Below are 66,697 nucleotides of genomic sequence, written 5' to 3' on the forward strand. Positions count from 1 at the left end.
TTACAACAGCTAGCAATTATTGCATAGGGTTTATTCAAATGGTAAATGTAAAATGCAATGGAGTCTTCATAAAAGATAATTAGCAAAGTTGGAAGATATATAAGGGGATAATATCTGATGTGATAAATGTTTGTTGTGTTAATGTGTAGCTAAATGTTGGGTTTTGTTATGTAGGTGAAACAGTGTACGATTTCAAATAAAATCTGGCAACAAAGTAAAATCAAATCATTAAACCCTTTAGATTATCAGTTAAAATATATTATCACTGCTGGCTGGCTCGCTCTGTGCATGGCTTGCATTGGGCTGATTTTAAAAGATAAGAAAAACCACTGGCAGAATTTTCAAGTACATGTGATTTACTCTATATTTAGGCAAGTTTTGATATGACAAAACTTCCTCTTTGTGTAAAAAATAATTTGAATAGATTAGCATTTATGTTATATTCACTATATATTCACCTAAATGTTCAGTGGTAGGTATATATATATTTTAACATGTATTCAGGGTTACCAAACTGTTGGAACGAAGTGACATGCTGATAAGTCAAAAAATAAGTTTAATTCAATGGGAAGTTTAGGTGTCCAACAATTGTCTTCACAGTTTCTGAGACATTTCCACTCAGAATATTTTGGCACAAAAACATTTTTTGAAAGATTCCAGCACAAACATCAGCTATCAGGCATCACTCTAAAATATCAGTGCTGGTAGTAACTTGCACAAAGTTAAAACCATTTGCATCTAATTTAATGCCTCCGCTGACTACAGCAGGAGCCATGACTAACACCCAGAACAGGTCTTTCCACCTGATATGGATGTGAACAAACATACTTTGTCCCATAGAGGTGAATTTACATATACAATATCAATGACATATCAAGACATTTAATGTAGTAACTTTTAAACAATGGATCCACCCTGATGAGAATAAAACGAGAACTACACCCAGATTTGCATGTTCATACATGGGCTTTCCAGGTTTGTTTAGCAAACGTTTGCGGAGCATGCAAAGGCCTGTATCATGCATCGACAGGCTGGCAACAAGCTGGTTCCTTAAGTTGACAGAATCAGTTGGTGCAGCTCCACCAATTGTAAAGTCCTGTTCCCATATTCGAGCAATGAAACTGACGCCAAAAGTGGTTAAACAGCATTGGTGGGAATTCAGGAAACTAGAAAAGGAGTAAGGATACGGGCAGTTACACAAGGCAGAGGTTGAAGGGCAAAAACTCTTCGCTTGGTCAAAGTATGAAAACACTGTTGTTCTCTGGACATGGATTCTCGGTGCAAAGTTAGCCTCAAAAGGTCTCTTCATAAACATACAGATGATGTTTGAATATGCTACGTCCACATTTTCTAAAGCACATGATTTCTGAATGGCCCTTCAACTGATCTTTCATTCAGACTGTGTGGGCATAGCTGTGACATCCTCTTGCTGACCAGGCTTGTGATGCTAGTTATGTGCTTGACAGCTTTTAATACTGAAATTTGGGTCTGTAGCAAAGGAGTGTTCAGGATTAATGTCACTCAGGCACTGTCACTCAGGTGTTATAATAATGGATACATAATGATAATAAATAAAGCCTAAATATTTTTTTGGATAGCAATGTCAGTTGGTCCACAGGGAAATGTCTCAAATCTGTGTAAGAAATTTGTGATATTAATGGCGCAATGAGCCAATACATGTTACCTAAAATGCCAAAATAATATCTGTGGTATTAGAACTTAATAGTACTTCGATAACTAAAAAAGTGTTTAGTGCTAATTAGCAAATGTTAGCATGTTCACATGTTAAACTAAGATGGTGAACCTGCTAAACATCGGCATGTTAGCATTGTCATTGTGAGCATGGTGGCATGTTGACATAAGCATTTAGCTCAAAGCACCACTGTGTCAAAGTAAAGCCTCACAGAGCAGCTCCATGGCTGCAGACTGTTAATCGTGCTCCTAAATTTAAAAGGCACAGATTCTGATTTAGATTTTAATGTTTTGCTGTATAATTTACTTAATTATATTTTATTTGTGAATTATGAATCATTTTGTATGCATAAGTGGACAAGGATTTCTTCTTGACAGGTTGTTTTGGCATGTATTCATACTTGTTCTGTACTCTTCTTTACTGAAGGGTAAATTGTGTTTTGTTCCTTTGGCTGTGCTGGGAAAAATAATAAACCTCCTTTCCTTTTACCTCCTGAAGGTAAAATGGCCTGGTAACTGGGACTGGTTAAGTCCAGCCTGACAGGCAGCCAGTCTTTGTTTCTGACCTCTTCTGAGCCTCAAAGTAATACCCCTCATCACAATCTGAGGCCTTTGAAAAGACACCCTATTTTGTCAGTATCCAAACAATAAGCCCGTACTCTTGCTTTTTCCCTCCTTTTCTCTCTTTTCCTTTTCTACCTCTTGTTAGTTTGAAGGCTTTTCCCTTCATAGCTTCCTTCCCCACCTGCTAACTTTCCATCAGACACACACACACACGCACAGGCACTCACACTCCTAACACCCATTTTGGGAGCACACACTACTTTTAACATAATTCGTTTCATTGTCTGAGGCAAGCCGATCCCCAACCCATGAAACAAAGAGGTCGAAGGCGGCAGCCGTCGCCAGTGGGCCAGGTGTTCCGTTAGGCTCAATTCTGGATCCCATGTTTTTTTTTCACTCACTCTTTCTCCTCATGTATCTGTATTTGTGTTTGTGTGTGTGTGTGTAATGGCCCTGAGCATGGTGTGTGTGTGTGCGTGTGTGTGTGTGTGTGTGTGTGTGTGTGCAGCTGCCCGCCGAGGGCCTTCCTTTGTGTCTCCCTCCCCACCATTGTCAACTCACGCCTTCTCGTCCATTCATGGCTCAACCCGGCAGATAGGTTGGGGGTGATGTGTGTGTGTGTGTGTTTGTGTGTGGGGGTGGAGATATCCTAGCTTATCTTAGTGTCCCTTTTTATTGGTGGAGAGGTGGATGATTGGTGTGTGTGTGTTCAGAATAAGCTCTGTTGAAGACAGGAAAGTGACACGTGTGTGTTTGTGGTCAGATTTCTGTGTTCGTATTGGTCAGTAGGCAGGCTCAGTGTGAGGAGGGGATGTTAGATGCAGTTAACTCCATCTGTTGTCAGTCACACTGCTAAACCAGCAGCTTCAGGGCACTGCCCTCTGCTTCTCAACCAAAAAGGAGAACTTGAAGGCTGATGTGTTAGGACTGCTGCTAAACTCAACCAGGAAACAAATTTGGCTCAGCCCCACTTGGATTGACAGCTTTACTTTCTCCATTTCTCTAGTGGATATGAGATTTGATTTGTTTTGCTGTGTTGCTGTTTCTCTTGGAGCTGTGTGGTAAGTGTTCTTGTGTTTTGCCTTGCATTAGCCTAAATATTACATGTAAAAGAATTTTCACTGCACTCATGCACTTAACACTCCTCTCATGCTTTGTCTTGGATGTTTTGATCTTCATTGTGTACATACATTTTTTTTGCATTGATTTTCCCAGAGCATATTCCTCCAAAATATATTGTTTAACTAAACTTGCAGTAATCCGTTTAACATCAACAACAGCCTCTATGTGCAGATATGATGAATATGCTCATATGTGGTGTAATATTGTACCTAGAGAGGTGGCCAGACAAAGTTTCAAAGTTGTGGTGGTGATTGTGTTCTTTTGTCTCTAGCTCAAATCTGGTTTGCTTGTTGAAAGGACCTTGCAATACCTTATTAACACAACACTTAAGTGGTTGAATTTATAGACAGACCATGCCTAATAAAAGAATAATATTCTTAGCCAATCTCAATAACTATTGGATGCACTGCCATGACATTTGCCAAGTGTGTGTTTTTAGGAATATATTGTTCATGTTGGAAGGTTTTAGTGTAGAAATGCAGTACAAAGTGTTCATTGTGAAATTGAGAAAGATAAAAAGGCTTTGTGTGGTTTTCAACTAGGGTTCCTAGGGGGATTCCTCGGGGTTCCCCAACAACATTAGGCCTGTTTTAATTTCACATCAATTTAATTAATCCTAAAGCAATTAGAGAATACTGTATATAATGATGAGAGTGGAACCAATGACGATCAGTGATTCCATTCTCACCACTATATTCCCATATATTATGGGTGCATGGTGACACCATATATTATGGGTGCATGGTGACATGTCTGCTCTCGGGTTTAGTTGCCAACAGAAAGGCAGGACCAGACACAACCAACTGAGAGTCTGTACAACTTAGAGGTGAAAGTGAGTGCTACCCACACCCCCCTACCAAAAAGGTCACATGACAAACAGTGGTGATATGTGTCACAGAGGATGAATCTGGGCACCACCAGTTGCAAGAAAGCAGTAAGGGAGGGTGGAGGAGGATGCTTTCAGGGAGGTCCCCTGTGGCTTCAGCAGGCATCTGTTGTCCCCACTGCCCATATACACCCCCACCCCTATCCTCTGCACCCCTTTGTCCCCTTCCCAGCCGGTCTCTGGCCTGGCAGACTGGCTCAGGCAGCAAATGGCAGCCATGCGGCGGCCCTGAGAAACTGGTCAGGGTCTGGCCTCAGGGGAGCTCATCCCTCCATACACCCCCAAGGGGGCTAACCTTAGATCATGACACATACAGAGATACACAGAGGCAGTGCAGGCAAGCTGGGTCACAGAGGTGGAGGCTGCAGCATCTGCTCACAGTGGAAAGACTCCGGCCCCTCCTCCCACTAAACATATACACACCTGCAGAAATTATTTGTTAAATGAGTTATTCTTTCCATATAACATGTTAGTACAGAGTTGGATTTCAAAACCCCGGCAAGTGGCACATTTAGATTTTTACTTAGAGGTTTTCCAATTGAAAAGCATTTCTCACTGTCTGAATTATCAACCAAACGATCTGACAGAATCTTTGCTGTCCTACATAACTGTTGTGCAGGTTTTTTTTCTGTTTCTTTTTTTTAGTAAAGACAAATCAACAATTTAATGTCTGTAACCCAACAATTCTGAATTAATTTGCAAATGAATGTAGTTAAATTACAAATATCTTGTTTAACAGAAAGGTTGTTGAATATGTGTCACTGAGGCTGAAAAAAAGTGCCTAAGCAACTCATTTTGTACAATATGTATATTGTTAAAAATTCACTTATACAGGAAGGGTTCTGTGTCAATGATTATCAATGATACCGAAAATCCAAACAAAGATCCAATATTGTGTTGTGGTCAATTTGCAGTTTAGAAATGCTGAGAACATATATATATATATATATACATATATATATATATATATATATATATATATATATATATCATTTTGACATCTTGTCATAGCAGAATACCCAAACTCATAATCATAAAATCCCTAAAAAGTCTTGGCAGATCTTGTTGTCCAGCACTGTTTTCTGTTCTTTTACAAAGTTTCTGTTGTGTAGACCACCCCCACGTTAATACCAGATTATTAATACAAGATTATTCTCAACATCAATGTCAGTATAGTACATTACATTAAAAGTAATCAATAGTCTTTCACAGAGCTAACAGTAGCAGGAAATGGTTAAAAAAACTTTTTATAATTAATATTTAATCAGCATGTGAATCAACACTCTGACACAGTAGCTGCTAGTAGATTATTGAGGTTTATTGATTTGTGACATTGTTTCTTTTATGATTATTATTATTATCATTGTGTTCCATGCTCTAGACTTTTACTGCAAATTTTGTAATATTCTGCAACCGCTACAATATTTATAGTGTAATTTGTTGCCAAATATACTATGCCATATGCCATTATATTACTAAAACGCAAACTTTGTCTTGTGATGACAGTGTATCATTAAAAGGCAAAAATACTTATTATAAGATTTTGGTTCTTTAGTGTTTGTAATAACTTCTTCTCAACTTCTCTGAAAAATTGTCTGCTTGAAATGAATAAGTCATCTGATCCATAAGATAGATCATCTTAATGTCTTATCTTAAAACCGCTTATATTTTCCAAAATGAGATTTGAGTAGGTCTAGTAACTGAACGCTAGGCTCTTACATACTTGCATTAGACATAAGTGTGCCGAGACTTCTTTTCTCCATATTGGATTTATTTCACCACAGCATGGTGTCTCAAGTGTGATGGTTTGTTAAAAACTATGAATACTATGTCAATACATTTTTAACCTTGTTTGCATTACATATTTTTCTAAAACTGCCACTCAGTAGTCACAGTGGGACAGCCATATAGGCTGCAATGATCACACATATAGTACAGGACTGCTTCTGACTTTTTTTACACTTGCTGTGTCACTGTCATATTTCTGCTGACTCCTCAAAGATTCCGTCTGGGAACCTCTGACTGAGGCTGGTGTGACTGCTGCATTACCAGGCATCCTGTGTGTGTGTGTGTGTGTGTGTGTGTGTGTGTGTGTGTGTGTGTGAACGGGTTTAAAAAGCCCCAGCCTCCGTCTGTGCATGCTGCTTAGGCCGGGAGAACAATACTCCCGTCACAGGAGCACAGATTGGGTAGCAGCTGCATTGTTGAAGGACAGCAAGCCAGACACACTTCTTCTCTCCTCCCCCTGACACACACACACACACAAAAATACACTGTCACTCTTTTGTTTTGTGCCTCTTTTGTTGTTGACCGACTAAATTATTCCAGCTCTCTTGTGGCATTCAGGGTGACAAACAGTGGAGCGGCAGCTTAGACATCGGGGTCGAGACATTAAGAGGCCCCTGCTTTCCGGTGCTTTAGCCAGAGATCCAAGACACTCCTTAATACAACTGTCGCTAAAAATATAACCACACATACTCATGCATAGAGAGTCTGAAATTAATTCTTGAATCAGTTGTAATAAATAAAATAAGTCTGCAGAGAATAATTTGTGTTCAAATCAGAGATGCTCATAAGTCATTGAGCTAGAGTCCAAGTCAAGTCTCAGGTCTCATAACAAGAGTCCAAGTCAAGTCTCGAACGCTTGTGGTTATAATGAATGTTGAATCACCTGCTGCATTCAATCCAGGCTGCTTATAATACTACCAAACTACAAGGGATTCTGTAACTGTAACCTGTTTTTCACTTACAGAGCACAACCATGTAATGTGCAATGCAATTAATGACAGCTAATAAACTACTGTAAGTCAACACAGCCCCAGACTCTCAAACCAGTGTAATGTTAACTAAATAAAACAGTAACGTTACATGATCAACAATAAACCTGTAACCAGAGCACAACCATGTAGCAGCAGATACGTAGTAGGCCTATGTGTTACTTAGGCAGGTTATAGTTAACGCAGGGAGGGGAATAACAGCAAGCTTGTCAGACATTTCCTAAAAATAAACATTGTTCATAAGTCCCGCACCTCGAGTCTGAGTCAAGTCTGACGTCTTTTGAGGACGAGTCTCAAGTCAAGTCTGAAGTCACTGTGTGTGTAACTTAAGTCAGACTCGAGTCCGAGTCTGAAACTCGCGTCCCCATCTTTGGTTCAAATGGAAGGTGTACTTCACCGTCTCATGTTCAGGTACTTTGTTATACTTAATTTAAAGCGAAACTATTGAACTTTTGAAAGGAGTTATTACTTGCTCTTCCAAATAAAAAGCAGAAATTAAATTAATGCGCAAATTAAAAAATGTCATTGATGAATTCAATACACTCAGGGTTTCACTGCTACAGTCTTGTTCGGTCTGATACGACTAGTAGCCTATAGTGGCAAGTTTTATATAGATGGTCCTAACTGAAATTTCACTTTACCCACTTTATAGATATTTTCCTGCCTTTGGTTCCGTTGCCAAAAATGAGGGAAATTACGGTCTTGCTTTTAGCTACAGTGGCTGCTTTTCAGGATAATCTCACTTTATTTCCTGTTGTTTCACCGATATGTTGCACAGCTTTTTTTAGTTTACAATCCAAACAGTAGTGAAACTGAATCTAAGATGGTTCCACTTGGTACAGAGCAGCATAATAGATCATCAGATGCCTTTTTGTTTGACAGAGACCATATAATGCATTCATCAAGAGGATGTATTAGCCTGCAGGAGCAAGGTCAAGGAGCACACACCAAAGCTGTAAATATCTAAGACATTCAGATATATTTTTCTCACAGACCTAGAACCCGTTTGATGCTTTGGAAGTACCCTTCATGGGCATTTCCACAGATGAAAAACCCAAACAAACACAAAGATATTTGTTTGTGGTGTGAACTGGTGTCAGATACAACTGTTACAAGCCCACGGCCACTATCTCCACGTTATACTGATGATCTCAGGTGCTGTGTTGAATCCCAAAGAATGACCTGTCCCATTGTTCACATTTTTGATAATCTGCAGCACAATGAACAAAAGCTCTGATGTACTGAAGGAAAATTGTGCATCCACCAAACAAGACTGAACTAGATCCAAGGATAAAGAACCTTTAAGGAAGCGTTTGTCTGTTTAAAATGTAGTTATGCAGAAGTTATGTGTGTATTTTAATGTATGTTTGGAGATGTGGGAACACATGTTTTTTTAAAGGGGTCACTAAGCAATGTCCCATCACAACAGACAGGGCCACACTCTCAATAGTTTTTGAGAACAAGAATCTGTAAGGTATGACTTTTAAATAATGTTTTAAATTAAATACAAAATGCATCGATAGTCCTTTAAATGAGATATATGTAAGAATTTTTGTTTAAAACATTCAAAAACTAGATGGACAAACGAGTCAAAGCTGGAGTTACAGGCCTGCTTTGACTGCACTGACTGGAGTATTTTTGAGGCTGCAGCCACTGACCTGGACGAAACCCTGGTTCACAACGAAACTCAGGCAGCTTCGTCAGACTTGCTTTGCTGAAAAGCTAAATAACAGCTTTGCAGCCAACGACCCTGCGTCATTGTGGAGAAGCCTACGGACACTCACAAATTACAAGAGACCATCCCCCAACACTACTAGTACTCAACGACTGGCCGACGAGCTGAATGGTTTCTACTGTAGGTTTGAAAAGCCCAGAGTCACACCTCTCCCCCACTCCAACGCCATCTTCAAACCTTCCCCCTCTGACCTCTCACCAGCACTCAAAATCTGTGAAGAGGACGTGAGCCACCTCTTCCAGAGGCAGAAGATCAGGAAGGCTCCTGGACCTGACGGTGTCTTACCATCGTGCCTGAAAATCTGTGCGGATCAGCTGGCCCCCATCTTCACTCAGATCTTCAACAGATCACTGGAGCTGTGTGAAGTTCCCTTCTGCTTCAAACGCTCCACAGTCATCCCGGTCCCACAAAAAACCTCCATCTCTGGACTAAATGACTACAGGCCTGTCGCCCTGACATCTGTAGTCATGAAGTCCTTTGAAAGACTGGTGTTGGCCTACCTGAAGGACATTACAGGCCCCCTGCTGGACCCCCTGCAGTTTGCCTACAGGGCTAACAGGTCAGTGGATGATGCAGTCAACTTGGGTCTGCATCACATCCTGCAACACCTCGACTCTCCAGGGACATATGCTAGGATGCTAGGATACTTCCTGCGTCAGCTCAGGAAGCTCAACCTGCCTAAGGAGCTGCTGATCCAGTTCTACACAGCCATCATCCAGTCTGTTCTCTGCACCTCCATCACTGTCTGGTTTGGATCTGCCACCAAAAAGGACAGGAACAGACTACAACGGACAGTCAGGACAGCAGAAAAAATAATCTGTGCCAACCTGCCCTCCATTCAGGACTTATACATTTCCAGAGTCAGGAAACATCACTGCAGATCAATCTCATCCCGGACACAACCTGTTCCAGCTCCTCTCCTCTGGTAGGCGCTACAGAGCACTGTACACCAAAACCAACAGACTCAGGAACAGTTTCTTCCCACAAGCCATCACTCTGATGAACAGCTGATTTCTGACTCACAGTGTCAGGAACAATTCCTGTGCAATAACCCATTAACTCTGTCTCTAATCAGCACCTGTTTACTGGTTTCCACTTATTATTTATTCATTCACCATTCTCTATTTCAGTGCTGTTCATACTGCATATTGTATATACTGTATGCCAATACACCTACCTCAGGTCATAAGGTCATAGGTCTTATTTATTTTTTTCAGCATCCTTTGCACTATGTTCCATCACACCGTGTACATGTGTACATGTATGTGTACCTGTATATCATATCCACCTTCAACATGTACATAATGAGAATAGTTTACTCTTGCATCCTTTGCACTCTGATCACTGCACTATTTGTCAATATGTCTATATTGTTTTGTTCATAGTGTGTATATTAGTGTTGTCTACTCTGTAGTTTGTGTCGGATTTTATTTTATTATTATTATATTATTATTTTATTATTGTATAAGTAAGCACATCGTGAGCAGTGTTCAATCCTGAGTCAAATTCCTCATATGTGTACACATACCTGGCAATAAAGCTGATTCTGATTCTGATTCTGATGAATAATTAACTAAAATTATCAACAGAATGTGAAGAAACAACAGGTTTGATGATATGTCAAAGATGTCGATGTATTGTGTTACAGAGATATCTGCCCCGGCCCTTCCTGTCTTGTAAAACAACTTTGTACCTCAAGAGGCAATAGTGAGTTACGTTCAGTAGCAAAGAAAGAAGAGACATAAATAGAACCATAACAAGAGGCTGTACCGAATGCCATTTTTATTACATTCAAAACTTCTATTGAGGTTTTCGAAAGAACCTTTGAATATTGAATCCAAAATCCTCAATTTGAATAAAGCGATTCATCTGATTAAATACACGTAGGACCGTACCAGTGTTTTTACATGTTTTAGCCTGTTACAATGTGTCATGTGGGCAATGGTCGGACAGATCTTTCTGTGCTTAAAACAATTGCTGCTTGCTGGTGGTACAAAATCACAATTGCTAGAGCTCTTGAATTGCACATCTAGTTGTATTCTTGTGGCAAAAATGAGATGCTTGCAACTAATTTCCAATCCCTAGGAATTTATTTCCTGTGTAACAGCAAAAGGCATCATGGACACTCGGGGCTGACTTGGGCTTGGGGCCCAACTTATAATACAACACTCTCTTTAAGTAACTCATATCTAGAAAGAACTTGGCGCACTAAGCTAGATTTGTAGGTGAAAACTTTTTCTAACCTTTCGTGTATGCAACTGTCTAGTGACTGGTTAGTGTTATTTTGATCTGCGTGTCAAGTAATCAGTTTACTACTCAAAACAAAATTGAGGGTGTAGTTAATTTTAACATACCTACTCGAGATGAGCTTAATGCTTTCTTGAAGAACCCTGTCAAAGTAATGATTCATAAAGAACTTGGGAAGAGGTCGACCCTTGTTCTCGCTTAGCAGTTATGTATTTCACTTATGCATTCATGTTATTATACAGAATCTATCCAAGGCGTTGAAACTCTATGGATTCTTCAGTTGGTAGAATCAGACCTTGTTTGTGATGCTGTTGTGTTGAATTGCATCCATGTACATGTAATTCCACTCATATTTTAACATTGTTATATTTTTGTAAGTATATAGTTGAAAACTCTGGAATATTGTGTTTTAGTCTGCAGCCAATGCACCACAAGGTTCTTAATGTTATACATAGTGCAACAAACAATGCCAAGCCCATCATGGAATGTAAACTTAGAGGTGCATGCATGCATAGGTATAGCCAGAGAGACTGCCTGTCAGTCAAAGAATACTCTTTTACTTCTGATGTGAAGCGTTCCAGTAATTGCATACGATAATGAGGTGATGTTATTGTGTTATTCTCACACAACTGCTGTTAAAAAGACATATTACATACATACAATACATGTATGTCTATTTCAAGAAAACAAAGCAATATATTAAAGTAGCAAGCAGCATTGGACGGGCCCTCGCATGTCGGGCGTGATGCGGCTGCGGCTCAGTGGCTGAAGGTCGGAAATCGTGCGTCTGAATTATCACGTGGTTTGGACTGGTCACAAAGGAGTTATCATCACTTCCTGTGTCCTCTAGGTGGCACTAGACAACACCCTCTTATTATATGTTGTGTACCAGTACGTGAAGTGTGGATGACTTTGTGAAAGTACCATGTAAATCAAATGATTTGAAAGGGCTTACTTCCTGTTGCCAGAAGGTGGCTCTATGACATTGATTGAATATTGGCATGTAGATGTGTTCAGGGCAGGACTGTTATCAACCTTGTGAAGTCTGGGACAGATCTGAGCATGTATACTGAAGTCATAACAAATTAAGAGTTTCATGGCAAAGCATTGATATTCGAGGCCACGCCACGGACATGCCCATGGACAAAAACCTACAAATTGCAACTTTTTATCATCCATGCCTTAAGATTGCACAACAAAAAATTTAAGTTGATCCAATTAATTCCCTTGGAGGAGTTTGTTAAAGTACGCACCCTGTAAAAGGCCATAAATGGGCTAAAAATGCACTTTCAAACGAAAATGACTGATTTCCTTGTTGACTTTAGGATATGGCTGCAAGAGGCTTTCGTGTGTATTGGTATGATATAAGTGCCACAAAAGTTTCGTGCATCTAAACAGGAAACGGGGCATGGGTGCTGCTTCCGGTGTCATGGTGAAGCATCAAACTTTAACGCCATGCCACGGACACGCCGTTACCCTAAAACTTCGCAACAAAGCATCATCTATGTGTTAAGGCTCTTCTGAGACTGAGGTCATTGTGCCTTTGAGTGAATGTTGGCATATGGATGTGTTCAGGGCGTGACTGTTATTATCCCTGTAAAGTTTGGTGCAGATGTGATTGTACTTATGTACATGTCAGTGGTTTGGCATCACTTTGACACTGTTTTTGGCTTAGGTGTCTGGTATTATTCCTCTAGTGTGATTAATGTTTCTTGACAGAGCTCATTGCTGCTAAAATGCAAGTCAAGAAGTGGAACGGCAGTTAAGGCAGGTCACAGTTTTCAACTTACCCTACCTCTTAAAAGCCTCTTGCGGTCCATTAAACTTCATAAAGCATTTACTCGTTTTGAAGTTACTCCTGGCTCAATATGTAAAGCTGATAGGCTGAGCTGGCAGACTTTTCATGGTGCATCTTAGGTCAAGGGAAGTGATGCTGCTATGGGCTCTACTTATTTTTCCTTTACTGGTGAAGAGGTTGGCTGTAGGGTGTTGCATGTCTTGCTTGAGATGGCAGAAAGAAGCAGAGTATGGTGACCTTTCAGCTTCCTGGACAATATTTCTCCATGGTATTTCCTGTGGCAGAGATCTGATCACAAGGTGAACCAGCATATCAGCATCTGATAGCATCTTGATTGTAATATGGTCTGCATAAATGTACACCTTGCATGAACATGCATTTTCATGTTCAGGTAAGATATCTAGATATAGATCAAACAAGTGTAAATAGGGTTATAAAGAATTTTTTTATCCAAATTTATAGACCCAGTCCTGACCTGCATATTTATGACAATCTGCATACTGTCCCTAAATGCAGACCTCAGAAATGTAACCAGCTGATTCTTTTGTCTCCCTCAAGCTTCACTCCAAGGACCAGTCAGTGAGCTGTTAACTATAAGCAGTAACAGTGGGGTCCGTCAGGTGCCTGGGAGGTCAAGGAGGGTGCGGAGCTGGATGTATAAGACAGCTTCATGGGCGTGAAGGACCATCTGGAGGATGGGACAGGCCACATCCTCAGTCTGGGGTTGGATCTGGACTACCTTCATGTGGAAGGTGCTGAGCGGCATGCCAGCCTGAGCACTGATACAGGTGCTGGGAATATAGGGGTCTTACAGATCAGTGCTGGTGCCCAAAATAACAGCTGTAACAGTATTGGTAGTAGTAGAACTGGTTTTAGAACCCATTCAAGCTATAGCGGCAGTAGTAGTTGCAGTAACTTCTCTGAGGAGAGTACTGTATCCGACAGTGATGATGAACGGCTCCATAATGGGTGTGGTTCTGAATCTCAAAACCCTCTGCAAGGTCAGCCTCACCTATGCCTCCAAGAGTCCTTATCAGTCTGTCAGACAGTCAGGCTGGACCTGGCACCAAATATATCCCCTGGAGACTCCCCACAGCCAGAAATATCCTCTCCTACTGACCCTATCACAGACTACCGCACCAAGGTAGAGTTTGCTCTCAAGCTGGGATACTCTGAGGAGCTGGTGCTGCTGGTGCTGAGGAAACTGGGCCCAGATGCACTCATCAACGATATTCTGGGTGAGCTGGTCAAACTGGGAACCAAGACAGAGATGGAGCAGCAAGGTTGTTCTGCTGTCTCCCAGTCTCCCATCTCCTCTTTGTCATCATCTTTGGCCTGTTCCTCCTCCTCCTCCTCCTCCTCCAACAACCCCTCTCTGGACTCCTGTCGGCTGATGTGTCCATCCCAGCTGCTGGAGGACAAAGAAAACCTTCGGCCTGTTGTGGTAGATGGGAGCAACGTAGCCATGAGGTAAGGTTTATACTTTCCTGCTTTCTACTGATTAATACACATAAGCATATTTTACATGATGACTGCACTAATGATTCACAGAAAATCCTATGTAGTAGAGTAAGGGGACAGTAGCTATTCACTATCATTAACAATTTATGAAAAAACAGACACATATATGTTTTTTAGAATGCTCAAATAAAACAATGAATTATCATCTGGCCATTGTTAGCAGCTACAGTAGCAAATTAGCAACCATGCGAGCATATGAGATGCTATACATTGCTGGCTGTATGCTGGCTTTACAAACATATTTTCTCACTGTACTGAAACTCTCGTTTTATTTTGGGGGAGACTCCATTTGAATTTTCATCAAGTGTAATTAGTGTCTACCTAAACTCCATAATACAAACTTACGTTCCTTCTCGGCCGCTACGCTCCTCCAACGAACGCTGCCTGGCTCTGCCATCCCTTCACACAAAGCAATCCCAGTCCCGGCTATTCTCATCTGTGACACCACGATGGTGGAACGAGCTACCACACGCTATCAGAGAAGGGGCGTCCCTCTCTCCCTAACTTCAAGAAGCTCTTGAAAACTCATCTCTTCCGAGAACACTTCCTCTTATAACACCTCTAACTCCTAACCTCTAACATGCACTTCCTGTGCTCTTCTTCTTCTATCCCCTACAATGATCTTGTCTTGATTGCACTTTTTGTTTTGATTGCACTTTTTGTTAACTCTTACTTCCTTCCCTAGGTATCGACCCCATTGATGTGATATGTACTGTGAGCTCTTACTAGTACTTATTGCTGCTCTTACTAGTATGTATTGTCAGTTCTAGATCTGTATTTGATTCTCTGTTGATGCTTGTATGTTGTTCCTCAAATGTAAGTCGCTTTGGATAAAAGCGTCTGCCAAATGAGTAAATGTAAATCTGTCTGCTTCTCTGGTGGACGGTCAGTATTTTGATGCTCATTTTTAGGATAATTTTCTGTCTCACAAAGTGCATTACTCCATTAAATCATCTTCATCATAATAATCAGTCCATATCAGTAGCATCTTCCTCATGAGGAAATGTTGAGTCACAACATTTTAGCCTCATCTTTGATAGTTATGATGTTGTATTGTTGGTGGATCTGTTTAAATACATGTATATAAAATAATTGTGTGAGGTACATCGGGTTTTCAATTCTGTGGTTTAGATTTTGGTACTGGGGAAACCCTTTTGTTTGCATTTTCATCAGTGACTGTGCCTTTAACATGTGTTTCTGCTCTTGCAGTCATGGAAATAAGGAAGTGTTCTCCTGTCAAGGCATCCAGCTGGCTGTTGATTGGTTCTTGGAGAAAGGTCACCGTGACGTCACTGTTTTTGTCCCTGCCTGGAGAAAGGAGCAGTCACGACCTGATGCTCCCATCACAGGTACCAGCTACTATAGCTTTCAATGATGATTTAAAGTCACAATGAAATGAAACCTTAAACAAGCAGAAGGATGCGTCTAAATCCTCTTCTTTGGGAGGGATCTTTGGGGAACGTTTTCTTATCCTTTTGTTATGTTTAACTGTATCCCCACTTTCTTCAGACCAAGAGATCCTACGGCGACTAGAGAAAGAGAAGATTCTGGTTTTCACCCCATCGCGCCGCGTGCAAGGACGCCGTGTGGTTTGCTATGATGACCGCTTCATTGTCAAACTGGCCTATGAGTCAGACGGCATCATTGTTTCCAACGACAACTACCGTGACCTAGCCAATGAGAAGCCAGAGTGGAAAAAATTCATTGATGAGCGTCTACTGATGTACTCCTTTGTAAACGATAAGTAAGCAATATACTAAAGGATGGACTAATTGTCTGTAACATCCAGTGTGTATCCCAACCACTAAAGAACAGTTGTAAAATGTGTTAAAATCAAGCTAGTACCCTTCTAATATTTGCACAATGCATTTTTGCAGGGAAATTATCTGAGGACTTCCTATTTTATCAGACACTTTCATTTCCTCTAGCTGTTTGTTTGATCTTTATTACTATTCTTCACTTTTGCTCCACTTATCAAAACCCCCTCTGTACACACTAAAAAACATCTTACCTTCTTCAGTTTCTGGGTCATGTCTTGTATTACTAAAGTGATCTGTTGTCACAGGAAAGTTTTTAGGTGCCAAATACCTAACTAACCTTTGCTCTTCTTATAAGACCTATTGTTTTGTTGCTTGGAATATAGGTGATGTGAGTTTAAGCTTCTTCTGCTTTGTTGCTTTCTGTCAGCTAATGTCTAAACTGTAAGTGTTAAGGTATTGTCCTTACAGCTTATAAAAACTGTAGAAAAATTTTAAAAAATTAGGAGGTACAAGGATCTTTTGTGATCCAAATATAGAACGTAAGCCTCTTTATTTTCCTCATCGTAGAACATCCCTGATGCAGTCTTATTGGTGCTGTCAGAGTTATTGAATCCTCAGTGAAGCAGAAAGAAATAGAAAATTTCGAGTTGTATATGTTTTGTTTTTGTTTTTTGGGTGAAATTTTGTGATATTAAAGATTTTAATCGAGTAACTGTGTATTTAGATTCATGCCACCAGATGACCCACTGGGACGCCACGGACCCAGTCTGGAGAACTTCCTAAGGAAGAGGCCTGTTATTCCTGAACACAGGAAGCAGCCATGTCCTTATGGTAAAAATGTTACCTTATAAGCACTTCTGTTCTTGTCAGTGCAGTACTTACTTTCATAGAAAGAACTATAATATTTTGAAAAATCTGAAACACTTTACTGTCTCTGTACTGGATAATTGCTGTTGTTGACTGCTTTAATCTGGTTCTACTTTTTGTGGACCATTTGTGAGTGTTTGTGCTGCAGATCGTTTTAAACAGATCAAATTAAATCATGGGTTTTTAGATATAAAAAATTAAATAATAATAATTATTTAACTATTTTATATTTTAACTATTTTATGTTATATTTTAGATAGAGAAGATGTTTTAATTCTACTGTGGTAGAGAAAAGCCAAGATTTAAAAAAAAGATACAAATGCTAACCAAGATGTTATATAACATTTTCATTCCAGCACATTAATGAGAAATATTTTTCATTTTTGCTTTAGGAAAGAAGTGCACATATGGCCATAAATGCAAGTTTTACCACCCTGAAAGGGGTAGCCAGCCCCAGCGTGCCGTGGCTGATGAGCTCCGTGCCAGTGCCAAAATTTCATCAGTAGCCTCCAGAGGCCTGCTGGAAGATGTCTTGATGATGAAGGGCCAAAGTTCTGGTCAACCAGAAGCAATGGCTGATCGGGGTACTCCAAAGAAACAGCGAAACCCCAGCCCATGGCGCTCTTTTAATGACCTCCTGGAGGACAGGCTTCGGGTCCAGTCCAAAGTGGAAGGACGTAGGGGGAGCAACAGCAGCAGCAGCAGCAGCAGCAGCTGCAGCAGTAGCTTTCTAGGGAATCTTGTTCCAGGGGGCCACCCTTCATCAGGAAACCTGGACCGATGGGAGCACCCTGGGGGAAGTGGTGGAGGCAGCTTCAGGGTTGCTGGAGCCTCAGGACCAAGTCAGGCTGAAACTTACCACAAGTGCGAGTCTCCAGACTTGGGCTACAGCTCACTGGTTAAAGCCTACTCTGGCCTCAGTTTGGTAGTGCCACAGAGCCCTGAATGCTTCTTCCCATCTGATCTGCGAACTGGATCACTGCTGTCAGACTGTAGCAGTGAAGGCAGCTCAGACTCTTTCTCCCCTGACCCCTTGTTAGACGATGGCCCCAAGTGCCACCATCACCACCACCATCCTCACCACCATCATCACTGCTCTGGCAAGTACGCTTACCCTGCAAGTCTTCCTCCTGGACTGGGCCAGCATGCTCCTCATGGCCATCCCGTTTCTCAAGCACTGCTTCGGCAACATGGTTTTGCCTTGGAAGACCCCAATGCTTCTGTTAGCTCTCGTGCATCTCCACGTCCCTTCAAGCCCCCTTCAGCATACATCCCACCCCACCCTCAACATCCATTGCTGAGCAGTTTCCCTGGGGAATTCCCAGCTCATCAACACCAAACATCCACTGCTCATTCCCGCCCTCAGAGCTCCCCCCTTGGCCGCAATATAATGGGCTCCCTTTGGCAGGAAGAAGGGCTCCAGGACAATAACGTATATAAAGGGTCACCACTTTATTCTAGAAGAAACCACTCTGGGATAAACCAACAACCACAGCATCAGATAAACTGGGATCCCCATTACCAACAGTCCCCTAAGCCTTACTATGATCTGTTTGCCTTCCAGAGCCTTCCAGAAGTACATGAGAAGGCTTGGCACTCTCCTTGGGGCAGGCAAGTCCATTCATCACCCCGTGGCCTTTCAGCATCAAGTCCTCCACCACCTCCACTGCCGTCCCTTCCACCCATCACTGCTCATAAAAGCCACCTGCCCTCAGTGCCCCAGCACCAGGAGCCCCCTATCTTGGGTCGATACCAGGACCTTAGGGAGAAGGTGTTTGTGAACTTGTGTCGGATCTTCCCTCCGGATTTGGTGATGATGGTGATGACCAGGAACCCTCTTGTGATGGATGCTCAGGAGCTTGCAGCTGCAATTTTGATGGAGAAATCGCAGCACCGTTCTTGAATGTAGCCAGAAGGTGAAGTTACTGCTTCATCTTAACTGGGATCACTTCTGAAAGTTTATCCACTGGACATGCACAAACCAAAAGCACAAGATATAAATCTCCTGAAGCTGGTAATAGACAGTTTTTTTTATTGCAGGAAAGTTATCTCATTAATTTTAATGGTATTTTTGTAAAGGGAAATGTTTTTCATGGTCTATAAATATACCTGCTATTTCAGCACTTAAGATCAGGAAAGTTGGGGTTTAATGTGCATGTTTGAGCTTTTGGTTATGTGTCAAGACACCGGTGTGCTTAGGGAGGCTTTTAATGTGTGACAGTGTAGTTCATTTTTAATTTATTTATTTGTTATATTTTAAGTTAAGTTACATATTTTAAAATCATTCAGTTTTCGGCACTTTTTTGTTATTGGTGTGTTTCTTCCTCACCTTTTTTTCTTTTTGGCAATCATATCAGGGTATAAGTATAGCTCAAATTCATACTTTCCATCTGAATGAAATACCTCTGTTTTCTACTGAGATGACAACGTGGGGTATATAAAAGAATCCTAAGAATTTCACTGCTACATTGCACATACATTCCTACTGTATTTAATGCTCAACAAGCGGATCCTTCTATACTGACAGGTGGTAGATCAGCTGCTGTGGTGAGATTTTGTGGATTTCCCCCATAGGGAAGTGAAACCCACAAATGAAGATAGCAAAAACTCCACTAGAAAACCCCAAACTGTTGTTCACTGTTGAATAACAGTTTAGTTCCTGTGCTAGGACAGCCATGTCAGCTGACTTTACAGTTTGTGAGCTTTCAGTACTGATTTTTAAACATTACATCTTTAAACCATATCTAAATTCTAAATCATATGAAGGTGACTTTTGAGAGCAGGGTCACCAGAAATGTTTAGGTGGAATTGAGATTGTTGGTATTATTTTAATTTAATATGTGTTAATTTATTATCTTTTTGTGTGTGAATGTATGTGGTGCATAAGACACAGGGTCTCCTTTGTCAGTAGTGGTGATACCACTATGAGGGTTTAGCCACCTGAAACAGGGTGTAACTCATTTGTACCCTTCTGTTTAATACATAGAGATTCCCAACTTTGCAGTACAAGACAGGAACAGACTGGGAAACAGCTTCCTAAAATTAATAATTAATTAATTCCCACAGAGTATGTCACCAGACACTTATTATCATGACAACAGTGGGAACACCCATAAATAATAGTTTTTAGTTCTACAAATGTTTCTCAGAGGCTCTAATAATCCCATTTGTTAAATAAAGAGTCAGCAGTTTAGCAAAGATTCAGAATCAGATTTGTTTTTTTAATACAAAAATATTAAAAAATAAATTAGATAACAAAAAGCTATTGCAGCTAGTTTCAAGTTGGCATGTCCAGACTAATTTTTTCAGGTATTTAATAGTAATGTTCTGTACAAGTACTGCAACTAACTCAGTTAATCTGTTATTTATTAATCAATCCATGATCAAATCATTGAAATGTCAAAACATAGTAAAAAACACCCATCACAATTTTGCAGAACCCATGGGGGCTTCGTCAAATTCCTTGTTTTGTCTGACCAAAAGTGATAATTCTAATTAATTTCATGTCAGTATTTTTCATATGTCAGTATTTTCCAAACTACTCATCTTTCTCTTTTTTGTCTTCTTTCAATTTTTAAGTTGTCTTCTCTAAATGTAAAGCACTTTGAACTGCATTTTCTGTATGAAATAATAATTCTTATTTTTATATCCACCAGTGGGATTATTTTAATGTCTGAGGAACTGTTTGTAAAGCTAAAACTCTTGCCTGGTTAGCACATTATCTAGTAGCCAGATGACACCTCTCTTTGTTGATACAAATTGTATCCTATAAACTTTTTAAACAAGATCATTGTTTTATATGAGAATATTTAAACAAAAAATATTTCGAGTTGAATATTTTGAGTATTTGTGGCAAACTTTGTCACCTTTGGTACTTTATTTATATGGGGGGAGTGGGTTGTTCCCCCTTTCCCCCAGTGCAGGAATAAGAAAGTCTCAAATGCACTTTCTGAAAACAGTTATTGTTATTGTTTAAATTGTCTTTGAACTGAGACCATGATACTGTGTAGCCCCAAAAATATGAAACCTTAACCAGGGCAGAAGCTGAATCAGCCCAAACATGGTGAAAGGCAAAATACAACACTGAAAATGACGGTTATTATAGGTGTGTAAAAAAAAAAGTGAGCTTAAAGCTTACTGTTCATGACATATTGAAACTCATTTGAATCATGCTCCACCTCAGAACAGTATTTCTAAACACTTGTGGATCAACAATGGGCTGTGCATGTGAGTGCAGTAAAAAGAGAGGAAGTTTTAATTAGCTTGGCTCAAAACAAAAAAGCTTCTCAAATGTGTGCTCATGGCTATAAATCTTGTGTGACACCTTCTCAGAAATCTAAAACCACATCCACAACACTTCTTTGTTATCTTGAAGCTCTCTTACTTGGAAAGCTTCCTTCTCAAGGGCTGTACTGTGATCTGAAAGGTGTCATGTCAGAGCCTCAGTAATTCCTTCTAGTCCATCGCACAGCTTAAAGGTCAGTCAGATGACAGATGTCATAACTTGACGTGCTCACACCCTACTCGTCTGGCTGGCACTGTGTGTTAGTGTTGGCTACAGGGTCGAGAAACCACAATTTAATTAAACAAACATGTTGGTTAACATTCCTGTGGACATTAAAAACCCTTTTTAGTGTAGGGCAAAAACTATTTTTCTACCATCATGAACTTGTTAAAGAGCTATTTTTTTAGTTATGCATGATGTCTATCCGCAATAAGAGATTGTAGTCAGTGTCAGTGTTGCTGAATAAGGGGGATGTACACATTGCTAACTGTGCTAATGTTATGTTGTGTTTGGATTTTTCCACAAATTTTACTTGACAATGTTCAGACTGAATATGATAAAGCAAATGTCCACCTCGCTTTATTCATGTAAATTTGTTTTTGTAGCCCATGTGTTTCGCCACAAACAGCAGATGTACTGGCTGTACAGATATTAGCTGTAGCTGTTTGTTAGCTAGCAACATACGCACAGCTCAGATGCCCAACAACTGGCATTGCGCTGGCTGCATGTTAACCCAACCCAAGTGACAATAAGCCTGCTTATTAGCAATAATTGTATGTAGGCTTTTCTTACAGCACACAGGTGTTACTAGTCAAGTGTACAGGATACACACCAGCACCCTGAAAGTGATGCAGCTAAATGGTATTCAGCCATCGTCAATTTTATTTACACCTGTGCTTGTCCTACTGTGACATGTTAAAATGTCTCCTGTGAAAAAGCCCTATATGGTTTTTTTCAAGCAGCACATTTTTGTGACATAGCAAGATCGTCTGAAACTGCAACCGTGATTTTCTCCTACACAGACAAAGCAATACTTTCTTGCTACACCGCTTTTTATTTCACAGGAGGTATAAGTCAATCCCATGCTGCCGGCTATCCCACAATGCCTAGACAAGCTTAGATCTCATACAAACTGAATAGGGGTGACATTCTCGTTTTGCAACGGGGTCAATGGGTATTTCTCAGTAAACCGGCTTCCATGCATTAAGTTAAGCATTGCGTTGCCTAAAATTTGCTTCGTGTTCAGTCTGAACACACCTTTAATAATTTATCTGTGGGTTTTGTCTAGACAGAAAATGTTGTTTTGTAATTTGTTGTTCATTTGACTAAAATTGCCTCAAATCCAGCAATATCCAATGGGAAAGAAATGTAAAATATTAACAATGTCCCTGTTCATCTTTATTTCTATGTGCTTTAATACATTTCTGGTACAGAAATAATTTAAGTGCCACCTCTTCAGGGAACAAAGCCAGGTAAAAGGCTGTTTATTGCTTTCCAATGTTTCCCCTTGATCAGGTCAATGGTGGTTATATTAAACCAAAATAAAAAGAAGATATTAATGTGTTCGACCAATGCTGCTGTTTCACTATGTGTCCTGCTGGCAGATGAAGAATTTCATTCCAAAAGGCAGCCCCAAAGCTGTCATATACAACTCTGCTGATTCATAAGTTATATTGATTAATCCCAGTAATATTGTTTTAACAAACTAACACTAAGAAAAGTTATTGCTTTTTTTAAATTAAGATGTACCCAGCCCAAATACATTATCCATCTTAGAAAAACAAAAGGCAAAATGAAAATGATATTGGCTGAAATGCTTTCCACAAACAGGTTATACCTTTGTGTCTTTAATTTTGTCTTTATTCATCTTTTTAATTTTATGAAAACATGTCTTTTTTGAGTGGGCCTCTTCAGATGTTTATGCTGCAGGGCTGTGAATCTCAGCTGAGCTTTAGGCAATGAAATCCAAAACAAAAGCACGAAAAATAAATCTGTCATATCTACAGAAACTGGCAAACTGTGGCCAAATGAGACCTGTTGACTATTCTTGTGTGTGTGATGTAATAAAAGCTCTACTCAAGATTTCATGTGTTTTTTAGTCCTCGTGTTACTGGCTCTTGAATGTTACTTTAGCTGGGGAACTCCAGCTGGAAACGCGCTCTCTGCTCTGTCTCTCTTATGGTTTGAGACTTAATTTTTGATGTCATTAAATATGGTGTTCACACAGAGGGGCACTGATGGAAGGAACTATAATTTAGTGTAATTATTATAAGATGGAAATGAATCCAAAATTACAAAAAACATTTAGCTAGTTTTCAAAAATATCAGTTTGACAGATAAAAAAAAACTACTATTGTAGTTAGAATCAGGTAGGTTGGCTGTTTTTACTGCGAATAAATATGTGACAACACATTTTGGATCAATTTACAGTATCTGTGACAACATTTGCTTTTATTGGTGGATTTTTAAGACTTGTCTGATTGAACCCTTTTCACATCTGCAGATCTCGAAATATGTTTCACAAGTGAGCATTTTTTATTTATGGTTGCATTTGTTTTAAACCTTTTTATTTATATTAAATAAATAATTGAACTTCTTGACACTAAACCACAGATGATAGTTGTGTAGATTAATACATTTTACTTTATCAATTTTAAATGTTTTATCAAGTTACACAAATATATTATGCGTTATCTTCTCTGACATTATTTAAGCAGTGATTGAGTTTGTTCTTGTTATTTTAAAGATTCTTCTTCTGTAACTGGTTGCAGTGCAGAGTGTGTGAGTTAAATCAGTACATGATCCAAAATGATGGTACATCATCATTTAACGTCTTTCATAATTGACAAAATACTTTTGTCATATTGCTGTGTCTGACCAACGTGCATAGTCAAGACAATTTAATAACAATTTAATACTGACTTTATGCAGTAAATTCAAGATTCATTGAATTTTATAACACTGTGTGCCAGCTTCGAACTTATATCTGACACAGGATCCTATGTCAATAAATCCAGCTGTCCTGGCTCTTGGCTAGTCAGGACTCTTAGGATCATACTGTAGCTGCAAAGCTGTAAATATAAATGCATTCTTTATTGTGGCGCAAAATATATATTTTTAACAAAAGTCTCAATCGATGGAGAATGCCAGCACAGTAAGAATGTAAAATAAGCTTTAGTTGCATATCTTTTTGTTTGTTCACAACTCTCACAGTGAGCATTTGACAGCCATTCAAGGATTTAAGTTAGCTGATGCAGCATTAACAGATCAATGACATTGACAGCAGAACTGAACAGGCTAACTTTCCAGACAGAAAAATTACAAAAAGTAATACTAGACTGGAAGGAAATGAGACAAATAAGGCGTTTTTTTTTAAAACAAATTATTTCAATTGATCAACTGATGACAAAAGAAGTAAAAGTAAAGTACAGATATTAAAGCTTTACGGACAAGTGTGCCGGCAACATCAATGAGCTACAAATGGCCATTTTATTTGTCGAGTAAAAGCACGATATCAACAAATTCTGTCCAGTCTCTCACTTTGTCTATCGGTCCTGTTGTTCTTTAATTATCATACATGCAAGCATTAAAACGATCAGTATTGTAGAAGAGAGAAGTCCATGTTTAACAGGATATGTTGCTTGCTATTTTTCAGACAGATTAAAAGACGTGTGCTTCGTTGGGGTGGGGGCAGAGCTCTAAAAAGCAGGTAGCAGTGTGATTGGCCAACCGCTGCTAGGCAGAGCTTTGGCGAGGCTGAAGCTACAAAGCCTGTTAGCCGCTCTTTCTCCTGCATAGAAAAAAAGCAGGAGTTCCTGGGGTGGCAACAGGTTTTGGGCTTTACAAGGAAGGTGAGGCGTTGACATGGCAATGAGACTAACTGTCTCTTTTCATCGCTGTGTCCACCCTTCCTCCCGGCTCACATGGACTCAAACTCATCTATACGCTGCTTGGTGTTGCCCTGCCGGATCTGGCGCAGGGTTTTGTACTTGTCTCTGCCTGCCCTCACGTTCTCAGCATGGAGCATGTCGTTCTGCGTTTTCTTGGTATCATCACGGGCCTCGGCCAACTCTGAACTCAGAGCCTGGACAGAAGAGACAGAGAGAGAGAGATGAACATTGCATCACAGCTCACGATCTAGGCACCATTGGGCCAAGATGATATAAGTGGTGTATAATTTTCTAGAAAAAGTTTTACCATTTATTATCTTATTCTCATCAGTGTTACATTGTATCTCTGTTTAAGTTATTATTTTCTTGCTTACAGTTATTTTCTCAGTTAGTATTAATTTGCTCTGTGTATCCTACATTACCTGCCCTGCCCGGATTCATCTCACCTGCGTCTTGTTATCCACTCTTCACTTGTATACCATCAGTGTTACAAATGTATTTTCTAGTGATAGTTAAAGGCTGTTTTCCTGTGTACCTTGACCTTTTGCTTCGTGTTTTCGATACTTTTGCAGTTTGGACTGACTTCCCGTGTACTGGACTTCCACATACTTTGTAGTTAATTTAATGATTTAATGCAATGCATTCAAAGCTTGTATTGTTATTTGAACTATTGCATATATATTGAGCAGATATTTTGTCTTTTGGCTAAAATAATCAGAAAATTGGTAAATGTCGGTATTATGTTCTCTACGCAGAGACAATTTTATGATTTGAAGTTTTTAAGCAGGCACTTCACCATACTAGGTGGAATCACCGTTATCACATGTAAATGGCAGTTTTCCAGTAGGGAAAATAATTTCAGTACAGTATGTGTTTCTCTCCACTGCTACTCCACCTGTAGCTGTTTCTTGACACGTTCGTTCTTCTGCGCCTCAGTAATGCGTTCCTCTTCACTGCGTTGGCTGGTGACGCCATCGCTGAACAGCTCGGCACTCGCCTCGGCGTTTGTCTCATCCTGCTCATCGTGTTCCGGCGCCGGTGGAGTCGTCATGGCAGTCTTCAACTCCTCCCTGGTCTTCTCCAGGTCCTCTTGTGCTGACAGAGCCTGTAAAGAACACACGTGTATACTTAGAGGGATAAGCAGATACTGACAGTTTATAGACATTTATACAGGATGTTGGACAGGACAGACGTAGACACATTAATCCACTGGCATAAGTATGTCACTGGTCACTGTGTCAGAGCTTTGCTTTGAACTTTTCGATAAGAATCTAATTGCATTAATCATTTGTCATTAAATCTTGCGCTTACAGTCTATCCTTAGACAGACACTTATGAAAAACTTGTGATATCAGGCTAAATACAACTCACTTTACTAGATTTATATCAGCCAGTGCTTGGCTGATTTGCAGCAGGTGTGAATCTCCACTTAGTGGAGTATACAAAACAAAAACCCAAGTGGCTCCACCACCTATCAAACTCCCGCTCCACTATAAAGGGGGATATTTCTGACTAATCGCAGCTTGTTTAAATTGTAATAAATGTATAGATTGTTCATGAATGCAGGCCTGATATGCCTAATGCTTGGTAAGACTGATTCAGGAAGATAATTAAAATTATCACCGCGTCAGAATCAAATTATATATTCATTATCTATGCCTCTTGGAAGATGTGATGATTTATGTGATAACATTTCTTCAAAAATGTATTACTATATAATATTATAAATAAAACCTTTGAATTATTTGTAAAAAATGGTGCTTTCTAAACGGAACTATGCTGTTCATTCTAATGAGTGGTGCAAATGTGGGTTAGGCTTTGTACTGTATAGCAAGCCTAGAGCAAGCAGTTAATATCATGCAGAAATGTATTAAGCTTTACTTGCACTCTAGGTGCTACTTTCCCCCTTATGTGACTAGCCTATATGTAAAGGTTTTTTGGCATGCACCTCTATCCTGACAGACCATTTGGTACTAAACAGTTCCAGTATCAACATCAACTTAACCACCAAAACCACTGATACTGTAAAAAAGACATTAATTTAGTTGCAGCTTTGCGCTAGTAAAATAAAATAATGCAAATCAAATAATTCCAGGTGCTCCGACTTCCTCCCACTGTCCAAAGACATTTGTCCTTAGGTGTGAATGTGACTGGTTGTTTGTCTATGTGTGGCCCTGCGATGGACTGGCGACCTGTCCAGGGTGTACCCCGCCTTTCGCCCGATGTCAGCTGGGATTGGCTCCAGCCCCCCACGACCCTGTACCCAGGATAAGCTGTTGACGATAGATGGATGGAAACCAAATAATACGTGTGCACACACACTTATGTGTACACTCACACATCCACCCGTCTACAGGCACAGATGGTGAGTGGGCTAGGAATGTTTTTATGTTCATATTGTTCTTGTAGGCATGTTTTTGTAGAAAGGCTTTGGAAAAATAACTATATGCCATACAGTGCATCATTTAAACATTTTTTAAAAACAAAAATAGTTTTATATAAAGATACCAACATTTATAGTAAAAAAAAATGTATATTAGTTAACAGAATATTTGCTTTCCACCCATTAAAACATTGTTTCCAATTGTTCACTGTATCCCCGCGACCCAGGATACACAGGATAACCGGTTGACAATGGATGGATATTCACTGAATGTTCTATTGTAACCAGGGTCCTCTGGTGGTCAGGACTGCTCATCTTATGGGTAATAAAAAATGCAACATTTGCTGATTATGTTGCACATCAAGCAATGTCTATATTTTTTAGGTGGCGCAAATTTGCAGAGTTTCAGGAGAGGGACAACTTAATCACTTGACTCAGTCACGTCATTGCCAGCAGTTCCATAAATACCCACACTTCCCATCTCCTCTTCTTTACTCTGGTATTCTGCACCCCCCCTCACCCTTTCTCTGTCCTGCCTCCTCATCTCGTTCTTCCTCTCCATAGGGTTATAGGGGGTCCGTTGGATTTCCCTATCACAGCTTCCCCTTCCGAATGTCTATTCAGCAACTGCAAGCCTTGTACATCTTTCTGTTTCAATCATCAATAAGTCATTTAATCGTATCTGCTGATTGTGTGGCCCTTGCTTGTGAAAAAGGTCAAACCACAGTATGTGCACAATATTATTATCTGTCCACTTCTGTGTATATCTGCATTTCCCCCGTTTTGGGTAAGTTTCCTCTGCCCTGCAGTCACTGCTAACTCAGAAAGTTTCAATGTAACATCCTCGTTCCACTGTCAATATGCAGGTGCCGTGACCAATCACGATCGGTTGTGGCTCAGGAGGTAGAGCGGGTTGGCCGTTAATTGGAAGGTCGGCAGTTCAATCCCTGGCTCCCCCCTGGTTGCGTGTCGAAGTGTCCTTGGGCAAGATACTGAACCCCGATTTGCCCCTGGCGGCTATTCCGCCAGTGTATGAATGAGTGTGAATGCTAGTTTCTGTTTGAGCACTTAGGCTCAGTGTATGAATGTGTGTGACTGGTGAATGCAGATGTAGTGTAAAAGCACTTTGAGTGGTCGAAAAGACTAGAAAGGCGCTATACAAGTACGGAGCATTTACATTTACCAATCAGAAGGAGTCCATAGGGAGTGATAAACACATGATCCCATGCCAGCGTGCCACATAACTCTCTCACACACACAGACACACTTATATACATGTTACATTACTTTGTGTTGCCATTCTGTTGCTTCATCTTCTTTTTTCCTCTTGGCTTCCTCAAGCAGAGCAATTTTGGCAGTGAACTCCGCTAACTCAGCAGCCTGTAAAAAATAACACGTGCCAGTAAAAGTTACCAAATTGGACTCAGTGTGGTGTTTAACCAACTGTCCAAAACCCCAAAGGTATTTCCAATTTACAATAATATGAAACAGAAAGAATGAGCAACTTCTCATATTTGAGTAACTGGTAGTTTTGCTTTAGAAATGATTCTTCTTTCATGACCACAGACCAATGTAAACATATCAGTAACCATGAACTAAACAAATATAACACTGCTGGTTATGACTTTAACATATGTACAATAATAAACTTAAATGATAAGTAAAAGAAGAATCAATAGATACCTGGAAAGATGATTATACATTTAGTCATATATTGGTGATTAAAGGTTTACTTCAAACTAATAAATGAAATTTAACAATAAAAAGTGTCTCTGAAAAGAGAAACATTTTAAATCCTACTCCACTTGTTCTAAGTTGGTGGTAGATGTTGCACAGATGTACTTATTATATATAGGAAGGTGAACAAAGAATGGAAACGTCTAAATAAATGAGTGGAACATCAAGCACAGAGATGCTTCCCTACAAGGCACGATGGCTCACTGAATGGGTTTAGTATAAATATTATGTGAATCATTTGCTATGTTCTTCACAGTCACCAGCTCTCAACCCAACTCTCTGTAAACACATAAACGGTGGGATTAGCATTAGTCAGTCCTCTAATAAGATAACTGTGGTGTGGTTTGGTAGCTTTGTTACAAAAACCTTGTTGAATAATTAAGCTGCCTAAGAGTCTACACTGTTTATGAGCCCTGATTCATTAAATTAATAAAATATTAAACTGAACACTAAATAAATGACTGCAAGGTAAATGTTAGTTGTTACCACCCGAATTCAAATTGTGTAATTTTCACCTGCACAAAAGCACTAAACTAAAAGGAGTGAATGTTGGAGATGGGAACAGTGGCTGGGATAGATGTGAGAGTGCAGTCACCAGTTGTTCCTGGTTCTTCATCTGGTCGACAGCCTGCTGAGCCAGCGCTGCCTTGGCCTCCTCTGCCGCCTGCCTCTCCCTCTCCAGCCGCTCTGCCTCCTCCTTTGCCCGCTTCCTCTCCTGCTCCAACTCCAGCGCCCTGCGAGTCTGCTCCTCCAGCTCTGCACGCATACATTCAGAAGTACATTCAGAATACGTGCGTATGAATAAACCCCTGGTGGTAATGGTAAACTTGCAACAGTTGTTTTTGCCTGAAATGTTCATTCTTTTCATGGCCCTAATTTAAAACGCCATAACTCTAAATCATACCTTTCTTTAAATCTCTTTGCACAATGATAACTTGTGACAAGGGCTGTTATTGCATCAACATGACTGTTATCATGGTAAACTAGCAGGATTCATGTGAAGCACTTAAAATGCAGCCTACTGCTACCTGAAGTTTCTCCTCCCAGTTAATGTTCACTTTATGCATATTCAGAGAGACAGGAGATATGATGTTAGTTTTCACGCAAGCAGGCATCATTGTGACTGTGTTTTTCTTGGCTGACCTTTAAGTAACATCAGTGCTGGTTTTAAATTATATCCAGGAGCTTAATGGTTACAGCGGAAGACACACGGCCACAACTTTCACCAGTTCAATTCCAGCCGGCAACCTTTGTTGCATGTCACACTCTGCTTTCTCCTTTCCTGTCTGACTCTACACCTGTCACTATCAAATAAAGGAAAAAATGCCCCCAAAAATAATCCAGCATAAAAAAAAAGACATGAAAAACATTTATTAAAACAAGGCGGAGTATCATTAAAATTTTTATACTTCATACACATTTGATACCCGAGATTTAGTTTCTGATACAATAACTTTTTTAATGCCAACTTCTGACACAGTTGTTAAACAACTCTTTGAAGAAATTACAGGACAGAAAGTCCACTTTCCACAATAATCCTCATCCTCAAGGTCTAAATTTCAAACTGGTCCTCACAAAGATAGAATGACAGGAGCACATACTGTACATTCTTGATGTTGATGCACTCGTACCTTTCTGAGCTCTCTGTGTCTGCTCTTCGATCTGCCTGAGCCTCTCGATCAGCTCGTCCTTCTCTCGCTCTATTCGCTCCTTTTCCTTCTCCGCATGCTCGCGCTTTTTCTTCTCGTTCTCCAGCTGCGCTCTGTGAAAACAACAGGCATCACACCCAGCCAGTAACTTATCTGTTGATCATCTGAAGTTAAAACACCATGAAAATAATCAACCTGAAAATGTACAGAATGTTTTGTTTTGAGTCTGACACTTTCCCCAATGCTGTCTTTGCTGTTTTCCCTTCATGTAAACATGTTTTCTGATTTCCTGCGTAACATGATTTATTACAGTAACCTAGTTTATTGTGTGCATGTAAACCTTCCAACATGTAGGAACAGTATTTAGTTTTGTGACATATTTCAGGCATTTTTTCGGCACTCACTCCCCACTAACCACTCTCAGCTTCCATTTGGTTAATTTCAGTTTTGCTGAGTGGTAAAATGATAAATGGAAATCCAATTTCATGTCTGATTACAGTGGTATGATGTTGTACTTTTGTATTTTGTAATTTTCTACTAACTAAAGGGATCATTTAAAACTTCACAAGTCCATTAAAAAAAAACAAAGATTGTGGACAATGGAAAGTGACATGGACATTTTGACAATTGATGCCTTCAAGTGAAACAAAAATATCAACAAAAACAGAAATGAATGCAGCAGTCTCCACAGTAGCAGCAGCCCACACGAATGATGTTTAAAAAAAACAAACATCAGATCCTCGCCTTTCATACCAACACATAGATATACAAAACCCAGCTCTGCAGACGAGAAACCTCAGCATGGTTTTTGAATGCAGCACTGCCCCCTACTGCTATGGATTAGGAGAAGGGAACTGACCAATAATCCTACCTGCAGTCATTGATTTACATATTTTATTTTTTAACATTTTATTGTAAGTTATTCACAGAGCAAAAAACATTAAATGAAGTAATTTAGATAGCCAGTAAAGGAAAGGTAATATTCTATTTTGTTGTTGCATTTTCCTCTCATTTACATTCCCTGTAGACTACGCAAATGAAAAACAAAGAAACACAAATTCCCAGTTGTTAAGTAACTTCATTTTATGTTTACATAGGCTCATGCTGAATTGTCTTTGGTAGTGCATGAACAAAGACAATCATTTATGTGTGTACTCTTGATAAATATTTTACATGCAAATATTATTAGCTTCTTCACACGGCATTTGAACGACTGCTAGTTCAAAGCCCTAATCATACAGTAAGCAAGCAGCTGGGAATACTGGATATGTCCGTGTTTTTAACACCACAAGTTATAAGGAGGGCATCAGTATAATGAATTAAATTTGATTTTAGAAAAATCAAATTCGATTTGCTTTTGAGACACTTTTTAATGTTTTCACTTGTTTAAAAAAAGAATGACTTTTCTTCATTCATTTTTTAAAAGAATGAAAAAAATCAGTAGAGTTGACATTTTGCAGTTCGCCAGTGTCAGCATTATAACTTACACATGACACAAGACTACTTTACCTATGCTTTCATGTTAACGCATTTACACAAGAGTGTGTTTGTGCCTGTGTGTACGTCTGTTGTTAAACCATTACGATCAGACAAAAAAGCCCAAAATAAAATACTGGAAAAACCGGAACAACAATCACCATCTGGAAGCACCATCTTTAATCACTTCCCAGTAGGAAAGAATTAAAGATGGCGCTTCCAGATCACCCTATACACCCTAGGAAAAGCAGTGTGTACTGTACCTCTCCATCTGTTTGTGGTGCTTCTCCTCTCTGGCCTGAGCCTTCATCTGCTGCACCTCGATGGTGTCAGGCTTCCTCCTCCTCATGTACAGCTCATGGTTTCCCATACATAACGCCAGGATGCGCTTGTTGATCCGCAACCGTGGGGCATAGAACACAAAGTCCTTGAGGAGATACAAAGGATGACATGAGGCTATTAAAAAAAAGTAAAAAAAATTGTAAAAAAATTATCATCAATCGCACATCAGCCCAACACTTACTGGAGCTTTCTTGTCGATGGGCTTGATGACAAACTTCTTGTCGTTGAAGGAAATGTTTCTGATCTCACTCCAGGGGAAGCCGATCTTTGGTGACAACCTGAGGCAACAGTAACAAGATTTTTAATTAACAATCAGAAGACAAAAGTTTTATCATGGTTTGAAAGTTTACTTTTTTTAATGTATGTCCCAAAAAACTGAATTGAGGATGTTTTCAGGTTATTTATCAGCGTTGCTGTTCATCACCAAAAGAGGGCGCTGTAGTCAAACCAATGCAATCCATAGTCATTGACTGAGCTGAGAAAGTCTACAGTTCATAATCTTCCACAGTGGGTGCTAACTTAGAAGTCCCTTTTTATTTCAATTATTCCCAGATTATTAAATAGTATTTATTTTATTAATAGCAAATACATTTTTATATATATAGATTGATTGGGACATGTTGCCGCAAGAAATATATTCCTCTTAACTGCAATGGTATCAACTGTAGCCGGGAATCTTCCTAAAATAAACAATGTGAGTGGGCGTTGTTGTTGTCATTGACAGCAACTTCTCTTCCATTTCTTCCTCTTTATTTTCAGTTTTGATGAAGTGCTGATCAAATTCAACTGGAGTAGAATTTATAAAACAAAGCAAGGACTTGAGGAGAGTCAGAATAACCCTTAGGAGTCTTGTGCTATTTTAGCCTATACTTTTGATGTTGCCTTTATATAGCCTACCACATTAAAACAAATGTTTGCTCAATCTAGCATATTGAAGGGTGCAAATGTAAACTTGCAAATATGAATATAAAAAGGTAAGATCACACTGTGACCTGATCCCACCGGCGTGACTGAAGACTCCAGGGGGATAAATAATATTTTGTGCAGCACAGGAAAGGGTTAATCTTCCTGGGACTCCACAGCTTTATGTGTGATCCTTTGAGGAGTCTTAAACCCAGGGGTCATGTCTGTAGCCACTGTGTGTGTATGTGTGAGCTGATTACTTGTCTTCATGCTCGTAGATGTTGAGTCCCAGGGCATCAACGCCCAACCAAAGTTCTGTGCCCTTCTTGTTTTTAATTTCAAAGTAGTTGACGCCGTACATCTCCAGGTCCTGAGCTATCTTCAGATACTCCATCATCGCATCCTCCCTGCGTGCACACACACACACAGACAGACAAGACACACAGATGAACATACAAACAATGTTTATCTTCAAAAATCATAATACTCGTAAACTTACCTGAGCATGCTTCTGTGCTCCTCATGCCAGGTCTGTATTCTGTCCTCCCATTGCTCCTTAGTCAGCTTGTGTTGCTCCAGCACTCTACAGGGCACACACACACACAGATACTACGATAAAACAAATACTACAATACTACAGTATATTCTCTCTTTTAGCCATTATCTATAGTATTGTGTATATGCATATACACTGTACCTTTGTGGCAGAAGCCTGTCGGAGGCAAGGTAGCCAGGCTTGTGGTTGTCTTTGTTGTAATCTCCATACTTGGCCTGGACAGCGTAGGAGGCCAACAGCACAGCTGTCTCTGGGGGACAGTAGTTCTCATCATTCAGTATGGCCTCCTTCACCTGCAGGGAGGACGCACACACACGGTCAGTCGTAGCCTGCAGTTTGAACCCCAGTGAGTTTCCCTGCGGAGATGACTGAGATGCTCAGTCAACCTTTCCTACCTTAGAGGTCATAAAAAAAGCAGCAGTCACATCTGTCAGTATGCCTGTCAGGAGTGTAATATTTATATTTTGAGAACTTTCAGAGGGATCACCATGAAATGTAGTACAGACATAATAAAAAGTTTGGGGACTTATGACAAGAATGTATACATTTGCCTTTTTCCAACAGAGCAGAGTAAAGCTGGGTATTGTTATATTATCTACACTAATAACTATACAATATTGGAGTTTCAGTACTGATACCACTCAGGTAGGCATGATTTAGGATTTAGTCTATCTCATCTTTTGTGTCTTTTCTTTGGGGAAGTAACCTCTTTAAATGTGCATGGCACCTATTAAATTAATTCATTTTAACTCTACTTGCTTTATAGGCCGTCTGGCCTACGTTACTAATCTGCTGATATGACCTGGTTTGGGACTGTACTGGATGAGACAAGTGTGCTGCTCTTCATCGGAAGTGGAAAACCCAAACTAACTGAAAACACTTCTGATCAGGCAGAAGTAGTGCCTCCGATAAAGTGCAGCCCACAGCCACTTCAATGGAAAGCATCCTGGAGCGGTGAGGCAGTCCTAGAGCAAACGTGCCTCTAAGTGAGGTGGATCCAGAGGCAGGAGTGACACAGAGCTTTTACAAGTCTAAATAACTGTAGACTGCCAGGAAATACTAACATGCACATATGACTTAAAGCAACCTGTTCAATTATGACTTAATTCTCAAAGTCTCAATTACTATTATTTTTTGTCTAACAGTGGCCCTAATAGTCGGTAGTAGTTGACAAACTTTTTATTTTTATTTTACCGGACAGTTGACAAATTCTCACCTTAAGATCCGAAATCCTGCTTACACGACAACAGCTGAAAATCACAGCTCATGTCCACCTGCTCTTAGTATCATTTTTGTTGACCAGTAATCTATCAGTGTTTCAGTACCTGCAGGAAGAAGAGTTTCTGTGTAATCTCCTGGATGAGTTCCTCAGAAACATCTTCTGGGAAGAACTTTGCTCTGAACTTAAACTGCAGAGGATTCTCCTTCTTCACATCCTGCTGGGTCACCTGGAGAGAACACCCACACACGACATTTCATCTCACACCCTTCACACCCTGCCATCATATTTATTTATTTATCTATTTACAGTATGTAAACATACGACTGTCTCGAGGAAATCTGAGGTTTCATTTAAAACAAGATTAAAGATACACAGATTGATGCATTTTACTGATGCTGGTTTTAGGCACTTTGCATTAAAGCTTCTACAAAACAGAATATTTAAGTAACATTATACACACAAGGTTGTGGGAATTAATGTATCAGCACAAATGATAAAAACACAAATAAATAAATGAACTAGAAGTGTTCACATGGGCAGGACATCTTTGATAGGTTGTGTTCAGGGTGTCTCACCTTTTTGTTGAGTTTGAGCCACGTGACGTAGCCTTTACTGTCTGTGTACTGCAGGCCAAAGAACCAGACCTCCCTCAGACCCACCGTCTTCACCACCTGAAATGACGCAAATGTGTCACTGTTGTTTTTATCAGTTTACAGGATATGATGAAAAATTCAAAGCACACTATTCTGTCTTAAATATGGTTGTCTATATGGTTGTAACACAAATGTACATAAAATGATGAGGACACAGTGTGTCCAGTTATTTATGATTAATTGATGTTGCCATAAAAAATGCACACACATCCAAACAGATCAGCAATAGGAGATCCCATTACCGTGGGAAAACTGCTCTAGAACTGCAAGTTAACAGTTTGATGATGCTCAACAAGCTTCACTCTGAATTCTCCCTTCTTTCATTCCCTGTCTTCCATCTTTGAGTCGTCCCCCTTCACTTCTTAATCGGTCTTCCCTTCATACTCTCTCAAACACGCTCACATTCTTTGTCATTCACAAACCGTTCCTCTATTTACAGAGAGAGAGAGTGAGGGAGTCCCCGAGGGGATGCAGATGCTTCCCCAGGACCTAATGTGATTTACACAGTCAATAAGACGACACCCACTGACCATATAATTAATTAACTCTCACACTCAGAAAGACATGCTCACATAAACACATTAAATAATGTGTTTTGAATAAGCACAGGCATAAATAAATGCAAAAACACACTGAAAAACCCATCCTAAACACGCCGTTGAAATTATAACTGTACAATCAATCATATTTGCACACACACCCACGCAAACGCAGAGCGCCTCCAGTGGGGCTGGGAATGCGGTATGCAGCGACAGCTACGCAGATGCTGAGAGCTCAGCGTGCAAATTTAGAAGCCTTAGAATGTGGATGAATGATTTGGGAACATCGGGATGAGAGAGAAGGAATAATAAGTGGAAGAGAGAAGAGAAAAAATGGGCAACATAAAAGGGGCAGAAAGATCAAGCTCATTGGGAGTGAATAGGACTCCTTACTTTCATGAATGATAAAAACACTTATCATCACACACACTTTATAAAGATAACTTTAAAAGTGTGTGATTGTGGTCCATCAAAGTGTTCATGTTCAGAGGCTTACATTTTGGTGTTTGATTAAAAAGCTTTCCTATCTCACTAAGGCCTTTTATCATTCTGTGTGCGTTTGAGTGAGCTTAAGGGTGTTTATATTTAGCTCCACAGACTCACTATGAATGGAGCTCTCTCTTCATTCACATGAATCTGCATCATTTAATTTAAAAATGAAACAGCTCTCAGGACCATTGGAAGGCCGCCTCTTGCATGACACATTATCACAGAACTCACCATTCACTGAGGGACATGTGAATTCCTGAGCTGTATGTAGAGACGTGAATGTTTTCATACCAAAACACTGAACAAGTGCATGCTGAAGGAAAGCTGCTAGTTGAAGCTGATCAGTTTTCAATATGCATATTGAAGTGCCGGCATCACGTTCAGCATTAGTAATGTATCCCATCTCACTTGTTCATGCTGTCCTCGTCCACTCGTGATCTACAAATTCCCAAAAACTTAAAGTATTCTTCAGGGATATCTCACATCATTTTAACAAAACCTAATTTTGTGCTTTGCTAATGCTCATTCTGTCTTTTTCAAAGAGGGGATATCTATTTTATCTATGTCTATTTTTAGTTGATGATGGACATTTGAAACTTCACAGCGTCACCCACCACTGAGGTCTATCGTTACTTCTACACCCGTCAGCTCACTCACTTTTCACTTTCTGTCTTTACTCCTCTCTCTCCTAGTTGTCAGTTGGCCTTGCACCTTCCTCAAGTCTGGTTGGGATTAAAACGGAACCAATGAATATTTTCACTATCTTCAATGTGGTTGATTATTTTTTTCAACAACCCCTACTCAAGGAAAAATAATGATTCTTCAGAGGTTCTTAAAAAAAATAGCTTTGTGGTTCTACAAAGAACCCTCACTAATTAAATAACTAGAAGGTTTACTATGACAACACTAATATGCTGTTATAAGCTAACATTTGCTAATTAGCAGCTGTCATTGGATTTTGACCAAATTGTAAGACTACTACAGTACTACAAATTGTAGCACTGTTAGTAAAGTAAGTTTGTTTAAGTTGAAGACATGATACTTTCATAATACCTACTGAGGAGAACATGAATGTCTGCACAAATTTCATCAAACACAGTTCAATAGTTGAGATATTTCAGTCTTGACCAAAGTGATGGACTGGCTAACTAAGACAACCATCCCCAGAGCCATGCACTAGACAGAAGACAATTTCTTATTTAGTGGTATGACTCTAAAAGCTATTAGTGGAAATCCACAACAGGAGGAAAAACAAACAAATCTGATGTCTGAACACCAGAGTTTGATTGGACAATAAAATGTACAGACTCTCATGACTCTCCCCTCACACAGCAACACGTCATTAGTCTGTCTTGCACAGCCTTAAAAGCAATTCTGTCATTTGATCTCATACTATAAAGCAACAAAACAACAACAACAACAAAAACAGAAAAGAAAGATGTTCTCTTTCATTTTGTCGCCACAAGCCCAACAAACCTTTAGAGCCTGACATGAAACAATGCTGAAAGCTGCCCTTTTACTTCCCAGACACACATTCACACACAGACCCACACCATCAACCCAACACGTACATCCACTGTCTCCTAAAAGCTCCCAGTTTAGACAAAGAGCACCTTTGTGTGCCATCTTTCCACAGAACCAGTACCAACCTAAACCCAGCCAAGCACCCACTGGCACACACACACACACACACACACACACACTCTCAGTATTGCTTTTCATTAGTAATGGATAACAAACAATTTGATTCTTCCAGCAGGTCACAGAGTTCACTCTGAAAGACCAAAGTTGAATTTGAATTCTGACTCTCTACTCCCGTCTATATGTATTTTTTGCACCCTTCTATCTGCTGTAGAAGTGTTTGTCCTCACAGTCTACTCATGGACCATGGTCCAAAGTGAATGCATGTCTCACCTGGTCAAAGAGCTGTTTGCCTGTCGTGTTGGGCTGGATGGCAAACTCCAGCTCAGCGTCCATGGTGGTGACGCGCACATTGATCTGTAGAAAAGGAGAAAATGCAACTAAATGAATGGATCAATACATAAGACACAGTTGAAGGTTTGGTTGTGAGCATAGTTACCACTTTGGCCCATAATGGAGCCCGTATTTAAACTAAAAATGTTCTTTGTTCCTGGTTTTGTTGTTTTCCAGTCTCATCTTCACTGTAACATTCTGCTGCTAACAGTGCCCTATTAAGAGAACTCGAGAAGGATCCTTAAACAATAAGGACTCGCCAGCAAATGGTGTTACACAGGAATATGAATAGATCTACATCATTCTCAAAATGTTGATGTACTTAGGACCAGAATCTTAATCTGAATGAACAAATAAGCCAAGATCAGTATGACTGATCTCAGTATGACAATTTATGATAAAGAGCTCACTTTACTGCTATAAGAAGCATGCAAACATGACACAGCACTGGAACACACACACACACACCACACACACACACACACACACACACACACAACGTTATGAACTTAGGGAACTGTTTAAGACAGTAATGCTGATTGTTGAAGAATACCTGAATCCTAACATATTAGGGCTTTGTAAAGACCCTCTAACCGTTGCACTACTGGGAGAGCTTATGCCAGCTGTGCGTATGTCCTCCTATCAGACTTCTATAAATATTCTTCACACATAGTGAACACACACACAAACACACAGTCTGTATTACAGCCAGTGTCCATATAAGGCGCCGGCTGTTTACGCTGCTCATCCTTCTGCCAGGAAGCTGCAGAGAGGAAGTTGCTTTCACTTCACTCCAATGAGGGGAAATGATTAGGAAAGCTCCACTCAGCAGTTCCAGCAGCCTAACCTTAACCACACATGAACTATGATTAAATTCCCACGCATGAATTTTTAATATGAAAATAAACGATGCACTGTATCTGCAAGATGAGAGTACAGAAAGACAGCGATGCAGAGATGCCCACTTGAAGCCCTCAGAAACTACAAAGGCAATGACTGGCTCTTCAGGGTCCACAGGCCATATGCACTTAAGCAAGAAAGAGTGTAAGCTTTCACCAGAACAACCACAAGGCTTCCTCTTTGGCAAGCGAATAAATGACGGCCAAATGGGTGCTTAAAACATATGACGGGATGACTCGTCAAATAGATGAGAGAAAATAAAACAAATAGGATCACATGACAAGTGTCTGGATGAAAGGATGAATCAGTGCTACAAGATCAATGTGGCTATTTCAGAAACTTCACCTTCTCATTTTAGAATACTGCTTTCTTATTTCCAAACTAATTCACAGATTTCCTCTCTTTCAAGCTCTTCAAACTTGTCTCCTACCTTACAGCATAACATCTCCTTCATAGTTATACTATTTTTAAGTTTTATAATAATCTACATAAGTGTATCTTTGATCATGCTGTGAATAATAGCCCTTCTTATTCCATTTACGCCATTTTTTTGCCCTCCCGGCACACATCATATTTCCTATCCTGTGCAAAAAAAATTCAAATATTGACGCATTATTTTGAATTATTCATGATGATAAAATAAAAGAATGTTTTACTGCCACTGGGAAAGCAACAGTGAGGTGCATTGGAGTACTGATCGGCTGCAGAAAGAAGAAAATAGTTCCAAGAAGAAAGCCAGTGTAGAAAGGTATTCTAGAAGTCATGCAGTCAGAAGTGAAATGTGTGTGCATGCATGTCTATTATGCTGCGGCCTGAAACAAACTAGTGTCTTATAGTAATCCTGTCTGGTCGCTGTTCAGCCCCAATACGCAATCACACATTTGAGTGAGTGAGTGAGTGAGTGAGTGAGTGAGTGAGTGTGTGTCCTTATCCCATTGGAGGTGTGATACATTAGACGGTGCTGTGGTGTTCTGTACTGCAGTGAACAAACCCAGCTGTAGTGAAACCAACTAACTCTGTCCTCAAGTAACCCTGATGGAGAGCAAGAAACCCAGCAAGAGAGGAAGAGAAAGAGAGAGTGTGAAAAGACCAGACCAGAAAGAGGCAACAATGGTACAGTAAAAACTTGTAGCCTGCCTTAGGGATAAGACTGCTGCATCAGTAGGATGTGTGTGTGTGTGTGTGTGTGTGTGTGTGTGTGTGTGTGTGTGTGTGTGTGTGTGTGTGTGTGTGTGTGTGTGTGTGTGTAACGCCTGAGGTTAACAACAGAGCGCATCAATCATAACAAACCAGCAGTCAGAAAATGCAAGACAGACAGCTCAACTGACCTGAAAAATATAAACAATGATCTCTCTCACACACACACACACACACACACACACACACCCCATGTTCTGCAGACAAAATCAAAAGGCACACTACCTCCAACCTTATTGATCTGTACACACAAATGCATACAAGTGTGTGTGTTCTAAGCGTGTTTTCTGCATTTGTTCAACTCTAGAAGAAGAACAAATAAAGTTTTTGTACAGTCAAGTATGAGAAAGTAACCATATGGTGGTGTTGGTGTGTGTGTGTTTGTGTGCCACAGCGAATTAAACGTGTGTGTATGTATGGGAGCGCAGCCATATGGTGGCTTCCATGCATGTACAATCTGCACACACAATATGACATTTTACTGTGTACATATCATTGCATATAGTGCATCTCTGTGGTCTGGCTGATATGGTTTCCATAGCAACGCCCTTGAGGCAGATTTTAATGTCATTTTCTGAAAAGCCCCGTGGGTGTCCTATAGAGGGATTTTAACACATGACAGGGTGACCTAGAAAGGTCTGACCCCTGTCGAGGTGAGATACAAGCTGAACAGTTCAACAGAGAGACAACAGCAAACCAATAAAACTGCAGTTACATTAAGCAGGGCTGCAATTGACGTCTGTCTTTTAGTCCATAAAATAGCCAACATTTGAGGATATATGTCATGATTTACCAGAGCCTAATGTGCGACATCTTCAAATTGTTTGTTTTGTCCGACCAACAGTCAAAAACCTAAATGTATTCAATTTACAGTGCAAAGCAGCAAATCCTCAAATTCGAGTTACAAGGAAATGTGTACAAAGTCAACACACATGACAAAATGACATCTCGGATTTTAATATTTTACTCTCTACAAGCATAGCATCAAAGTACTGTTAGAATGGTCAGTGGACTTGATTTTCAAAATAGTTAAATTCTCTGTCAATTAACTTTGATTAATTGGCTAAGCACTCTAAGCACAAGGGCTGTTTTTTTCAGAACAACCCCTACTCAAGGAAAAATAATGATTCTTAAGAGGTTCTTCAAAAAAATAGCTTTGTGGTTCTACAAAGAACCATCATTAATTAAATAACATTCACCTATTCACTTGCCAACTGCTCATCAGGAGGGATACAGCGCTTTCTAAGCTCACCCATTCACACACCAGTTTGGGGTTCAGTATCTTGCTCAGGGACCCATCGACTGGATTACAGGAGCTGGGAATCAAACCAGCAACCCTTCAATTAGTCGATGATCAGGATGGATGACCTCAGCAAAAAACACAGAAGATGAGGGAGAAAAGAAAAAAAATATACCAATTGTGGAAACACTGCATGGCTGCACAGAGGTGAATAATATCCATTTACTTTGAGTAACCACTATTGTCTGTGAGAGGAACTATTTCATGTGCGAGTGTGAATGTGTTCTTGTGTCTTTGTCTGGGCCTGCAGACATTTGGACATGAGCTGTATGTATATATAGTGTGTGTGTGTCTGCTGGAGCAGAAAGACACTGATATAGAAAGAGAGCAACATGTCTTCTGGCTGATAGCTACAAAACGTTAGCAGATAAAGCAGGCGGTTTCAGCCTGTCTGCTGACCACAGTCCTTTCTTGTACCGTTGATTGATGGACAGCTCTTTCTCAGAGAAATACACATACATGAATGAAAATAAACTTGTACTATCACAGTACTATTACTTGCAGTGTGCTAGTAAAAATCTAGTCATATTAGTAAGGATCACTTCTACGTCTACTTATGGTCCTAGTACTACTTTTCTCAGTGCTTCTACCATCTGTGCAACTACTACTACAAATACTGCCAAGACAAAAAGAAAGCTTAGGCCACTAGCAGAAATATATCAGCCACTTCTCCACAGCGGTGGTATATGAAGCCTGGCAGATCCAGGGCCATGTGTGTTTATAATTATAGATGGAAAATTGTCCCTGTTGAATTGTCCCTGTTGAAGCTGTGTTAATACAGAAAGCTTCTGTATGCTGTGAATTCTAAATTATATATTTACTATAAAAATCTGCATGGCTGGACATTTTTTTTTCCCTCACTGAGATACTGAACTTGTCCAGCAACAACAAAGCAATTTTCAAATTGAGTAAATGCAGATCCACTTAAGCTCATGTTAACAGGGCAGGATCAGAAGCACTGTTGGTTCATTTTAAACTAAACAAAGTTAAACAAATCCCCTGAATCTGCAGCAGACCTCACACAAAGAGGGAGGTTCGGTGATTTAAATACTGAGGAAGCTCTGCCAAGTATTTGGATGACACAGTAGAAAATGAGGTTGCTGACCCGCACTTTAAAGCATACAACAACAAGGACTATTACTGCCACATAGCACGTGTCACTAATGCTAAAAAGCTACTAGCACCTACTACAGAGATGGAGTGAGAGCCAATGAGCACTGTCCATTGTTTTGCAAACCATCAACACCACTGAATCATTCAATAACCACCAAGGGCAATATTATGCTCTTCTCCATTCTGGTTCCTGGATGAATTAATCATACACATACTGATCCTATATTACTTACTAATCTTCTAACTTACTTACTTACTTATTAATCTATCTTACTAGTATATTAAATGATTACATCAGAAAACTAGATATTACTACATTCCACTAGTGTTTAATAATATAGTAAATACCCTCAATGTAGACAAAATTCCAAGTAGCAAAACCTACCAGCCTAAAAGCCTATATTTTTTATACATATGTATTATTCCTTATCCATTTATTCATGTTGCAGACACTATTTTAATTAAGATACATCAGATGTATTAGGATTTTATAATTATAGTGTTATGTACAAACTCTTGCTGTATAACTTTTGATTTTTGAGGTTCAAGCCAATTGGTTGCTGGGGAAAACGGAGCATGCATGTCTGTCTTCGTTTAGCTGGCTGTGTTTACCAGCATCCTCCATCTCTCCATGTTATTCAAAACAAGTAGTGACAGCTAAATAGCAGGCTAGTATGTTCCGGCAGAGTCCACCCACGCAATAAAGCCCACCTGTTGACTGTGTTTTTGTGAGAAGGACTCAGACAGCCATAATTAAAAGCTGTTGGTAGCTAAGCTGGTTAACAGAGGCTTTAAAGGACATCGGGGCCATGCTGCCTTCCTCACCTTTTCTCTTCTCTGTTTTCCATCGTCATCCACTCTTTCCACTTATCTACTTAACATTTCCTCTTGACACTCTTCTTCACCTCCACTCCTGTATGTGTCCTCTACCAATCTACACTACTGATACTACACCACACTAATGTCTTCAGATTCTGGCATATACAGTAATGTGAGTATTTACAGGTATAAAATCCACCCATCCACACAAGGGTCCGCCCAGGAACTGATGCTTTTCAAAGCATAGAATTTACACAGGGATCTTTTGTTTGATTTGGATTAGAGTAGGATGAGTTAGGATGGCAGTCACAGCTTTGCCTTCAGCTGTGGAGAATATAGATTTATAATACTACGCACAAAAAGCAAATAAATTGTTAAATTGCCAATTAATAGCCTACTCAGCTCTGCCGCTTATCCCACAAATGCATGTTCCTTACAAATGTGGCACCATTTATAAAGGGACATAAACTGGCTTTGCAATGGTATAAGATTTATTGCCAAGAAGCATTGTTACAACAAAGAAATTATCTACCAAACACAAATTTCCTAACTTTTTGTGTGTAGTTTATATCTCCAAGCAAAAATAAAAATAAAAAATATCTCCAAGTAAAAGAGTGATAAGCAGAGCAAAAGTAATACTAATATTGTTTGTAGCTCAAGGAGCAGAAGGCCAAGAAATATAAGAAGTGATTAATATCCTCCTCAAGTTCTCATAGTTCAAGGTAGTCTAAGGCCAAAAGATATTCGAACAAAAACTATATAAAACAGAGAAGAGAATAGGAGTAAATTCTCATATTGGAACTATGGTACCTAGCCCATAAAAAAACCACTGCAGACCAAATAAACGCTGCTGTCCGCATACTTTTGGCCATTTAGTGCATTTCTGTAAATCACTACATTTTAAATCCTACTGAATGCAGATTTAGAAGTTAATGTTTTATCCTTATGCTTAATTAACACAGCATTTTTAGTGCCAATTCCAATAAAACAGGGACTGAATTTAGTCGAGGTTAGGGAGAGGAGGTCGCAGGAATGAACTTCACACCCTCCCCCTAATTAGATTTAGTGACTTGGATAATTCCCATTATATAAATGAAAATGGCCCACTGAAATATTTAAAGCCTCCAGGGCAGGCTTTCTGCCCCCCTCTCCACCAGCACCCAGCCCCCAGGGACACCATCACCAAGAGGGGCAACATGTGCAAAACGCAGTGTTAAATCAATAATGTACAATGTCCCACCACATCCCAGACCCTGGATTAACAGGCCTGATGCACGCTTATTCACAAACACACAACATACATTCCACGCAAGCAAGCAGATATATTCACAAAATAAATATATAGTAACACATTTACACACCTTTTATTCTAATAGATGCAATCAGACAGATCTATACTCACACACACTCTCACAGTGCCATTGGGGAAACACATACACTGACCAAAACATGTGGGAAATCAATGCATCTTTTAAAGGATTCTCCAGCTCCCCAGGGTGTGTGTTACTTGATGAATAGTTTTTTTTCTGTGTTGTCTCCATGTTTGCTTTACATTTTCCCATGTCTTCTTTCTTTGTCTCAAAAACATTATCTGCTTCCAACTAACGCCCCATTCTGGCATGCACTCCTTTAGGTTACTGTGATGACAATTTAACATGTTGGTCACTTGTCTAAACAGCACCCTGGTCACTTTTTTGTAAAACATAAGACGGTAATCTTACTAGGTCGGATGTTGTAAGATTCCCTCATCACTTTCAACACGTCCTCTTACACCACATGAGATCACTGTCAGATAGTATGAAACAGGCAGCAGAATTCACTATGAATATATGATGAAACACATGTGAAAATGTCTCCGGGGATTCAATATGAGAAGAGGGGGCAAGCGTCCCTTACACTTGCAATTCTTTTCTTGCAATCAGAAGTTTTTTAACTCGAGGCTGCTATCTCTATAAATGCCATAACTTTAACAGACAGATGAAGCCAGCAATGGTACCTATTCCGAAGAAGGCTTGTGTATGATTATTTAAAGGTGTCTTTCTTTCTGACGTCATTACTAAGGAGGCTACATTCGACAATTTCTATTACTGTTTAAAAATGCCAATTCTTTACATTCTTCACACAACTATTATTAAAAGCTATTAACTGGGCTTCTTGTATTGAATTAAAGGATGTATGTCTTCTTCCAACTGTAAAACGATTGTGCAGGCAACCTTTATTTCTGCACTTGATGATGGACATATTCTGTATTGTTATGCTGCTCCATCAAGTCTTACATTCCTCCTGGAGATTTAGAAGCTTTATTATAATTCTTGTAACTGTTTTTACAATTTTTTGTGAATTGTGTAATTGTGTTGTTTATGTTTGCTGACTGTGTTCTTGTGAATGTTTCTTGTTCTCAGGTATCTTTTGAGACTGCCTGATTAAGTAATGATTTTATTTGAAACAAAAATAAAATAACTACTTCTATTTCTTTTTGTGTGTATAAACGAGTGCCAAACCCCATGAATGCCTTCGAGGACAGACTGACTTTAGATGTGCACCCTTATTCCCTTACCATCATCTCTATGAAGGCCAGCTTTTCACTCTGACTTTGAGTGTGGCTGTTGTGAACAGCTGTAAACACATTTGCCTTCAAAGACACATTTATGAACTAGTTTGTGTCAAGCATACCCTGGCCTTTCTTAATGTGTCTGTCACTGTCAAATGAACAAAGCAATACTAAACCTTCAAAATCCTTGAAAATATTTCTGCAACTGTTAAACTTTCTACCTTTTGTTGACGTGTCCGTGGCCAACTTTACTGGTATACTGGGAAGGATACAAACAAATATATGCATATCATATTCAGATATAGTCCCTAATAACACAATTCACATGAGGAAGTGGTCGTACCACCTTATGACCTGGATGAAGACCTAATGTCATGTTCAACATATTTTCTTTGTCTGTATTTGCTGTAACTTTATTTGCGTTCAGAATCCTTGTCTGTGTGTGAAAGCATGAAGTGTCATTCAGCCTGAAATTTAACCCATACCAGTTTCAAAGGTGTTCTGTACCTCACCCTGCCTGGGCCTCTGCAGAGGACAAGGTTTCTACTGCTGTTGAGTAAAATTGCAGGAAATGAGGATTATGAGGATTAAAATAAAGAGGGAAAACATTTGTGTTGGGTTCAGTTGTGCAGTAACAGTACTTTCCTGATTTGGGCTTAAATCTACACTCTTAAATGCAAAACTAAATGATCAAGTGACTCCACGCCAGGCAAAGAGTTGATTGTGATCATTCACGTGATGCTGAAAATTTTACAACCCAACTTCTACATTTGTTAGCCCTTTGACTTTAGGAATCTGAGATGATAGTCTCTCAGAATCAAACAAAATCAAAGCACTTTTAATTTCTGAAATGAAAGGTAAGAGTCAGCTTTCATCAAAGCTGGTTGATAAAAGTTAGAATAGAACAAATATAGCAAAAAAATCCCTTTATGGCCACCTCTCTGGCACAGTCCTGTGTGTCTAACACATATTGCTTAAAATACACGTACAGCATTGTGAAATGTGGGGTAAAGATAACATTGTTTCATTTCATTTACTCTTCTTTATTTGATTAAATCACCAATATTCCCTTTCTGACTAGCCTGCTTACACAGAGCCCCTTTGTACAAATCCCTTTGAACAACATGAAAAAACATGAATACCAGGGGACACCCATGTTGTGTTAGGTTGTATATACACACAAAAACACCATTAAAACACAGCCTAGAGGAGGGTCAAGGTCCAGACCAAATTCACTTTTTAATGGTCTGCCTGAGGCTAACTAGCTTATAGCTTGTTTCTAAGTGGCTCAACAAAATAGCTCTGGTCGGTGGTTTACTTTCCTCACCTGTGTGTCGATGTGTTTTTCATTTATATATTTTCTTCTATAGTGATCTTCATTAGCTCTGAGCTAGTGGAGCAGCCAATCTAGCTTACTTGTTCAGTGATTATAAGGTGTGCCTGCAGTGGCCGCTCAGCTTTAGCTTTCAATCCGATGTGACATTTAAGTGTTTTACTGGGAAAAAACAAGCAGAGACTGCAGAGATGAAGCAGTGAAAGGGCTGATGTGTTTACTGTCCAACTGCGAGGCTTAATGTCAAAGTGTGGTCTAATGTAACCGGAGTGGGAGTTCCCCTCAAGGGCGGCTTGGGTGTCGTTTTTCTGGACTGGATATGAACAAAGTGCCTGTCAATCAGTCCTCTTCCAAATCCTCTTTTATCCCTTTCTTTCTTCCCTACCGTGTTTTTTGATCTGATACTCATTCATTCCAACTTTCTCTTTCACTTACTCTTGTAAATTACCCTTCCATCTGTCCCTGTACACGGCTCCATCTCTTATCTCACACAACATTGTTTCTCCAAATGTTCCTCTCTGATTTAATTCAGTGATGTTTCTCAATCAATTTACAAAATGTAAATTATAAATTAAATGTTCTCACTTTGCTACTTCAGACAGGTGGTAAAAAACAGTAACACCAGTTACTTCATGTTAACAACATATGTTGATTATATGAATATTTTATGACATTCAATTATGACATGAGCTCAAAATGCACTGCACACAACCTTAAAAAGCCCTTTTTATACAAAGTCTCTCTCTTGCTTCCTCTCTGTCATTTATTCTTTCTTATAAGCCGTTTCATATTTTCTCATCTTCCTCTCTCCATTTCCATCACCCTCAATCTCTCTCTTCACCTCTCATCCTCTTGCTACTTTTCCATCACATGTCCCTGGTCTCTTTCCAGGAATTGGTCCTGGCCTAATTCCCCATTACTGAGATTGATGGACTAGGGGCTTGGTACAGTCGCTGGCTGGCTGTATATAACTGTGTAAGTAGCCAGCATGTACAGGCAGCAGGATTGTAAACACTCTGCAACTACAAGCTTTCTATCCTTGATTTAGTTTTCACTGACCTCTATCAATCTATTTTTAGTCAATGTGAGTATTAGAATTGGGTGTAGGTTTACAGGCAGGCGTTGTTATTACTTAAATTATAAAACTGAGGCTGGTCAAATGTTGCTTCAATTGACTTTTACCATCTACTGAAAGAAATATTAATTGAAATAATCTTTGAACATGTGATGTTAAATCCCAGTCTACCCCAGACTTCTCTCTCTCTCAAAAAACATCAAACATTTAAATATGACTTTTGACATCATTATATTGATCGTATCAAAACAATAGTTCCATACTTACGCTTAAAACTGCTACACTTTCAAAGTGCTCTATCCCTGGCATTTATATTGCTGCTTTTAAGGTTAAAATATAGCAAAGGTCTTCACAACCCTCAGACTATATTCCTGTTTTTTAAACTGTAGTGCAAACTCAGCCTGTATGTGTGTTGTGTCAGAGCAAGATGAAAGCTCCCACTGTCCTTCAATCCAAAAATAGAGCAGAAAAAGCCCTCATTGTGTGTGCTCTTTTCAATAGACAGGACAGTTCCACAAAGTGACCGACTGTTGTACTTGTGTGTGTGTGTGTGTGTGTGTGTGTGTGTGTGTGTGTGTGTGTGTGTGTGTGCATGTTTTCCCAAAACTCTGTGCACTCCTGTAACACATTACTTCTAGCTGGGAGAGCTGATGACAGACTCTTGCCTCTCTTAAAATAACAGAGCAGGTATGAATGGCACCAAAACAAGGAATAAAGAACAATAGCTTATTTCTATTTGTTTCTTACCCATTTCTTATCAGTGCCTGACACTCATCCTGCACTTGCAGTCAACCTCTCTTCTAAGCCAGCAACTTTAACCTCCTGAGTACTATTCAATGAGGGCAAAACAGTGAGTATTGTTTGAGTGGAGCGAGCAAGTTCTTGTACTAAATTGCAATAAAAGTCATTAACTAAACAGATGATCTTGGCTGCAAATTCTGCAGTCTGATACTTAAGAATTGGGCAGATAAATGGTAAAACCTTGTGGGATTATAGATAGATATAGATAGATAGACTTTATTGTCATTTCCCTGAGTATTTACATACGCAGAAGAAACGAAAAGTTGTTTCCTCATCAGCTGCATTGAAGTGCATATAAAAATAGCTATACTAGAGAATAGCAGGACAGGCACTAACTCTCTACATGACAGCAACACAGCTCGTTCAGCATGTTAGGTACTAACCGGTTTGGGCATCTTTCTCCTCACTCCGCCCGTCCCCTGTTGCTGAGAAAACAGAAAGAAATCGTCCTCCGTCTTCCTGCCTCTCTCCGGGGCACCTAGTACCTAGGACACAGCAACAACAAAAACAAATGACCCACTGTCAAATAAATAACATAAACATCAGATTCAGTGTACCCTTCAGTTGTCGTGCACTGTACTTTTCTGTAGCTCTCCTTCTATTTCTTCATTTGTCTTTCTCTACGTCTAACTGACATGGACAGGAAACAATCAAAGGCTAGATTCAAAAGGTCAGAGTGAAAACAGGGAACGAGAAAGAGAGAGTTAGATTAAGAGTATGCAGAGACAGAAAATAAAACATATACGAATAGGATGATACTCCACAGCGATTCCAAGTGTTTTCTGTTGTTTCCCCTCCTAACAAAGAGTTTAAAAAGGGAAAATACAGCCTGGATGGGGCAAAGTTTTCCACAAAGAGGGATTGAGTACTGGTGATATCAGCCAAGTCTGGCCTAACTGGAGTGGATTTTGCTTTTAAAAAAGGCAAACACTGCATTTGCTTAGCTAAAATTTATCATATGATCCTGAGTTGCTGCAATTACTTTTAGGGTAATAGGTAATGATTATTTCATAAACAAATTCTTCCGATTTGTTTTTACAGTCATCGTTTAATCATTTAGGAGAATAGTAATAAAATACCCATCACGTGTTCCTGGAACTGATGTCTTGGCACTGGTGTCCTGTCAACACTGCCAGAGCAAAGATATTTTGTTTACATGATATGAAATTCAGCAAATCCTCACACGGGAGAAGCTTGAATACTAGCGTTTTACATGCCAATCAGAGCTTTGTAGATGGGATTAAGAACAAGACTGTCATTTAATTTCCACAAAATTAAATGGCCACAGAAAACTGGCGACAAAAATGGAAACGTGTGGATGAGATTGGCGCAAGAGTGCAAGTTCTTAAATGGATATATTTCTGCAACAAATTTTATATTAACTACTCTTAGCAACAGCTACCACAAACCATGTTCATGTTGACTGAAAAGGATGCTTATTGGACATAAGTTGCCGCTGTGTAAGTGCAAAATATGCCCCCTCCCTAACAGGAAACGGCAAGCATGAACACGTCAGAATGAACAATGAATTAAAAATGAAACACCAATTCAGTTTGATTATCAGCCTTCATCACTGAGAAGAACTAATGAATCCAGTATGATCTTGCTCTCTTCCCACAAGTGGAAACTGTAATTGAGAGAAACGTACATACAAACACTCATGTTAACAGCTGCTACTGAGCTTCACCACTTTGGCATACAGCTGAAAATTCTCCTGAGTCCGATTGAAGTAAGAATGGCAGAGGTGTATCTGGATTTTTACCAGCATAAAACACAACATGCTTAGTGGCAGTTTTGGAGCATAAGAAAGAAGAGACAGAAGAAGAAAGTACAGAGAGAATTAGGCAAGTATCTGAGAGGGAAAAAAAGAGAACTACAAAAATAGACAGAAATCGTAGAGCGAGAAATAGACAGATAAAAAAAACTGCGTTCTATTTTTGAGAAGCCATATGATCTCTTTAAGGTTACCCTTGACCTGCTTACTCCCAAGTTGCTTGAAGTTATGGTTAATCTGTAGACAGTGTGGGTTTATCTAGAACTGCTTATCAGCTAAATGACCAGAATCTAAAATAGAGAGTGCAGTCGGTAGGTGTCCAGATCTGGTGCGTGTGGCAACACCGTTCTCAACTTGTTAAAGTGTTAGCAAGGACAATTAAACCAGGCTCAATCACAAGCTCAGGCTTGAGGGCAGAAACAAACTGAAAACTAAAGGTAACACTGGAAGATTCTGGATCTACATAACAAATGCATAGATTATATATAAACAAACATAAACATATATAAACAGTGAACAGTGCTACAGACATTTCTGCTGCAAAGGCTACCAATATCAAATCACGTACAATTAATGTTAGAAGGCGATGTTGGAACTCTAGTTCTAGTAAGCTCTAAGCTTTTATCTATTGTGAAAATGTGACATCAGTTCTGTCAATTACAAACTATTGAAAACTGAGTACCAGAGATTTTTTTACGCCTCTTTAACTGTCCTAAATGTTTCCTTTTGCTTTGGACTCAAATTCATTGAAAGTTCTTGAGGCAAAATGAACATCAGAGAGCATTATGAATTATACTTTGAAAAAAGTGGCCTAATTCAGCTGCAGACAGTCAGACCTTCCATCATCCCGTCAGCGGCCAAATCCTGAAGCTATATGAGGCCTGGAATATGTCTTTGTTCAAAGTGAGCACTGGCAATCAGGCCAACCTCATACTCAAGGCACAAAAGCAGCTCAACAAACCCAACATTGTCATTCAACTTTCCTCTATGACACCATTTACAGCAGTAATTGTTAAAATAAAAAATGAAAGGCAGCAGTATTTTAATGTTATCATTATTCTAAAAGGGAAAACAAAACTAATGTTTCCACTTTTTCACATGATAACACGGAAGACTTCTGAGCGTTAAACAGTGTTTTAATGTTTAAGACTGCTTTTAAACAGCAATCTTTACATTTAATATATTCTGTATTGATGTCAAAGAACACATTATTGAAATAATTAAACAATTTTCCACCTTTCTTAAGCATTAAATGTTAGTCTGAACATTCTTGAACATTCATTTCACTCGGCAGTAATAGTTGTAGTGTAAAATTAGCAGTTTTACCGTAGCTATAATGTTAATATTCCTGACAGTGGCAGCAGTGACCAAAGTTCTGCACAGACCTAAACTGAGACCAGACCTCCACATGTCTTAAAGACCAGACCATGCTGAACCAGACTGTCAATTTGAGCCTGAACATGACTCTAGACTTGTACTTTTACTTACCACTGTCACCAAGTGGTTGCTCACGGTGGGAATTGTGGGTCTCTGTAAAAATTACAGTGAGTACGGTCTAGACCTGCTCTCTATGAAAAGGGCAATGCGATAACTTCTGTTACGAATTGGCGCAATGTAAATTTAATTAAATTAATTTCACCCACTAAAAACAATTACTTGGCCAGGCTAATATGGAACATTGACCACACTCTCTTTTGTATATCTATTTGCAACACATGAAATGCATATTTCTTAATAAAGTTGATTTAGCCCGAAGTTTATACCACAAAACAGCCCAAATCCTCTAGCAGTGACAACACCAGTTTCAGCTTTATAGTTTTAAAAGTGCAGAAAGTAGTTGCAGTTCGATTATTCGATTTGACTTTTAATCGCAATATCGATTTCTGCTGAAACCAGAACAATTCAATTAGGATATCTTTCAAGAGGTTAGCAGACTGTATCAGCATCATTTATAATCAATGCATAGATGCAACAAATTCAGTTAAACCCTTGAGTCCAGTGGTACCTTCCGGTAGTTTGGCCATAGCCTGGAAATATAAAAGCACCAAACACTTCCTAAATGTGTTGTTGGTACCTAATTTAATATCAGCCACACATATGCTTCAAGATACTAAACCTGTATCAGTGCTAGTCACTTCGCTAAATGGCTTAAATATAAAGCAGGTCTATGTAATAAAACTGCACAATATGCTGCCTGTGGTGAGTTCATCAGCTGGGTCTCCATGTGCAATTTCCCTCTACCTCTTTATCTCGTTTTTATGCGCAGCGTCTTTGCACCTTATCATTTGTGAGAGAGTGAGGAGTAGAATAGTGCCCTGATGGGAAAGAAAGGAGAGAGCGAGCCAGCAAGGGGAGGGGTACATAAGAATTCAAAGCTTGCCTTGACCCATATACCTGCAGCCAGGAGATAGGTAAAGACCCTGAATACTAAAATAACGAACAGACTTAAAGATCTGTCACTGCCTTAATTGGAAAACTGGAATGTAGAAAGTTAGAGAAGATGGCTCTCACTCTGAAAGAATAGAGTATGCACAACTTTAATAATCCATGCTGCAAGTTGTGTAATATTCAGTGCAAGATAAATATATTCTGGACAAAATGCCTCTTCTAGCTTGCAGTCTTTTTCTCTTTATTTTTTCTGTGTTCATTCTTCGGGTCTAACAGCCACTAGAATGATAACATCAGCTTTGTTCTGCATTCAGCAAGGTGAAAGTGATTACCACCTACAAAATTTAATAGCTTTAAATGCACCAGGCTTTACAGAAACACATGACCCCCGGGCCTACACACACACACACACTCTAAGGGTGACCTTTAGTGTGTGCTGTAGCTGAAAACATCCGGAGCTTTCCAAAATAACACAGGTCTGCTCTGTTCAGCAGCCCACTACCTCGTAAACCTGGATGTCAGGGTGTGTGTGTGTGTGTGTGTGTGTGTGTGTGTGTGTGTGTGTGTGTGTGTGTCCCTTCATTCAGTGAAACCAGAGGCTCTCTCCCAAGCGGATACAGCTTCCAGGTCACCATTCATGCAGAAAGAAACTCTGCTCGTTGTGCACATTACACTCTTTCATCTCTCTCTCTCTTGTTTTGTCCAAATCAATCTCAACACACTATTGCATTTTACACACACTTTTAGAGCATCCTGGCTCCTCCTCCTCTGCATTCCTCTCCCCTTTAACAGCCCTGCAGGTGTGGTTGGTTTGGGTATCATTCAGAGTTGATAGAATATTACTGTACTTCTCTTTTTCAATTCTGACTTAAGTTACGATGTGTGGCAAACTGTTTAACTAAGACAATCTACAAAAGTATAGTGAAAGCACAAACCACGTTATTTTGGGCAATGAAAAGCAATATTTGTCAAAACAATAAAAGCTAGTTTGTGTCTCTGGTTAAAATCTAAAATAAAATAAAAATATAAATAGCCTCTATCTTGCCATGTATTTGTTGAATACTGGCTGGACATGCTACCATGCTCTGATTCTTGGGTATTACGACAGCAACTAGGACATCAACAGTGCTGCATTCTTACACCATGCCCCAAGAAACACAGAATGAAGCTGACCTGTGATTAGCAAAATCAGAAAGTGTGTTTCTTAACAAACCTTCATTTCTTATAAAGTTGGAACTGGTTCAGATTTTTAGAAACAATTCTTAATGACTTATTGATTGATTGTTTGACTTCTCCCTCAGTTGTTTCCTGCTGGAACTCACTTCTCTCTCTGTTGTCATCTTTAATTTTGAATTATTTTGCTTCCTGCTTGCTTTACTTTGTGGATCATATTTTGCTTCTTTTGTGGTTTAACCTTCATTTGTTTTATTGCCTCTATGAGCTCAGAGTTGACTGAGGAAATAAACTTTCATTGAGCAAGTGAACACTGTTTTGGTTGACGGGTTGAGGTTTAGCTCCTGAGGTGCTTGTGGTTGTGTGTGTTTCTGCTTGTGGTTTGGTTCAATCCTTATAGGGTCCAAATATCTAAACAAAGAAAAAAAAAAGACAAATCTGCCTAACAGACAACAATGAGGGCATCCACGTTAAAAGTGTGTCTTCTTCAATTAAGGAAAATTTCATAGTTTGAGTTATGTGTCTGCAGAGACTACAAATTGTCCTACTTTAAGTGCCAGAGATGACATTCACAACTTCCCACAGCTGTTATAACAGCAGGAAACTGTACCAACTGCTTTGCTTGACAACAAGGCTCTACTTGTACACCAGATTCCTCATCGAGTGCAAGAAGAACAGTGTTTCAAACTGCACAAATAGCCTGTTGAGGGTGTGACCTTTGAACCCACAAACACAAACAATGCAAAACAATGCTGTCACTTTAAATTAAATTTTAATGCTGCTTTGGTGCCACTTAATGGACTTGAATGTTTAGCAGACGTAAGGCAGTGACTCTTTACTCGGGATCCCTCCAACTGAAAGAGTTATAAGACAAAAAGAGGAATCTGCTTTCAAAACAAAGACCTAAAACATAGACCACAGACTACCTGACCTTGAAAACCCACAAACATTGCCATTTCGTGACAGTTTTTTCCCCCCTTCCATCTTTGTTTAGTAATCTTTTGAGGAGTCCAGCAACAGGATGGAGTATTCAGCATTATTAACATTAATCTGATTAATATGTACAATAAATATTCACTTGGCTAAACAGCTACAAAAAAAGTCAACCGGTTTTGACAGCTGTTAAAAGGAATGGAAATCTGAGATGAATGTCATCATCCAGTTTGATTTAGTAGGTTGATGTTCAGTGCTTTGCTCAAGGACACAGGACCGAATTTGGACGGAACACTACCTGTTAAACCTGAGACCACCAGACTACTCTACGTATAGAGATGAATGGAAATATGAGTCTTTCTCTGTCAGAATACTTCGTAACCTAATTGACTTAACCTGCTGCATAATGTCACACGTTTCAGAAAAGCAGCACAGGAACGATAGAGATATGCAGATACATAAAATGAAAGTGAAAGAAAAACAGGAGAAGACGTGATAGTGACAGACGGAAAGAGAAACTAGATAGTGTCTGTCAGTGAACCTGGCTGTGATGTGGGTTGTGAAACTAAGCGTTAGCGGGGGTGATGGCGCAATGGATAAGACAGATGCCTTTGGTGTGAAAGACCCTGGTTTAATCCCCCACTGTGACCCATCCACCAGTGTGTCCCTGAGCAAGACACTTAACCCCTCGTTGCTCCAGAGGCGTGCGACCTCTGACATGTATAGCAATTGTAAGTCGCTTTGGATAAAAGCGTCCACTAAAAATGAATAAAAATAAATAAATGTTAGCACGCTGTATCTTTCAGAGCTGCAACTCGCAATTCATATTTATTATTGAGTAATCTGCAGATTATTTTCTTGACTAATCAATTAATATTGTATATAAAATGCCAAATGTTATTATTTCAAACAATCCACAGTAACACAGGTTACCAGCATGTGTGACATTTGAGAGGCTGGAACAAGTGAATAGTTGGCATAATTGCTTTTAGAATGAAATGTCCATCAAACAAAGTTTAACAAAGAAATTACTTTACTATGGCTTTGTATTGTTAATTAATTAAATCAGAATTTTTATTTTACAGTCTGTGTTGTTTATTCAGATATTTACCATCATTTGTGCATGCGCATGAGGCATCAGCTTTTAGATCCCACTTCAATTAAATAATCCGAACCACTGATTTGAAACTGAATTGAGTGTTAAAATGATTACTAATACTGCACATTTTAATGTCCATTGCACTTCTGAGCAACTCCTGTTCAACTTCGACCTACTGTATTCATTGCTAATGCATGTATGCACTTTTATAATACAGTGAATGATTATAATGGATATTTCTGTTACATTCAATTTTGCTTCAGTCTTCTTTTATTTTGGGTTTAACCGGACTGAAAATGTAACCACAGTTGATGGAACAAAAACACAAAAGATAAAAAAGGAACCAGTTTCAAAAATGTCCACTCAGCCTTAAATGTGCAAATGTAAACAGCAAATGACAAAAATAGGTAGATACAAATCTCCTCTATCAGGCTTAATTAACAAAATTTGCAACAACACAGTATGAAGAACTGACCAGCTGACATCACAACCACTTTCAGACAGTCTCACAGCAGCAGCTGGTGTGTGAAGAAATCCATTTGGCCAGCTTCAGATGCCGAATCTGAAGCCAATCTGGCAAATTACTTTCTCGATTAACGTGCCTGTTTGTTTCTGCAAAATGGTCTAAATTTGTTTCTGCATAAAGGAAACCATGACCTGTTTGTTTCCTGCCCTGAAACACCTACAATGCTGTAGATGTTGCTTTGTTGAAGGTCCCAGGTTGGGCTGCGTGTGCCTCTTTCCAAAATGTAAAGTTCATACATAATGATAAGCAGCAAGGACATATAAAATGGTTCATGTACTGGACCATCACATGACTTGAAACTTTAGTTTTCTAAAATGGTAACCTAACATTTGTATTAAAAATAAACAGTTCATCTTTTTATTACTAATTGATATCATTTTAAAAGGTAACTCTGGGGCTCTGGTAGCCAACAGGAATGACTTTACCTGAATTTAAACCAGCACTAAGATTAAATAACAGACCACTAACAAGCTATATTATTCAGTAATTTACGTTAATGTGCACATGTGGCCAGAATAAAACAGCATTATTCTGCTCTGATCTGCAGCCGTGAGATTATTCAACAGGTTACCAAAAATTGCGCTGCTGAGGGAAATCTAAAACCAGCCGTCAAACGTATCTCATGGCTGGTGCACAGAGCCTCTTTCTCAAATGAGCTGTAATTTGGTCCCAGAGGAGGCGGAGTCAGGAGCAACAGGAGGATTTGAGCGACAGCGACAGCAGCCAATAAACTCACCCCCCTTGCTGTAATTAGGCCAATCAGAGAGTCCTAACTTCCCTGACGCCGACGGAGCATCTGTTATTGCCAGATGGACCGCTAGCATCATGTGTGGGAGCGTTAATGTCACTGTATTCAGGACCGTTGTTTACGTGCAAACGCTGAACTTGCCAGTGTTACATGCGGTGTAAGTCGGCGCGGTTTCCAGGACTGAGGGTAAACTCACTTGAACTCACTCAGACTAACTTAGTTACACACCGTTTAGGAACAAGCACCAGCCTCTCTCGTGTACATTTGTGCTTTTGTATGTGTCAGACTGAAAGCGATTTGGTTGTCGTTTGGCTCAAAGGCACACATCAGTGTATGTCAGTGCCATGGATGCAGGCGCAGAAACAGCGGAATTTGAATCGACCACAGGTAGATTTCAGAGTCCCCTTACCACCACAAGCGAGTCCATGCATATCAACAACAAGGGCCAAAACCGATTCAGTGTGACAACGTGCTAATGACGTTTTTGCAGCTGCTGTTTGCAATATTGTTGCAGAAAGCAAGGCGCGTCGTCAGCAGCGGCAGGACTCGCTGCTAAAGTTGCAAACGGCGCAAAAAAAACACCATTGTTTCCGCACTGAGCAAAAGAGCCGGAGAGCCCTCCAACATGAAAAACGCAAAGAGGACCTCAGTTAACCGCGGAATTCAACACCAGAGATGGGCATTTCGTCCAGGTGACAATGGTGATATGCTTAGCCTCGCTCTCAGCGGCACTAAAAACGCCAAAAGTGGATGCGCTCCCCTAATATGAGCGGCGGTTGCGAACCGCCGACAGGTCATTCTGGAAAGGAGCATCTAATTACCCCGACTACTAATGTCAGTCCTGCTCTGTTGCGTAACAGTTGAACTGACACACAGCACCGCAGCAAAGTGACACCAGTTCACTCACCCGTCCTCACGTCCTGAAAGGTCCAAGAACCCGGTTAGTGGTGAAGCCAAATTTGAGCCGCACGCCGCCTCTAGCCTGCCTGTCAAATCGGTGTGTGCTAAAAAAAAAAATAAGTTAGAACCGCTGCGGCTCATTAACGTGCCTGCGTAAAAACACCGCTACCCGTTCTCCAGCCCGGAGCGGAAAATAAATCCCCCCTCATTTGAACGGCTTAAAGGAAGGCAGGCACAGATGAAGGCGATCAAACTCACCTCTAACGCCTGGCTGCGCTGAGGATGTGTCCAACTGTCACCCTCTCCAGCTGGCAGCAGTACTTTATATATCCACAGCGAGTAAAAATAGAGCGTTTCACCTTCCCGTCCTCTGTGCTGTTTACCGGAGACGGTGCGTACCGAGGGTACACAAGCTTCAGTGGTGGAAACTCCTCCGCCAGGCTCCCACGACCGGAGAAGAGGTAGCCTACAGACAGTCAATATGGCTGACGAAGTTACCGTACCGAGGCGTGGTGAGCTGAGTCCTGCAGATTCACCCCCTCCCTCACCCCGTGACTGAAACTCTGCAGAGCAGCCTGCTGCCGGGTGTAAACCAGGGGTCCCAAACTTTATCATACCTAAAAAGGAGACGTTTTAAACCCCTGAGGACCTTCTAGTAAATGGGTTGAGTCACACTTTATTTCGGGGGGAACGAACCAATATTACACTTAATATATACCGCTTATAATGTGTCAGTGAACGTTTGTAAAGAAAGACTACATGTGAAATAGATAGGCTACCTAGTGCCCAGTTAGGGTGAACTTTTGGTTTGATTTAGTGTAAGATCTGGTTTGAAAAGGTGCAGCAAATCACAAAAGGCAAGCAATACTCTCTTGGACACTGATATTTTTTCCACTTGATAGTTAAATATAGTGTTATAGTGTTGGACCATGAAACCTCGCAACAAAGTAGCATCTAGAAGTTGTAACTTATGATCATTTATATCAAATATACATTAAGTTATGCCTCATGTTGCTGGGGAGTACTGGATATACAGGACGAGAATGATGGCATCGGCCCTTTCTCCCTCCCAGTTTTCTTTTCACCTTAACATCTGACTGCCTGTACAAACTGCAACCTTGAAGAAAAAAAGTTGTGTGTGGCTGTGAAAATCAACATCCTCAAAGAACCACAAAGTTGTAATTCTCAGACATGTACTTTAGGCCTTATATGATGATGTCTGATGCTCTTACCAGGAAAATGTATTGAACAAAACAATTATTTGCACTGATATTCACACTAGTAATGAAGCTCTTCTGTCTTGGAGAATAGTGTAAACACTATGCAGACTAAATTCAAGAGTCTTGATCCTTATAAATAATTTTATGTTTTACATTTATCTGATGCTTTTATCCAAAAAAACTAACAATTGCTATACATGTCAGAGGATGCACGCCTCTGGGGCAACTAGGGGTTAAGTGTCTTGCTCAGGGACACAATGGTAAATGGGGCACAGTGGGGAATTGAACCAGGGTCTCTTCCACCAAAGGCATGTGTCTTATCCATTGCGCCATGACCACCCCTTTCACAGTTTGGTGTTAGGGCGGGTCTAGTCTTGAGTGTTACAAAGTAATTTAGTAGACCATAGGCTGCCCATCTCCTGAAATAGCTCTCCATTCATTCCCCATCACTACCTGTAAATGAATGTTTTATGAAAATAGCTATGTTGTGAAACAGAGTCCATGTGGTTTTGAGGAGGCGAGATGTGTCATCTTTGAGCTGTGAGTCACTAGCATGCAGCTCGCTTCAACCTGAAGTCATAATGAGAAAGACACACTGGACACCACCATCAGTGTGATCTGTTATCTGCTCTCTTAATAAGAGCCTGACTGATGCCGTTTTGGAGCCATTGCTGGTATCAATATTTAAGAACAATAACATTCTGATAACAATCTATTAGCAGAGGGGTGTCCTACTACATAAATAGAATATTACTGGATCTATCCGGTATTATTAATCCAGTAATATTACTGGATTATCTAGATTAAAAGGTTCACTCAAACATTTCTCTCGTGGATTTTTAAGTACATTGGGTACTTGTGGATTGTGGATATTTGGAAACAAATAAAGTTGACACAATTCAGACTAAGATAGACTACTAGCAGATTTGTGGCCTTGGACTATGTCACAGAAAAACTACTACGATAATTAATATAGAATCTACACTGAATATTGATTCTCTAATGAACACAAAGAAACAATGTAAACGACTTGTTTCCCGTGCCAATAAAGCCCAATTGAATTGAATTGAATGTCCATTCATTTTCAGATTAGTTTCACCAAGAGTACATTTAATTTTTTCACATTCAGGGTTGATTGTATTTGCTTAAAAATGTAATTACTATTTACAGTCCACAATATGCACCCTTACAGTATGCAGTGGAGTGAAACAATAATTTTCCATCTCTCATTGAGCTTACACAATATTTAGGATGATCCTCACATCATATAGGACATTTCTAAGTATTTCCCGACCGGATATGTCTAGAGTGTGTCTAATGTTAGTTCTGAACACAGACTACAGCGCTGAAAGTAGTGTGTTGTACTGCACTGCTACCTCGGAGGCCAGCTGCTTCATCAAAAGGAGAAAGAGAAAGAAGTCAGTTGAAAATGGAGGCCAGATTATAATGACAGATCTCTTGATGATTGTTGATTCATCAGTTTGCATTTCTGGCCTATTTTAACATCACTGACATACATGTGAGAGGGAAATGAATATGATTCATGGTGAAAATGTGAAGTAGATAAATGTTGATGATTCAATAACTGTAGTTGTAAATGTCTGTTATTCCTACACTGTTAATCTAAAACATGCCACATTGTGCAGCAGGTTAAAACAGTCGCTGTTACTGAGATGAGGACACAGCCAAAGACCAAGGCAAAGCACCACACTTAATAGTTGGGAGTCATATTTTGTAATATTTAGTATTATATAATATTTATTATTATTATCTCAAAATTGTCACAGGTGACAGATGTTTAACTCTTAAACATCAGAGTTAAACACTAAACATGTAATCATCTCATCAATGGACAGTTCTGTGTCGGGAAATGTCACCTCACGCCTCACCTTTTTCATGTTATTTACATTCCTTTTGGTTCCTCTTCTCTTTCTCATCTCGTCAAGGCCAGGTCCTTTCACTTTCACTCACCAGTGTGTTTTCAGTTGGCACCTTTAGGAAGTAATGTAGCACATTAAATGGGATTACAGTAACCCCACGGGTGCACTCAAATAACACCGCTAGTAGTGTAATTCTCTTCCAGGTGAATTGAAGTATTTTAAAGTCTTTTAAGCCTTTTGCAAATTTAACTAATGATTCTGAAACCCAATTATTAAACCTTAAAGTGCATTTCTGTTATTATGGGTCCAAACTGTGGAATAGGCTGCCCATAAATATCTGGCATGCAACTAAATTCCTTTCATAAACAGTCAGGCCTTTTTGACTGAATTTATTCAGTTTGACTTTGTCTGCTGCATTTTAAATCTCTTTATCTCTTTTGAGGTGTTTTTTTTTTTTTACATAATGCACCCTGCATTGTTTGTATGAAAGGTACTATTTGCTAGATTAACCTGTGCAATTTTTATTTTTCAATGGTGCAAATTGTTTATAAGATTTTTGTTACGCAACACTGACACTGTATGGCCACTCCTGGACATGACAGGAGTTTGTTTGTCTCCAAGGCGACATGATGATACAAAGGCACCTCAGAAAAAACCTTGCTCTTAAACAGGTGGAGGTTGTTTTGTTTAAGGATTTCTCTGCAGCTGGAGATGAAAAGGAGACAGAATGTTTCTGGTTCACTAAAGAGCATCTTCTACCTATCTATTAAACTTTTAAGCCGACCAGTAATCTTTTTTTTATGGCAATCATTTAACACGTAACACAATGGAATGATTGGTAGTTTAGTGTGAACATTTTCTACTAAATTTATTATTTCTTCCTCCTACATGATTGCATAATAGCAAGGGTGGGCATAGAGTGTGTCAAGGACAGGGGCAAAATGAATGACGGAACACATTTTTTATGTGCAGTGTTTGGGTTGTGGTTGTTCAGTTTTGCATTTTCTTGCTCATTATTTTTCAAATTGAAAGGACAGAAATAGTATTTCTAGCTGGTGTTCTATGTGGCGATCACTAGCATAAAGTGAAATGGCATTGTGATATTGGGTAACAGTGGCGTTGTTATGACAGCAGTGTACTCCTGTGGCTGTGACTCTCAAACAGATGAGTCCAACTCAAATAGTGCTGTCATTTTTTTTTTACTGAACTTGACCTCAATGTGAAGGACGGGTAGAGACAAAAACACACTTAACACAATGGGGAAATAAAATAGAAAGATTGGAGCTTTCCATCTGCAAATTTAAAAAAGGATGCGAGAGAAAAATCATTCGAGTTACTGATAGAAAGCAACCATGCAAATTGAAGTAAAACAGATCAAGTGTGTGTAGCCCTGCACACTGCTGATAGTGTAGTAAGCCTAAGTGTTAGTGACTTGCTCCAGCTTCTTTATGAATCTATTCTAGTCACTAATAATCTATTATTCACAGTGACAGACACGTCCGCCTTTCAAAAGTTGACAAAACAGCTCTCAGTGGATGTATGTATGTGTATGAAATAGAATCTTTCCTGAATTTTCCTGTTTCATTAGTAAGTGCAAAGAAAAGGTTGCTTTACATTGACCATCAAACCGTAGTTGAGGCTAATCTTCCCATGTGATGATTATTGTTGCCAGTCTGTAGGTCTTTATCTTCCTGGAGGAAATATGAGGACAAGACCTGTAGGCACTCATTCACCTCCCCTCTCTCTGCGTTCAGAAACATTATAAAAGAACAAAGTTGACGTTGTGCTCAAACTCTTTTTAACGCCCACGGAGATCAGAAGTGACTTTTTTCAAAACACATTTGATGAACAGAGTAGCATCATGAACGTAATGTAAAAGCAGGGTTTTGGAGCATGATACACTAACCTCACTTACTCAAATACAATCGCATAGACAATAGGACACAAGTACTCTGTAACGTCATTTGTGTTTAAAAGGCAAACGTTTTGTTTTGGTTATAGCAGATTACCTTTACTGATAAGCACATATTTGTTGTCCTGCGTTAGAGAACAAGGTTAAAATTTATAGTCATAAAATTTAGTGATAACAATGCTGAATTTATTAGTTTATGAATCAATTTGTCGATTGTCAGAAAAAGAGCTGTTGAACAATTAATTTAATCAATTATGGCAAGCAAACACTGAAAACATTTCATGGCTCTGACTTCTCAAATTTACGAATTTGCTGTTAATTCTGTTTTATATAGTCTTTGGTAAAAGCATTGATACTGTTGGGATGTTTTTGGTTGTTTTGATGTCAGATAGTTTTAACAAAGGTTGCTCTTCAAAAATCATATATTAACTCACAGTACTTGACAAACTTGACACAAGGTGCGTTTTTTAAATTTAATTTCCAATTTTAACCCCTTTGTCCTAACAGGCCAAAACATTGAATTTCGATACTTTTTCAAGCCCCTTGTGAATTCGTTGCTTGCTTTCTTTATGCAAAACTGCCATGGAAAATTCTGTATGCCTCAAACGTGATCCTTCATTATTGAGGCTTGTGAGGTACAACTGTAAATGTGGCAAGCTGCTAATGGCGAGCTTTACTGCGGGATCAAATTTACCACATAACATTACCTTTTTGATTTTCAGTCCACTCCAGCAACAGACATTTCAAAGGGAAACGTCAGTTGGAAATCTGACTTGAAGTTTCTACAGCGGCCACATGAGAGCAGCAAATCCCCACCTCTGGATCCCATTGTCATTCAAACTATGAAACAAACTGAGAACAATTTAATATTGATGTTTGCATGTAACAATCTTTGTCTACTGATTCCTTTAAGTTTTAAGCACACAGGAGTTTGTTTGATAGGAAAGTCAATACACAGTTCCCATTATTTCCTCATTGTGAGTTACTTTACAGGACAGTACAATACACCATAGCCAAGATGTTTGACATTGTATGGTGGTGTGACTTTGTGGCATTTACTCAGACATTGTGAAAGACTTATGGTACAGCTTTAAAGTTGTAATCTTTAAGATTTCAGTCCTGGTTTATTTGGTGACACCTGTCTTGACTGGTGGTAACTAGCAAAACAAATAATTGTTATTAAATAAAGAAGTCAGGCAATAATAGGCTTTTTTCCATCATTCTATGAGCAACCATGATCTGATTTCATGCTGCACACTGCATGACTCTCCAAACAGCAGGGCACAGAGAAAGGAGTTGGTTACCTTGCTGAGAAGCTGGAGCTGTGCAGCCTGTTGCCTGCAGCTCTTGATCTAACAGCTCACTGTGGCTGCTCCCCCTGTGCTCTCCCTCTCCCTCTCCCTGCAATACTGCATTTTTGATGAACAATAGCATTTGTGTTAATCTCACTGACAAACACATTACATTTCATGTGACTACTTCATAACAAATGTCAACTTGTGTTTCACCAATTAAATGCTGTGAAGCTGCAGCAGTAGGAAATGTTCGGAAATTTCATTAGCAGTATCTTAAAACAGTATTTATTCAAGGGAACGTTGCCACAGACAGCCAATTCCTGGAACTGCCAATGCAAGGGCTTTTTAATCAGTGACCCAAAAGCTCAGTCACCACTGTGTTACCTCATTCGGTGATAGATTTAACATGACATTTATTTAAATGAAAATCTTCAAGATTAGATCTTTAAAGCCTAATACATCTTATTCATCTGTGCCATAGAGCTCCATTGTTGATGAAATGTATAAACGAGCCACACTGTTGCATTGAGTGACAAGTTCCTTCATTACCAGGAACATACACATTGTAATTTATTTGGACTCACACATACACCTTCCTGCTGCTGGAAATACTCACTAGAACACTGAATGCGGATTATCCACGGCTGAAAATAGTCCCCAACTAACATACATTTTACTCTTGTTTGAGCTATG

The 66,697-nt window shown here is 39.6% G+C and overlaps 2 protein-coding genes across 3 annotated transcripts; one reads left to right on the plus strand and one right to left on the minus strand.

The window, feature by feature from the left end:
• Positions 1–13,385: 13,385 nt before the first annotated feature.
• On the plus strand, positions 13,386–20,555 carry LOC119904460 (probable ribonuclease ZC3H12C). Its single transcript, XM_038721150.1, has 5 exons — positions 13,386–14,291; positions 15,552–15,691; positions 15,852–16,086; positions 16,827–16,933; positions 17,362–20,555. The coding sequence occupies exons 1-5, from the start codon at positions 13,492–13,494 to the stop codon at positions 18,870–18,872; spliced, it is 2,793 nt and encodes a 930-aa protein (XP_038577078.1). The 5' UTR covers positions 13,386–13,491; the 3' UTR covers positions 18,873–20,555.
• Positions 20,556–24,328: 3,773 nt separating this feature from the next.
• LOC119904459 (radixin) lies at positions 24,329–60,350 on the minus strand. 2 transcript variants are annotated; one of them, XM_038721149.1, is made up of 16 exons: positions 59,956–60,089; positions 59,705–59,801; positions 50,540–50,641; positions 39,008–39,091; positions 35,988–36,083; positions 35,516–35,638; positions 34,332–34,483; positions 34,134–34,217; positions 33,895–34,041; positions 32,913–33,009; positions 32,653–32,816; positions 30,896–31,026; positions 29,860–30,020; positions 28,815–28,907; positions 26,040–26,249; positions 24,329–25,338 (listed from the first exon to the last, which is right to left on the minus strand). In XM_038721149.1, the coding sequence occupies exons 3-16, from the start codon at positions 50,549–50,551 to the stop codon at positions 25,174–25,176; spliced, it is 1,719 nt and encodes a 572-aa protein (XP_038577077.1). In that variant the 5' UTR covers positions 50,552–50,641; positions 59,705–59,801; positions 59,956–60,089; the 3' UTR covers positions 24,329–25,173. The 2 variants fall into 2 exon arrangements, with proteins under 2 accessions (XP_038577077.1, XP_038577076.1); XM_038721148.1 differs by lacking the exon at positions 59,705–59,801 and having other exon boundaries at positions 59,956–60,350.
• Between the last annotated feature and the right edge of the window lie 6,347 nt (positions 60,351–66,697).

This window comes from Micropterus salmoides, unplaced genomic scaffold (genome assembly GCF_014851395.1).
Source record: "Micropterus salmoides isolate LMB-PRFRI ecotype aquatic unplaced genomic scaffold, ASM1485139v1 Ms_hic_scaffold_15, whole genome shotgun sequence".
NCBI classification, from domain to species: Eukaryota; Metazoa; Chordata; class Actinopteri; order Centrarchiformes; family Centrarchidae; genus Micropterus; species Micropterus salmoides.

What these genes read in the sequence shown, in the direction of transcription:
- LOC119904460 (XM_038721150.1), top strand. Translation starts at nt 13,492, where the DNA reads ATGGGCGTGAAGGACCATCTGGAGGATGGGACAGGCCACATCCTCAGT. An exon ending in GGGAGCAACGTAGCCATGAG is followed by an intron (nt 14,292 to 15,551) that starts GTAAGGTTTATA and finishes CTGCTCTTGCAG; the next exon opens with TCATGGAAATAAGGAAGTGT. An exon ending in TACTCCTTTGTAAACGATAA is followed by an intron (nt 16,087 to 16,826) that starts GTAAGCAATATA and finishes CTGTGTATTTAG; the next exon opens with ATTCATGCCACCAGATGACC.
- LOC119904459 (XM_038721148.1), bottom strand. Translation starts at nt 60,312, where the DNA reads ATGATAAAGTTTGGGACCCCTGGTTTACACCCGGCAGCAGGCTGCTCT. An exon ending in GGAGAAAGATGCCCAAACCG is followed by an intron (nt 39,092 to 50,539) that starts GTTAGTACCTAA and finishes CCTTTTCTACAG; the next exon opens with ATCAATGTGCGCGTCACCAC. An exon ending in GAGCACAGAAGCATGCTCAG is followed by an intron (nt 34,042 to 34,133) that starts GTAAGTTTACGA and finishes GTGTGCACGCAG; the next exon opens with GGAGGATGCGATGATGGAGT.